General features: G+C 37.5%; 1 protein-coding gene and 2 long non-coding RNA genes across 5 annotated transcripts in view; 1 reads left to right on the plus strand and 2 right to left on the minus strand.

Moving 5' to 3' along the window:
- Positions 1-6387: 6387 nt before the first annotated feature.
- On the plus strand, positions 6388-31581 carry LOC109494617. Of its 3 annotated transcripts, none has more exons than XR_002738544.2 (3): positions 6388-6527; positions 6927-7005; positions 24367-25072. It is a non-coding gene; the product is annotated as an uncharacterized LOC109494617 (long non-coding RNA). The 3 variants fall into 3 exon arrangements; XR_006590147.1 differs by lacking the exon at positions 6388-6527 and adding an exon at positions 29859-31581 and having other exon boundaries at positions 6903-7005; positions 24367-24466; XR_002738543.2 differs by lacking the exons at positions 6388-6527; positions 24367-25072 and adding an exon at positions 29859-31581 and having other exon boundaries at positions 6879-7005.
- On the minus strand, positions 19666-35906 carry LOC123382173. Its single transcript, XR_006590148.1, has 2 exons — positions 35849-35906; positions 19666-20673 (listed from the first exon to the last, which is right to left on the minus strand). It is a non-coding gene; the product is annotated as an uncharacterized LOC123382173 (long non-coding RNA).
- Positions 35907-52048: 16142 nt separating this feature from the next.
- ZNF569 (zinc finger protein 569) overlaps positions 52049-72089 on the minus strand; it is a 35572-nt gene continuing 15531 nt past the window's right edge. Inside the window, exons 4-6 of the mRNA XM_006941321.5 lie at positions 60909-61035; positions 60501-60596; positions 52049-55139 (exon numbers count right to left, since the gene is read on the minus strand). Coding sequence (XP_006941383.3) covers positions 53314-55139; positions 60501-60596; positions 60909-61035 — 2049 coding nt within the window. The 3' untranslated portion in view covers positions 52049-53313. The remainder of the gene's footprint in view (positions 55140-60500; positions 60597-60908; positions 61036-72089) is intronic.

The raw sequence follows: 72089 nt of genomic DNA on the forward strand, positions 1-72089 counted from the left end.
ATATCCTTGTCTTGTTCCTGACCTTACGGGAAAAGCGCAGTTTTTCCCTGTTGAATATGATGTTTGCTGTGGGTTTCTCATATAAGGCCTTTATTATGTTGAGGTATGTTCTCTCTAAACCTCCTTTTTAGAGGGTTTTTTTTTTTAATCATTAATGGATGTTGTACTTTGTCAAATGCTTTTTCTGTGTCTATTGAAATGATCATATGGTTTTTATTCTAGTTTACTGATGTGAGGTATCATGTTGATTGATTTCTGAGTATTAAACCACCCTTGAATCCTGGAAATAAATCTCACTTACTTGTGGTGAATGATTTTTTAACATATTGTTGGATTCGGTTTGCTAGTATAATGTTGAGAATTTTTTCATCTATATTTATTGAGATATTGGCCTGTAGTTTTCTTTTTTTGGTGTTGTCTTCATCTGGTTTTGGTATCAGAGTAAAGCTAGCCTCATATAATGAATTTGGAAGTTTTCCTTTCTCTTCTATTTTCTGTTTTTGTTTGTTTGTTGTTTTTTGGAATATTTTGAGAAGAATAGGTATTAACTCTTCTTTAAATGTTTGGTAAAATTCCCCTGTGAAGCTGGCTGGTCCTGGACATCTGTTTGTTGGAGTTTTTTGATTACTGAGTCAATTTCTTTGCTGGTAATTGGTCTGTTCAAATTTTCAATTTCTTCCTGCTCCAATTCTGGGAGGTTATATGTTTCTAGGACCTTACCCATTTCTTCTAGATTGTCCAATTTGTCGGCATATAATTGTTCATAATATTCTCTTGTAATTGTTTGTATTTCTATAGTGTTGGTTGTTATTTCTCCTTTTTCATTAGTGATTTTATTTATTTTCATTCCCCCTCTTTCTTTTTTTCAATGTGTCTGGCCAAAGGTTTATTAATTTTGTTGATCTTTTCAAAGAACTAGCTCCTGGTTTCATTGATCTGTTCTATTGTTTTTTTAAATTTCTAAATCATTTATTTCTGCTTTAATCTTTATTATTTTCTTCCTTCTGCTAGTTTTGGGTTTTGATCTTTTCTAGCTAATTGAGGTGTAAGGTTAGGTTGTTTATTTGAGATTTTTTCTTGCTTCTTGAGGGAGACCTATATTGCTATAAACTTTGCACTTAGAACTGCTTTTTGCTGAAGCCCAAATATTTTGGACCATTGTATTTTCATTTTCAAGTTCCAAAATGTGGAAATAAGTAACAGTGAAAACACTAAATGCTAAATTGTAGGACACAACTTATATAGTAGAGGGAAATGCAGCAGGGGCACCTGGGTGGCTCAATCAGTTAAGGGATTGACTTTGGCTCCGGTCATGATCTCACTGTTCCCAAGCTGTTCGAGCCCTGTGTTGGGCTCTGTGCTGACAGCTCAGAGCCTGAAGTCTGTTTCAGATTTTGTGTCTCCCTCTCTCTCTGCCCCTCCTGCTCATGTTCTGTCTCTGTCTCTCTCAAAAATAAACATTAAAAAAATTTTTTTTAAAGAAAAACAAAACAATCTAAATCTGCAACTCAAAAATGTAGGGACAGAGCACACTCAAACAAAGAATTAAATTATAAACATAAAGGGCAGAAATCAATAGAGAATTAGAAGAAATAAGAGAAAGGAATAGCAAACCAAGAGATAGGTTTTTAAAAGATCAATGATCAATAGGTTATATAAACCTCTGTCAAGGATGATAAAAAGTACAAAGATGCAAATAAGAAAATGAGTAAGATGGGAATGCAAACTGGTGCAGCTACTCTGGAAAACAGTATGGAAATTCCTTAAAAAATTAAAAATAGAACTACCCTATGACCCAGCAAACTACTAGGTATTTATCCAAAGGATACAGGTATGCTGTTTCAAAGGGGCACATGCACCCCAATGTTTATAGTAGCACTATCAACAATAGCCAAAGTATGGAAAGAGCCCAAATGTCCATTGATGGATGACTGGATAAAGAAGATGTGGTATATATATAAAATGGAGTATTACTTGGCAATTAAAAAGAATGAAATCTTGCCATTTGCAACTATGTGGATGGGACTAGAGGGTATTATGCTAAGCGAAATTAGAGAAAGACAAATATCATATGACTTCACTCATATGAGGACTTTAAGATACAAAACAGATGAACATAAGGGAAGGGAAGCAAAAATAATATAAAAACAGGAAGGGGGACAAAACATAAGAGACTCTTAAAGATGGAGAACAAACAGAGGGTTGCTGGGGGGGGAGGTTGTGGGAGGGGGGATGGGCTAAATGGGTAACAGACATTAAAGAATCTACTCCTGATGTAATTGTTGCACTATATGCTAACTAACTTGGATATAAATTTAAAAATAAATAATTAAAAAAAGAAAATTAATAAGAAACCAAATGAAGTTAGAAGAATAATAAAAGAATCTTATGAATGACTATTTACAAATTTTATACCTTAGACAAATGAATATATTTCTAAAAAAATACCAAAATTGGCATAAGAAACAGAAAATTTGAATAAACCTGATAAGTTGAAATGGTATACAAACAGTTCCTCAAAGGAAAACACCTTAAGCCCAGATAGATTTACAAGTAAATTTTAACCAAACTTTTATGAATGCAGTTGTTTACATATTTGATAGGAGACAAACAAGGTAAGAAACAACATTTGATAGAGTCCAAATGACTTAGAAGTATATGAAGATATGCTCCAACTCACCAGTAGTCAATAATAATGCAAACTAAACAAACAAACAAACAAAAACAACCAAGGAAGATATTATCAAGTTTTACCAGGACATAGAAAAAGGTGCTGCTGGTGAGAATGTAAACAGATGCAGCCACTATAGAAAGTAAGCTGGTTGTACCTACAAAAATTGTGTTGAAAAAAAACAAAAACAAAAACAAAAAAACAAAAAAGCAGATGCAATACTCCTGGGTAAATATTCTAAACTAGTTCAGATCTGCAAGGGGATACACTCTGGAATGTTCTTTGTTGCAGCCAGGAGTTGTATCCTTCACTTCAGCCAGAAAAGAATAAATAAAACGTAATAGATATATACTATTAATTACTATGCAAGTGTTAGAAGTGATGAATGGCATTAGGTGACTGTCCACAGAGGAACATGATATATCTAAAAACAGTGCTGAGTAAATGGATGTCAAAAGAAAGCCAGGATAGCATTATTTATATTGGACAAAATAGAATTTAAAACAAAGACTATATGTAACAAGAGACAAAGAAGGACACTATATAATCATAAAGGGGACAATCCAATAAGAAGATACAAAAATTGTAAATAATTATGCACCCAATATGAGCGCACCCAAATACATAAGACAAATAATAACAACATAAAGGAAATAATCGATAGTAATACAATAATGGTAGGGGACTTTGACATCCCACTTACATCAATGGACATATCATCTAAACAGAAAATCAAAAAGGAAACCATGGCTTTGAATGATACACTAGACCAGATGGATCTACATATATATTCAGAACATTCCATCCTAAAACAGCAGAATACACATTCTTGTCAAATGCACATGGAATATTCTCCAGAATATATCACATATTATGCACAAAACATTCTCAAAAAATTTAAAGCATTGAAGTCAAACCATGCATCTTTTCTAACCACAGTGCTATGAAACTAAAAATCAACTACAAGAAAAAATGTGGAAGGAGCACAGATACATGGAGGTTAAAAAAAAAAAAAGGAACACGTAAAGTGTGACCTATCTATTTTGGATATTCCATATAGATGGAATCATATAATATGTGACCTTCTGTATCTGACTTCTTTTTTGTAAATTTTTTTTAACATTTATTTATTTTTGAGACAGAGAGAGACAGAGAATGAACAGGGGAGGGGCAGAGAGAGGGGGAGACACAGAATCTGAAACAGGCTCCAGGCTCTGAGCTGTCAGCACAGAGCCCGACGCGGGGCTCGAACTCACGGACCGTGAGATCATGACCTAAGCTGAAGTCGGACGCTTAACCAACCAAGCCACCCAGGCGCCCCTGTATCTGACTTCTTTAGCATAATGGCTTGCAGGGTTCGTTCATGTAAGCCTTATCTGTTACTTCTGTACTCCTTTTTTATGGTTGAATAATACTCCACTGTATGTATATGCCACATTTTGTTTATCTGTTAATATTTTGGTAGAGATTGGGATAGTTACACCTTTAGGCTATTGTGAATAGTGTAGTGCTGCTATGAACATGCATGTACATGTTCAGTTCTTTGGGATATATACCTAGGAGAACTGTTGGCTCATATGGTTATTCTGTGCTTAATTTTTTGAGGACCTGCTAACTGTTTTTCTACAGTGGCTGAAGCACTTTGCATTCCCAGCAGCACTGTACAAGGTTTCCATCTTCTCCATACCCTAACACTTATTTTCCTTTTTAAAATTATAGCCATAGTAATGGATGTGAAGTGGTACCTCATGTGGTTTTGATTTGCATTTCCCTAATGACTGATGATGTTAAACAACTTTTCCCGTATATCTTTTTTGGAGAAATGTCTTTTCAAGTCCTTTGCCCAAATTTTAACTGGGTCATTTATCTTTTTCGTTGTTGGGTCATAAAGAGTTCTTTATATATATTGGATTCTAGATCCTATCGTCTGTAAAAGATTTGCAAAGATTTTCTCCCATTCTGTATGTTATCTTTTCATTTTCTTGATGATGTCCATTAGTGCACAGTAGTTTTAAATTTTTATCAAGCCAAATTTACTTGAACAATGAGATGTAAGCAAAGGGGATGATTGTCGTTTCTGTGCCTGCTTTCTCTGACCTTCCTCTGCCCTACTGGCTGGGAGATACTGAGAATTTTAACATCCCCTTTTGCCCCAAAGATGGAAATGACTTGGTTAGGAAAAGCAGAGCAATTCCACCAGTCGTGGACTGCTCTTACCTAGATTCTCATATGAGGGAGGAAGAAAATATATATTTAAGCATCCAACTCTTGATTTCTGCTCAGGTCATGATCTCATGGTTTGTGAGTTTGAGTCCCACATCGGGCTCTACGCTGATGGTGCGGAGCCTGCTTGGGATTCTTTCCCTCTCCCTCTCTCTCTGCCCCTCGCCTGGTTGTGTTTTCTCTTTCTCAAAAATAAATAAACTTTGGGGGCACCTGCGTGGCTCAGTCGGTTGGGCATCAGACTTCGGCTTAGGTCATGATCTCACGGTTTGTGAGTTCGAGCCGTGCGATGGGCTCTGTGCTGACAGTTCAGAGCCTGGAGCCTGCTTTGGATTCTGTGTCTCCCTCTCTCTCTGCCCCTCCCCCACTCGTAAGGGTTCTCTCTCTCTCTCTCTCTCTCTCTTTCAAAAGTAAACATTAAAAAAATAAATAAACTTAAAAAATATATCATATATGTATTATATGATATATATTTTTTAGATCACTGTGTTTTGGGGTCTTTGTTATATCAGCTTAATCTAGACCCTAGCTTATACTGCCTCAGTGTGCCATACAAATATTCATTTTGTTTCTGTTTGTGCCGTGATGAAGGTTGGGAATCACCATGACCTGGACCATTTCTTCTTTGTCCCTTTTGCTAACTCCTCCTCCCCAGTGTCATCAAGGGGGAAATCCTTTCCCTCCTACCCATTCAGGTATGTAGCTTATTCTGGTCCCAAGATAGAGATTGGATACCCCCAATTCTTGCAGAAAAATTGGGCATATGGGGGTGTTGGCCATTACCTTGCTTTGGGTAGCACCTGGAGTAAAGCTTGGTGAGCCTCAATGCTGGAAGTCCCCAGGATGTCCCCATCCACAATCCCCCCCAGGAGCCCAGCACCCGTGAAAGACTGTACCTGCATCATGAGTTGCCCTGGCATAGTGTTTCCTCATGGGTTCCTTTCCTATCTGGGAGACAGTAGTTCTGCCTTCTCCAAGAAAGACACTTTCATCGTTGTTTCCGCAGCTCTCACAAGTCTTTCTTCTGCTCTGCCCGGTCTGAGTCGAACAGTGACACCAGGAAAACCAAGCCTCCCAAAGTTTATCTCCACGCTTCTGAGCTAGGGCATAAGGCAAGAAGCTGCCAAAATTAATATGAACTTCGGGCTCCTTGGCTTACTGGTACCTTTGGACGAGCCCCACTAGAGCGCTCCTCTCCCAGGAGGAGCCTCACACTTCCAGGGCTTCTTGACAACAGCACCTGGGGGCTGCGCTGGTGGGCAGGGGTCCATAGAACTGTCCTTCCTCCACCCTTCAGAGTTGATTCCTTTCCACCTCTGACTTCGGTGCCCTTCATCCGCCCCCCGCCAGTACCCCTTCTCTTGGGCAAGAACCCCACTTGAGGCCCTAGCCCTAGCTTGGCTGGCTGGAACCGGAAGCCGAGGGGATTCGGCTCTGGGGCGCACCAGTGCCCGCCAGTTGTGCGGGTTAGATCACTCGGAGCACCTGCTTCTCCCTCCTGAACTACGAGCCCCAACGTCCTTCGAGACGGATCGTTTCCAGCCTTCCCCCAACTACATTTCCCAGAGTCCACCGGGGCCCTTTTGGGCCCTCTGAAGCGCGTTGCAGCCTGCGTGCCTGGCCTTTCTTTGAGGTGAGAGGAGGGGGCGGGGTGTGTGTGTTTCTGTACGATTTTCGCAAAGGCGTTGGGCGCTGCTTCTCTCCTGCTGCACGTGAGGTGGTGCGGCCTCCTGCCCCTCTTCCTCCCTCCCACTCCCCGTCAGGAAAAAAAGCTGTGAACTCAAACTCCCAGAGCCTAGGGCAAGTTCTGTGGAAGAATGCAGCCGTTTTGACCCGGATGCAGGCCCTCTTTGGTGTTGGAGTGACTCAAAACCAGACTTTTGGGTTTTTTTTTGCGGGGGGTGGGGGGGGGCGTGAAGAATCTTAATGTGTATCAGGGGCCAGAGAAGGAAGCGGAATGAGTTTGAAATCATACATGTTTGGAAGCTGCGAGACAGGTGTGGAGTCTTCTGTCTCCTTTTTCTTCCTCCAGACTTCTAGAACTCTAGTCCTAACAAGAGGAGCCTGAGGGAAGAAGTTTGCACTACTTAAAGCCTTAAAGTCTTGGCCAGGTGAGTTGTATCTTCCCTCTTTCTTCAAACACCGTCTTATATTTCATGACTTATGCTCCATATTTTGTCTAAAGGTTGCTATCCTGACAGGCTTCTCTGGGCAGTTGGTCCTCAGTCCTCTCACCACAGTGGGTGAGAGGGCTAAAGATATGCTGGCAATTAGCCCACGCCCCACTATGATTGTTCCTTCCTCCCCACCCTGTCTTCATGTAATTCGGAAATTATTCCACACATCCAGGGAACTCGGTGCTCTGCACAGCTCTGAGCACAGAAATACATACCCTGGAGAGAATTAGCTTTGCAACTTGTGGGGTCATCTGGAGTATTTTCCAGCCAGAAAGACACAGGTCTCGGATGAAGCAAGGCCTTGGAAGCCACCTGCTAGATCTGATGTTAACCTTTAGTTTCAAGATTGGGGAAATTGGGGAAGGGGATTTGAATAGCTCAGTTTGGAGGGTGGTTGGTGCAGCAGCTGTTTACCAACCATTTTATCAATCTGTAAGGCTCTAAGACTGACACATTCTCATTGCATTTTAACATTTCTGAAGTTGGGATGCTTGTTTTTCAGTCAATTCAGTTTAATGAAATAACAGGAACCTTGCCAGCATCATGCATTGCAGTTTTTAAAGCCACAAAGGAGATAGTCCTGACACCTGATAGGGGCCACCTGCTTTAGGAGGGATTTAAAAGGTTTGTGATTGAGGCCTTTAGCACAGATGTGGGTCAACAGGTAAGTTTGGGCAGAGAATTGATGGGAGATGAAGCACAGAGTTCATTATTATTTCTGAAGGATCCGGTTAAAGTTGAAGGTTTGGGCAGTGAACATGTATGTGCAACTCTGGGTCAGCCTCCCCAGTTCGTCAGGGTGTGGTGGTGTCCAGTGGACAGTTACAAGTCCCAAGTAAGGAGATGATCTCCTTAACCTGAAGTTTGGGGACTCCCTGACAAGTTCCTGGAGGCCCATGTACTCTTGATGTATGCACAGTGAGTTGTATATATTGCATGTTGGGGCCTAGCTGTATTTTTCTAGGCACCAGGTCTGAAATTTGGCTTAGATTCCTAAAGAGATATATAATTCCTGTCTTAGTTCAGGCTCCTATAACAGAATACCATAAACTGGGTGACTTACATAACATTCATTTCTCACAGTTCTGGAGTCTAGAAGCCAGATTCAGAGTGTTAGCATTGGTTGGGTTCTGGTAGGGACCCTATTCCAGGCTGCAGACTGGCAACTTCTTATATCCTCACATAGCCCAAAGAATCCCTTTGGGCGCTCTGGTCCCTTTTTTGTCTTATATAAAGCACCCCCCCCCCCATTCATGAGGGCTTTATCCCCAAGGCCTAATTGCCTCCGAAAAGCCCCACCTCCAAATACCATCATATTGGGTATTAGATTTCAGCATGTGAATTTTGGGAAGATGTGTTCAGTCCATAACAACCCCCAAAGTGTTAAGAACCCCTAGACTATACTGTAAGAACTGGCAAGGGTGTGTGCAATAATCTTGCCCTAAATTGGTATATAACAGTGAATGTATAGCTAAGTAATTTATACATACCATAAACATGTAGCTAAGTAATTTGTACATACCATAGAACTTTGTACAGCCATAAATCATATTTGATTGTTCACAATTACAGCTGAATATAGACTGGATATTAGGTGATGTGAAGACTTATTGTTAATTTTGTTAGTGTGGTGCCATTTTGTGAGATGCTATTTTTTAGAGCTGTAACCTTAAACTATTTAGAGCTGAAATGTAGTCATATCTAATTTAAAGTAGTTTAGCAATATACATAAATAAAATATGGCACTATGTGAACAATCATTAAATATAAGTGATGATTATGAGCCTGTTCATTGCTTTCCTTTGTATATTAGAAAAATTTCACAATAAAACCATTTTTAAAAATTATTTAAAAAAGATTTTATTTTTTACTTTATTTTTAAAAATTTTGTTTCATTTATTTATTATTAAATTTACATTCAAGTCAGTTATCATACAGTGCAACAATGACTTTAGGAATAGATTCCCTAATGCCCCTCACCCATTTAGCCCATCCCCCCTCCCACAACCCCTCCAGCAACCCTCTGGTTGTTCTTCACATTCAAGAGTCTCCTATGTTTTGTCTCTCTCCCTGTTTTTATATTATTTTTGCTTCCCTTCCCTTATATTCGTCTCTTTTGTATCTTAAAGTCCTCATATGAGTGAAGTCATATATTTGTCTTTCTCTGACTAATTTCGCCTAGCATAATACCCTCTAGTCCCATCCACGTAGTTGCAAATGGCAAGATTTCATTCTTTTTGATTGCTGAGTAATACCCCATTGTATATATATACCACATCTTTTTTTTAATGTTTTTTTTTAATTTATTTTTGAGACAGAGACAGAGCATGAGCAGAGGAGGGGCAGAGAGAGGGGGAGACACAGAATCAGAAGCAGGCTCCAGGCTCTGAGCTGTCAGCACAGAGCCTGACGCGGGGCTCAAACTCACAGGCTGTGAGATCATGACCTGAGCTGAAGTCAGACGCTTAACCGACTGAGCCACCCAGGCGCCCCGACATCTTCTTTATCCATTCATCCATCGATGGACATTTGGGCTCTTTCCATACTTTGGCTATTGTTGATAGTGCTACTATAAACACTGGAGTGCATATGCCCCTTTGAAACAGCATACCTGTATTCCTTGGATAAATACCTAATAGTGTAATTGCTGGGTCTTAGGGTAGTTCTATGTTTAACTTTTTTGAGGAGCCTCCATACTGTTTTCCAGAGTGGCTGCACCAGTTTGCCTTCCTACCAGCAGTGCAAAAGAGATTCTCTCTTTCTGCATCCTCACCAACATCTGTTGTTGTCAGAGTTGTTAATGTTAGCCATTCTGACCTGTGTGTATCTCATTGTAGTTTTGATTTGTATTTCCCTGATGATGAGTGATGTTGAGCATTTTTTCATGTGTTGGTTGACCATCTGGATGTCTTCTTTGGAGAAGTATCTATTCATGTCTTTTGCCCATTTCTTCACTGGATTATTTGTTTCTTGGGTATTGAGTTGATAAGTTCTTTATAGATTTTGGATACTAACCCTTTATCTGATATGTTGTTTGCGAATATCTTCTCCCATTCCATTGGTTGCCTTTTAGTTTTGCTGATTGTTTCCTTCACTGTGCATAAGTCTTTTATTTTGATGAGGTCTCAATGGTTCATTTTTGCCTTTGTTTCCCTTGCCTCTGGAAACGTGTTGAGTAAGAAGTTGCTGCGGCCAAGGTCAAAGAGATTTTTGCCTTTCTTCTCGAGGATTTTGATGGCTTCCTGTTTTACATTTAGGTCTTTCATCCATTTTGAGTTTATTTTTGTGTATGGTGTAAGAAAATAGTCCAGGTTCATTTTTCTGCGTGTTGCTGTCCAGTTTTCCTAGCACCACTTGCTGAAAAGATAGTCTTTATTCCATTGGATATTCTTTCCTGCTTTGTCAAAGATTAGTTGGCCATATGTTTATGGGTCCATTTCTGGGTTTTTTATTCTGTTCTATTGATCTGAGTGTCTGTTCTTGTGACAGTACCATACTGTCTTGATGATGACAGCTTTGTAGTACAGCTTGAAGTCTGGGATTGTGATGCCTCCAGCTTTGGTTTTATTTTTTAAGATTGCTTTGGCTATTCAGGGTCTTTTCTGGCTCCATACAAATTTTAGGATTGTTTGTTCTAGTTCTGTGAAGAATGTGGTGTTATTTTGCTAGGTATTATATTGAATATGTAGATTGCCTTGGGTAGTATTGACAATATTTGTTCTTTCTATCCAGGAGCATGGAATCTTTTTCCATTTTTTGGTATCTTTTTCAATTTCTTTCATAAGCTTTCTACAGTTTTCAGCATATAGATTTTTCACCTCTTTGGTTAGATTTATTCCTAGGTATTTTATGGTTTTGGTGCAATTGCAAATGGGATAAATTCATTGATTTCTCTTTCTGTTGCTTCATTATTGGTGTATAGGAATGCAACTGATTTCTGTGCATTGGTTTTATATCCTGCCACTTTGCTGAATTCATGGATCAGTTCTAGCAGTTTTTTTGTGGAATCTTTGGGGTTTCCCATATAGAGTATCATGTCATCTGCAAAGAGTGAAAGTTTGACCTCCTCCTGGCTGATTTGGATGCCTTTTATTTCTTTGTGCTGTCTGATTGCTGAGGCTAAGACTTCCAATACTATGTTGAATAACTGTGGCAACAGTGAACATCGCTGTCTTATTCCTGACCTTAGGGGGAAAGCTCTTGGTTTTTCTCCATTGAGGATGATATTAGCGTTGGGTCTTTCATATATGGCTTTTATGATCTTGAGGTGTGATCCCTCTATCCCTACTTTCTTGAGGGTTTTTATCAAGAAAGGATGCCGTATTTTGTCAAATGCTTTCTCTGCATCTATTGAGACGATCATGTGGTTCTTTTCCTTTCTTTTATTGATGTGATGAATCACATTGATTGTTTTGTGGATATTGAACCAGCCCTGCATCCCAGGTATAAATCCCACTTGGTTGTGGTGAATAATTTTTTTAATGTATTGTTGGATCCGGTTCACTAATGTCTTGTTGAGGATTTTTGCATCCATGTTCATCAGGGAAACTGGTTTTCCTTTTTAGTGGGGTCTTTGTCTGGTTTTGGAATCAAGGTAATGCTGGCTTCATAGAAAGAGTTCGGAAGTTTTCCTTCCATTTCTATTTTTTGGAACAGCTTCAAGAGAATAGGTGTTAACTCTTCCTTAAATGTTTGGTAGAATTCTCCTGGAAAGCCATCTGGCTCTTGACTCTTGTTATTTGGGAGATTTTTGATGACTAATTCGATTTCTTTACTGGTTATGGGTCTGTTCAAAAGTTCTATTTCTTCCTGTTTCAGTTTTGGTAGTTTATATGTTTCTAGGAATTTGTTCATTTCTTCCAGATTGCCTATTTTATTGGTGTTTTTATTTCTGCTGTGTTGTTGTGATTGTCTCTTTCATTCTTGATTTTATTCATTTGGGTCCTTTCCTTTTTTCTTTTTGATCAAACTGGCCAGCAGTTTATCAATTTTGTTAACTTTTTCAAAGAACCAGCTTCTGGTTTCATTGATGTGTTTTACTGTTTTCTTGACTTCGATAGCATTGATTTCTGCTTTAATCTTCACTGTTTCCTGTTCTGCTAGTTTGGGGTTTTATTTGCTGTTCTTTTCCCAGCTCTTTAAGGTGTAAGCTTAGGTTGTGTATCCGAAACCTTTTTTCCTTCTTTAGGAAGGCCTGGATTGCTATATACTTCCCTCTTATGACTGCCTTTGCTGCATCCCAGAGGTTGTGGGCTGTGGTGTTATCATTTTCATTGGCTTCCATGTATTTTTTAATTTCTTCTTTAACTTCTTGGTTATCCCATTCATTCTTTAGTAGGATGTTCTTCAGTCTCCAAGTATTTGTTATCCTTCTAAATTTTTTCTTGTGGTTGATTTTGAGTTTCACAGCACTGTGGTCTGAAAGTATGCAAGGTATGATCTCGATCTTTTTGTACTTGTTGAGGGCTGATTTGTATCCCAGTATGTGATGTATTCTGGAGAATGTTCCATGTGCACTGGAGAAGAGTATATATTCCGCTGCTTTAGGATGAAATGATCTGAATATATCTGATAAGTCCATCTGGTCCAGTGTGTCATTCAAAGCTGTTGTTTCCTTATTGATTTTTCTGTTTAGATTATCTGTCCATTGCTGTAAGTGGGGTGTTAAAATCCCTTAATATTATGGTATTATCAATGAGTTTATTTTTGTAATTAATTGATTTATATATTTGGGTGTTTCACATTTGGAGAATAAATGTTTACAATTGTTAGGTCCTCTTGGTGGATAGAGCCCTTAATTATGATATAATGCCCTTCTTCATCTCTTGTTACAGTCTTTATTTTAAACTCTAGATTGTCTGATGTAAGTATGGCTACTCCAGCTTTATGTCGACCATTAGCATGATAGATGGTTCTCCATCCCCTTACTTTCAATCTGAAGGTGTCTTTAGGTCTAAAGTGGGTTTCTTGTAAACAGCATATAGATGGATCTTGTTTTCTTACCCATTCTGTTATGCTATGTCTTTTGATTGGAGCATTTAGTCCATTGACGTTTAGAGTGAGTACTGAAAGGTATGAGTTTATTGCCATTGTGTTTCTTGTAGACTTGGAGTTTCTGGTGGTGTTCTCTGGTCCTTTCTAGTCTTTGTTGCTTTTGGTCTCCCCCCCCCATCTTTTCTCCCCTCAGAGAATCCCCCCTTAAAATTTCTTGCAGGACTGGGTCAGTGGTCACAAACTCCTTTAATTTTTGTTTGGGAAACTTTTTATCTCTCCTTCTGTTTTGAATGACAGCCTTGGTGGATAAAGAATTCTTGGCTGCGTATTTTTCTTATTCAGCACATTGAATATATCCTGCCACTCCTTTCTGGCCTGCCAAGTTTCTGTGGATAGGTCTGCTGCAAACCCGATCTGTCTTCCCTTGTAGATTAAAGACTGTTTTTCCCTTGCTGCTTTCATGATTCTCTCCTTGCCTGAGTATTTTGGGAATTTGACTATGATATGCCTTGTTGATGGCCGGTTTTTGTTGAATCTAATGGGAGTCCTCTGTGTTTCCTGGATTTTGATGTCTGTGTCTTTCCCCAGGTTAGGAAGGTTTTCCGCTCTGATTTGCTCACATAACCCTTCTACCCCTTTTTTTCTCTCTTCATCTTCTGGGACCCCTATGATTCTGATGTTGTAACTTTTTAATGAGTCACTGATTTCTCTAATTCTTAAATCGTGCTTTTTTGCCTTAGTCTCCCTCTTTTTTTCTGCTTCATTATTCTCCATAAATTTGTCCTCTATATCGCTGATTTGCTGTTCGGTCTCATCCATCCTTGCCGCTGTGGCATCCATCTGAGATGGCAGCTCAGCTACAACATTTTTATTTCATCCTGACTAGGTTTTATTTTTTATCTCTACAGAGAGGGATTCTAATCTGTTTTCAATCCCAGCTAGTATTCTTATTATCATGATTCCAAATTCTGGTTCAGACATCTTGTTTGTATCTGTGTTCATTAAGTCCCTGGCTGTAGTTTCTTCCTACTCTTTCTTTTGGGGTGAATTCCTTCATTTTGTCATTTTGAAGGGAGAAAGAAGTTAATAAGGTAAAAAAATTAAAATTAAAAAATTAAACACACACACACACACACACACACACACACACACAAATAAAATAAATGATGCTAGATCCTAGGTGTGTTTTGGTCTGGTTGTTGAAAGGAGCTTGACAGATTAGAGAAAAAGGGGAAAAAAGAAAAAAAAAGTTTGAAAATTTGAAAAAATGAACACAATGAAATAGAATAAAATGAAAAATGATGGAAGTAAAATAGAATTTGAAAAATTTACAAAAAAATAAAAAATATATAGTAGAATTAAGGGAAAACATTTTTAATAAAAATTGAAAATAAAAATAAATTTTTTCTTTCTGTATTCAAGAAAAAAAAAATGAAAAAGAGGAAAAAAAAAACAAAAAAAAGAATCATTGAATAGGTGGACCAGCAAACAGACTGAAATATAATTGAAATTATATCATTTTCTCCTACAAGTCAAACTATGAAGCAACTTATAGTCCGTAAACTAAGCAGGCAGAGAAACTTGGCGGTGTTCCTGAAGAGCGAGGTTGGCCCAGTTGGGCGGGGCTTAGTGTAATGGCTCCATTCTCCACTAGATAGCACTGCTGAGCTTACTGGGGTGGATGGTTGTGTTGCTTGTAGGTGTGTATGTGTATGCGTGGGAGGGGTGAAAATGGCATCACCCAGCTACCCAGTCTTTAGTATCAGAACTCTGTTCTCCCTGATCAGCAATTGCGCACCCATCCTTGGTCTCCGGCTTCTGTCACTCCCTGCTTTTACACTGTCACCGAGCCATCAGGTTGCCAGGTGGCACCTCCCTCCTGAGTTTTATCTCAGATGTGGCTGTGTTTCCCAACCCCTCACTTCTGAGATACTGCGGCTTTGTCCCACTCAGACCTTCTGGGGGAGGGTCTCACTGAGCAATGGCTGGGTGCTGACCACACCCAGGAACGTTTGAGGGACTGTGCTGCTGCCAATGCCCAGATACTGCAGCTGGGTGCCAGCCCGCCCCAGAAAACATTCACGCGACTGTGTAGCAGCAGCATTTCAGGATTATGGAAAATCATAACACACATCTGGCACCAGGCTTCACCCTTAGTGACCTTGTTCCGGCACCAGCTAATGTGGTTTTCCTCTGGGGTCTGCTGGCACCTTTGCCTGTAGGGGGGCCACACAGTTTCTACCAAATGTCCTCCCAGCAGGGGAACCGCCTCTCCCCATGTTGCCTGAGGACTGCCTGGATTTCACTCTGCTCTTGGGGATTTGCCCTCCCTACCAGCACACCTCCAGGTATTGAGCTGCGGAGTTTCAGACTCTGTGCTCTCCCTGTTTATAGAGTCTTAGTGGAATTTAAACCCTCTCCTTTCTCCTTTCTCCTTTCTCCTTTCTCCCTTTTTAGTTCAGTCCCTGTGGCTGTTTCCACTTTTCCACTTTCTCTCCAGCTGCTTTTTGGGGGAGTGCTTTTCCCATACTCTCCTCCAGTCTCTGTCCTCTCGCTGCAAGCAAAAACAACTCCCTGCCCTCTGCGGCTACTCTCTCCCCCAGTTTACCTCTCCATGCCGTGTACCTGCTGAGATCTGTGGCTCAGGTTGTGCAAATTGTTGTTAATCCTCAAATCAGTTTTCTAGGTGTGCAGGATGGTTTAGTGTTGATCTGACTGTATTTCATGGATGCAAGATGCAACAAAACCTTCCGTGCTGTTCCACCATCTTGGCTTCTCCAAGAGTTTATTTTTTAGAACGGTTTTAGGTACATTGCAAAGTTAAGAAGAAGGTACAGAGATTTCCCATATTTATCTTGTCCCAACACGTGCATAGCTTTCCCTATTACTAACATCACCCACCAGAGTGGTACACAGTTGATGAACTTACACTACCACATCATGTCACCCAAGTCCCTGGTTTACATTAGGGTTCACTCTTTGTGTTGTACAGTCGTTGGGTTTGGACAAGTGTATAGTGACATGTATCCATTATTATAGTATCACACAGAGTATTTTCACAGCCCTAAAAATACTCTGTGCATCCCTCACCACCCCTCCCCCCCCAATCTCTGGCAACTACTGATCTTTTTACTGTAGTTTTGTTTTCTCCACAATGTCATATGGTTGGAATCATATTGTATATAAACTTTTAAGATTGACTTCTTTCAGTTAGTAATATGCATTTAAGCTTCTTGCATGCCTTTTCATGGCTTCTTAATACATTTTTTTAGTGCTGAATGATATTCTGTTGTCTGCATGTACCACAATTTATTTATCCATTTACCTACTCAAGGATATCTTGGTTATTTCCAAGTTTTGGCAGTTGTGAATAAAGCTGCTATAAACATCTGTGTACAGATTTTTGTGTGGACATAAGTTTTTAGCTCATTGGGTAAATACCAAGGAGTGTGACTGCTTGATCAGATCGTTAAGAGTAAGTTTAGTTTTAGGGCACCTGGGTGGCTCAGTTGGTTAAGCATTTGACTTCAGCTCAGGTCATGACCTCATGGTTCATGAGTTCGAGCCCGCATCAGGCTCTGTGCTGACCACTCAGAGCCTGGAACCTGCTTTGGATTCTGTGTCTCCTTCTCTATCTGCCTCTTCCATGTTCACACTCTTTCTCTCTCTCTCAAATATATAAACATTAAAAAATGAAAAAAGAGTATGTTTTGTTTCGTAAGAAACTGCCAAACTTCCAAATGGCTGTACCGTTTTGCATTCCCACCATTAATCTATGAGAGTTCCTATTCCACATCCTTTTAGCATTTGTTGTCAGTGTTCTGGATTTTGGCCATTTTAATAGGTGTGTGGTGGTATCTTGTTCTAATTTCATTTCCCTGATGACATGATATGGAGCATCTTTTCATATGCTTATTTATCATCTGTATGTCTTTTTTGGTGAGGTGTCCCGGTCTTTTGCCCATTTTTAAATCAGGTTATTTGTTTTCTTATTGTTGTGTTTTAAGAGGTCTTTATATATTTTGTTTAACTCCTTTATCAGATATATCTTCTGCAAAAATTTTCTTGCAATCTGTTGCTTTTTTTCTCATTCTCTTGACGTAGGTAGATATTTAAAAAATTCCTACTTTTTGAAATAAATCACAGAAAAATTAAACAAAAAATGTCACTAGGAAAAATATTAGCTAATATTCACCACGATGAACCAGAATACTCCAGAAATTAAATTGTATTTAAATAATATTTGTAGTAAAAAAAATTAAAAAAAAAATTTTTAAATGTGTATTTATTTTTGAGAGACAGAGAGAGACAGAGAATGAGCAGGGGAGGGGTAGAGAGAGCGAGGGAGACACAATATGAAGCAGGCTCCAGGCTCCAAGCTGTCAGCACAGAGCTCAGTGAGGGACTTGAACCCACGAGCCATGAGATAATGACCTGAGCCAAAGTCGGATGCTTAACCGACTGAGACACCCAGCCTCCCTTATTATTATTATTTTTTTTAAATTGAAGTGTAGCTGACATATTAGTTTCAGGTGTACAACATAGCGATTTGGCAATAATGTGCATTATGAAATACCACAATAAGTGGTTACCATCTGTCACCATACAAAGCTATTACAGTATTATTGACTATATTCTCTCTACTTTTCATTTTTGTGACTTATGTTACAACTGGAAGTTTATACCTCTTTTTAAAAAATATTTTTTAAGTTTTATTTATTTATCCAAGTAATCTCTACCCCCAATGTGGGACTTGAACTCATGACCCCAAGATCAAGAGTTATATGCTCTTCCAACTGAGCCAGACAGGCACCCTGGAAGTGTTTGTATCTCTTAATCTCCTTCACCTATTTTGCCTAGCCCTTTTCCCTTTCTCCTCTGGCAACCACCAGTTGTTCTCTGTATTTATGAGTCTGCTTCTATTTTTTGTTTGTTTTGTTTTTAGATTCCACAGATCAGTGAAATAATATGGTATTTGTCTCTGACTTATTTCACTTAGCATGATGTTGCCAAGGTCCATCCATGTTGTTGCAAATGGTTTCTTTTTTTGTGGCTAACATTCCTTTGTGTATATATACCACATCTTTTTTTTTTTTAAGTTTTTAAATTCCAGTTAGTTAACATATGGTGTAATATTAGTTTCAGGTGTACAATTTACTGATTCAACGCTTACATACAACAATTTCCTTCGTTAATCCCCATCACCTATTTAAACCCATCCCCCCCACCCACCTCCATTCTGGTAAACATCAGTTCTCTATAGTTAAGAGTCTGTTCCCTGTTTTGCTTCTTTTCACCCCCCCTTTGCTCATTTATTTCTTAAATTCCATATATGAGTGAAATCATATGGTATTTGTCTTTCTCTGATGTATTTCACTTAGCGTGATACTCTATAGCTCCATCTATGTTGTTGCAAATGGCAAGATTTCATTTTTTATGGCAGAGTAATATCCCATTATATATATACACACACACACCACATCTTCTTTATCCATTCATCAGTCGATGGACATTCAGGCTCTTTCCATTATTTGGCTGTTGTTGATAACATCGCTATAAACATTGGGGTGCATGTATCCCTTTGAACTAGTATTTTTGTATTCTTTGTATAACACATCTTCTTTATCCATTCATTTATCTATGGACATCTAGGTTGCCTCCATATCCTGGCTATTGTAAATAATGCTGCAATATACATAGGGGTGCATATATCTTTTCAAATTAGTGTTTTTGTTTTCTTCAGTAAATATCCAGAAATGGAATTACTAGGTTGTATGGTAGTTTGCTTTTTAATTTTTTTGAAGAACTGTTTTCCATAGTGACTACACCAGTTTCCATTCCTACCAGCAGTGTACAAGGGCTCCTTTTTCTCTACATTCTCACCAGCACTTGTTAAATTTCTTGTCTTTTTGATATTAGCCACTCTGACTGGTGTGAGTTGATATCTAATTGTGGTTTTGATTTGCATTTTCATGATGATTAATGATGCTGGGCACGTTTTCATGTGTTTGTTAGCCATCTGTATGTCGTTTTTTGGAAAAATGTCTATTTAAGTCTTTTGCCCATATTTTAATCAGATTTTTTTTGTTGTTAAACTTCTTTTACCCAGCAAAACTATGTCTAGTTCTTTATTTAACTGCTCCATAACATTGCAACTTTATTTGCCCACTGCCTGAGTGATGGATACTAGATTGTTTCTCTCCCACCATCAAACACCACCCCTTCAACAACACAACAAACAAGACTGATTAAAATTCTTCTATATCTCTCTTACGGAAATGTAAAAATTTCTTTGGGTTATATACCTGGGAATGGAATTGCTGTATCATAGGGCTCACTTGTGCTTCATTTGACTAAAAACTGCCAGGCCACTTTCCAGAAGAGAAGGGCTGGCTATTCCTGCCAGTAGCATACAGGAGTTCTTCTTTACCACACTACTAGTCAACATCTGGCATTTATCTAGCTTTCTAATTCTTCACAATCAGTTAAGTATAATTGGTATCTTGTTTAAGTTTTATTTATCTGACTATTGAAAAGTTCAAATATTGTTTATTTGACTTGTTAACTATTTGGTTTTCCCATTCTATAAATTGACTTCTCATATCTTTTTTTTTTTTTTTAAACTGGGATATTTATCTTTTTCTTTTTGGTTTGTATAGCTTAGCTGTGTATTCTACTTCATAGACTAGTTGATATTTATGTTAGTGTTAGATGTCACAAATATCTTCTCTTAGACTGTCATTTTTTTCCTGGTAACTTTGGGTGCTTTGCCTAATAAACATTAATTTATTAGTAAGTTAATTATTAATTATTTTTTGTTATTAACTATTATGTAGTAAAAGCCATTAATTCCTTTTTTTTTTTTTACTTACAATTTCTGCTGTTCTTGGCTCTTGTTTAAGGTCTCCCCAATTTAGGTCACAAAAATATTCTATAAGACTTTCTCCCATTAATTTTATCTTTCACAATTAGGAGTTTATTCCACATGGAATCGTTATTTGTATATGGCACATGGTAATAACTCACTTTTTTTTTTCTCTGTAATGAGCAGTTTCCTAATACTATTTTCTAAAAGTTTATCATTTCCTCATTGACAAAGAGAGTGTGTGTATTTATTCCATTCCATTGGTCTATGTTTAAGTGTTGGTTCTCAACCTCTATAGTTCCCCATGTGAAATTTGAAATTGGCCCCTATACACAGAGGGCAAGGAGAGACTCAAGAAAGAGGCCCACCACTCCAGATTGGGTAGGTGGCAGGGTTTTGTTGTTGTTGTTTATTTTTATTTATTTTTTTTGTTTTGTTTTTAGGTGGTAGTTTTAATAAGCAAGGGAACTTACATATGAGGCTTGTCTTGGGTGGCTGCAAGACCAGCAGATCCCCGCATCTGCCTGCCAGAATCCTAAAGGTTTATATAGAGACCTTAACAGGATTCAGTCACATATACCATCCAGATGGTCTCAACAACACATGACTCAAGGCTTGTCCTTGAAGTGGCTTCTAGTACGGGAAGAGTGGTGGAATGTACATCCCAAGGACAGGAAGGAGGTAAGGAGCCTCCAAGTGTCTGAGTCCACTCATGGGTCAACTGGAGTCTTGAAGACCTCCTCCTACAGAAAGTAAGCAACTATTAAGTTAGAGAAAGAGTCCACACAAAATCACACTCACTTCCAATACCAATTGCAAGTTGGGGGGTTCCTAAAACTACCCTCAGTTCTCATAATTTGCTAGACAGGCTCAGAACTCACTGAAAGCTTTTATATTCACAGGTATGACTTATTACAGGGAAAATATATAGATTAAAATAAGTCAAGGGAAGAAGTACATAGAAATGTATCCGGGAAAAGGACCAGATGTGAAGCTTCTGTTGTCCTCTCCCTATGAGGTCAAGACCGTGTTTTTCCAACACTGATGTGTAATAATACACAGAGAGTACTGCAATCAGGGAAGTTCACCTGAGCCTTGGTGTTCAGAGTTTATACTGAGGCTCCAGCACATAGGCATGACTGATTGTGCATGTGGTAGATCTGAGTCTCTTGTCTCCAGCCCCTCCAGAGGTTGATTGAGCCCACATGCCTGAAACTCCCACTTCAAATCACATTGTTAGACTCTCCAGTGTGATCTAAAGCCCCTAAGCAAAGACATTCCTACCATGCATGACATTCAAAGATATGTTGAGAAGCTGGAACTAGTGTATTGAATTAAGGATATGGAGATTATGACCTGATGAATGAGGGGGCACAGGCCACCCACATGGGATTGATAGGTAGTTCTCTCAGCATCCAGGCTCCCCTTCTGGGGAAATGGGACCCACAGGGTAATTTTGATTGAAAGTGTAGTTTCAGTACCCCCACATAAAGGAAGTACAGTCACAAGATTTATTATCACTTATGGATCCCAGAAGTGAAAGGGTGAAGTTGAAAGCCAGGGGGAAGGGGAGTCCTTCATCCCAGGTCAGGAGCAAGCAGGAGGTAATGAGGAGGGTAGTGAGCACCTATTACTTACCAGGTGGTTGGGGTGGAGGTCACTAACTTTTCATAGGCTTACCTCTAAGTGGTTATTTAAAAAGGTGCCTCCGAAAATAAAGTGGGAACTTGTGTTCGGCATCCTAAACTCAAGTCCTTATCTAAATGTTTAGACTCTGGGTGTGAGCAGGGTTATCGTACTATAAAATGCCTAGGCAGCACCTCAGAAAAACAAAGTTGTTTTTCTCAAAGGTTGTTTTCTCATCACACAAGGGCCTAGACACTACCTCCTGGAAGCCAAGAGAAAAGGCCAGAACTCCTTTTGGGCAAGGTTAAATTCTTTACTACACAGTCTATTTGTCTGATCTTATGCTAGTACAATGCCATTTTCATTACTACATACAGCTTTGTAGTTTGTTTTTATTTTATTTTTATTTTTTAATTTTTTTTCAACGTTTATTTATTTTTGGGACAGAGAGAGACAGAGCATGAACGGGGGAGGGGCAGAGAGAGAGGGAGACACAGAATCGGAAACAGGTTCCAGGCTCTGAGCCATCAGCCCAGAGCCTGACGCGGGGCTCGAACTCACGGACTGCGAGATCGTGACCTGGCTGAAGTCGGACGCTTAACCGACTGCGCCAGGCGCCCCTGTAGTTTGTTTTTAATCTGGTAAGGCAAGTCACTTCCTGATATTCTTTTCTGCAGTTGACTTAGCTATTCATGGATTTTATTCCTCTGAATAGATTTTGGAATAAGATATTAAGATAACTCAAAAGTCCCACTGGAATCTTGGGAATCTCACTGGATTTATATATTAATTTAGAGAAAATTGGTATCTTTATTTTGCTATGTCATCTGATCCAAGAACATAGAATATCTTTATCTTTATTCAAAATTTCTCCTTTAAGAATTCAAAAGTTTTTCCATAGAGGTTTGTGTGTTCTGTATTAATTCCTAGATACTCAATGCTCATGTAGAGAAATGCTGTTGTTTCTAATAAAATAATCTTGAATCCAGCAAACTAACTAAATTCTTTTAATTGTCTAATAGTTTACATGTTGATTTGATTGGATTGTCTAAGTAGATGATCTTAGTTTCTTCAAACATTGATAGTTTTATTCCTTCCTTTCTAGTCCTTGCACATCTTACTGTCTTAGAGCATTGTTCAGGAATTCTAGTAATATGTTACAGTAGTGGTCATTCTTGTCCTATATTTATATTTAAAAGACTGACTCTAAAGTTTCTTCATTATGAACTACATTTTGCCATGCGATTTTGGTAAGTTGCATCTAATTATCAAAGATCTCTTTTATCTGTAATTTGTTAGAGTTTTTTTTGCTTTTGTTTTTCAGTGACTAGTTCTTGAATTAAATCAATTCAGTATTCACCTATTGAGATAATTGTATTTTTTCCCTTTACACCATTAATGTGGGGAATTATTTAGTTGGCTTTTGGTGTGTTGAACCATTCTTATAGTCCTAGAATAAAATTTACCTGAATGAGAAGTAGGCTTTGATTACTATTTAAATTCCTTTAAAGGTTATTGATACATTCTAGTGTTCTATTTCCTCTTGTTTCGTATTATAAATAATTTGTCCAATTCATTTTGGCTTTCAAAGTTAATTGTGTATAGTGGCTCCTAATATTTTATTTCTTTAATGTCTCCTTTGTTGTTAGTTATTTCTGACTTTCTTTCCTATTACTATACAATATTCAGAATTTTACTTCTTATTTAATTTCTGTGCCTCCTTGCCCTTGCCACCTAGGCTGGTGTCATCAGTTTCTTGTGGGTGTAGTTTTTTGGCTTTGTGGATGAGAGCAAACTTGGAAATCTATTTGTTCTGAATACAGATTTGAAACAAAACTCCTGTTTTCAGCCTCCTTTTTCTTGCATCTCCTGAGTCTAGGGCTCTGTTGAGGCAAATCACCTCAAATTTCACACTGGTATGTCTTTTTACATGTACTAAATTGCAGAATTTTATGCTATGCTGAATCTGTCATCAGTATTCCATACTTTAATCTTCTTTGAAAAACTATACAGTCTCTATATGCAACATATGCAGTCCTAAAAATCATCATGTTATGCTAAGTTACTTGATAAAAACCATAAGGCTTTTAAACAAGGATAAAGGCACAATGTCCAAAAATTTCACCAGTGACTCATTAGAAAATACAGGAACTTAATAAAAATGGCAGCACAGTTTTAAATGGCTAAGTACATTAAGTATTACAATATATAGTAATTCACCTTAAAAAAGACCTGAAGTTTTGGATGTGGGTATCTACACTCTCAGTGGCCAGCCAATCCCGCTGTCACTCCCGCCACCCCATGTGCAAGAAGTAAATGAAAGAGAAAGAGAATAACAGTAACAGAAAAGACAGAAATACAGCAAAAGACAGAGGGAAAATACCAAACAGGTTGAGAAGAAAGAAGGGGAAATGAAAGGGAGGTGTGAGGCTGCAAGGCCCTGAGGACCATCTTGTTACTGTGAAGTGGTGGGAGGATGCTTATCTGAAATTGGACGGAAAGTTGTAACACATGCATGAGTGTGGCTCATTGTTTTTATGAGGTATGTGTCTATATGTGGTTAGTGTTCTATATAGCTTGGTTCAGCTGAGTGCACTTTTTGCATTCACTTAGTGTTTCTCAAATGAAATTACACTTAAGCAAATCAAAATCCATAGTAAACTCCAATTATTTCCTTATAATCATGTTAATACATTTTAAAAGGATTATTACAGAACTGACAATATTTGAAATCTTTACCCATGTTTTCTCCTTACTTGTTCTCTTTTTCCATGTGAATTAATTCCTACTGTTATTTTATGTGTTTCCAGGAGGAAGACATGTAGTCAATTTATTATGCTTAACCAGAAGTCCTAAAATGACTGTTCTTAAAATGCTAGCTCTGTGTCTTGTGGTGTGGAATTAACTAAGGTATGGAATTAACCTCCATTGAGCTTTGGCTCTTTATTTGTAAAAGGAAGGCAATAACTTTAACCTAATTGTGTGTTTTTGAGATTAAAATGCATGCACCTGATGTAGAATAAATAGAAGGAACTAAAAAGGTTGTTACACATACTACTTTTATAGTTGTCAGTTTCTTTATGGAAAATGTAGAATTTATAACAAAAGTCATATGGTGAGAATTATGTTTTTTTAGTCTTTATTGTAGTATAGTTAACAAATATAAACTACACATATTTAAATGTACAAGTCAAAATGTACATTTTGACATATGTATACACATGTGAAACCATCACAATATTGCTAACATATCCATTACCTCTGAGAGTTTCCTCGTGCCTCTTTGTAATCCTACCCTCCTATCCTCCTGTACCTCCTCTCAAATCCCTGTTCTGTCCCAATAGATGATTTGCATTTCCTAAAGTTTTCTATAAATGGACTCATATGATATGTACTCTCCTTTCATCTGGCTTCTTTTTTTTTTTCTTCAAGTTTTTTTCAAGTTATCTGGCTTCCTTTGTATATATATATGGTGTTTTCTTTCTTTCTTTTTTAAAAATTTATATTCAAGTTAGTTAACATACAGTGTAGTCTTGGCTTCAGGCGTAGAACCCAGGGATTTATTTCTTACATATGACACCCAGTGCTCATCCCAAAAAGTGCCATCCTTAATGCCTATCACCCAGTTAACCCATTCCCCTGCCTCCAGCAACCCTCAGTTTGTTCTCTGTATTTAAGAGTCTCTTATGGTTTGCCTCCCTCTCTTTTTTTTCCTTCCCTTCCCCTATGTTCACCTCTTCAGTTTCTCAAATTCCACAAGTGAAATCATATATCTTTCTGTGACTTAAATACCCTCTAGTTCCATCCACATTGTTGCAAATGGCAAGATTTCATTCTTTTTCATCGCTGAGTAGTAGTCCTTTGTGTATGTATGTACACACCACATCTTCTTTATCCATTCATCAGTTGATGGAGGGCTCTTTCCATAATTGACTATTGTTGATAGCGCTGCTATAAATATCTGGATTCTTTTATGCAGCATGATTATTTTGAGATCCATCCATGTGGCAATAATCCATTCCTTTTAATTATTGGTGAATGGAATTCCACTGTGTAGATACTACAATTTATCCGTTTACCTATTGATGCAATTGTGGTTTCTCTTCCCCTTAGGACCTGGCTATTGTAAACATAGCTGTTTTGCACATTTGTACAAGTCTTGATATGGATATGTGCCTTCATTTCTCTTGGTAAATATCTAGGAATGGAATGCTTCAGTCATATGGTAGTTACATGTTTAACTTTAAAAATATTTAAAAAGTTTTCTAAACTGTTTTCCAAGGCGGTTTACCATTTTATATTCCCAAAAGTATTATATGAGAACTAGTTCCTCCACATCCTTGCCAACACATGGTATGGTCAGTCTTTTTATACACATTATAATAGGTACATAAAGTATCTCATGTGGTTTTAATTTGCATTTCCCTAATAACTGATGATGTTAGAATGTTGAACATGTTGATGTCTATTTGAAATCTGTATATATTCTTTGATCATATCTAAATGTTTTGCCTTTTTTTGTATATACATTAAAAAATTTTAAGTATAGGGGCACCTCAGTGGCTCACTGTCTGACTTTTGATTTCAGCTCATGATCTCACAGTTCATGGGATCGAACCCTGTGCCAGGCTCTGCTTGGGATTGTCTCACTCTCTCTCACCCCCTTTCCCACTTGGGTGCTTCCTCTCTCTCTCTCAAAATAAATAAATTAAAAAGTTTTTAATTTAAGTGTAGTTGACACATGGTATATTAGTTTAAGGTGTACAATATAGTGCTTCAACAACTATATGTTATGTTATGCTTACCACGAGTGTAGCTACCATCTGCCACCACCCAACGATATTACAATACCATTGACTATATTCCTTCCCAACACTCTTTTATTCCCGTGACTGATTGATTCCATAATTGGAAGCCTGTTATCTCCTCCCTCTCAACATTTTGCCCATCCTCCCTCCCTTTTCCCTTCTGGCAACCATCATTTTGTCCTCAGTATTTATAGATCCGATCCTGCTTTTTGTTTGTTTTGTTTGAAAAATTTTAATGTTTATTTTTGAGAGAGTACATGTGTGAGTGAGGGAGGGACAGAAAGAAAGGGAGACACAGGATCTGAAGTGGGCTTGGTGCTGACAGCAGAGATCCCCTTGTGAGGCTCAAATTCATGATCAGTGAGATCATGATCTGAGCCAAAGTTGGACACTTAACCAACTGAGCCACCCAGGCACCCCATTTGTTTTTTAGATTCTATGTATGAGTGAAATAATATGCTATTTGTCTTTCCCTTGTCTGACTGATTTTACTTAGAATAATATCACTTAGTTCTATGCATGTTATTGCAGATGGCATGATTTCATTCTTTTTATGGCTGGGGAATATTCCATGTGTGCAGGTGTATGTATCTTTATCCATTTATCTATTGATGGATACTTGGGTTGCTTCCATATCTTGGCTATTATAAATAATGCTGCAGTAAACATAAGGGTACATATATCTTCTTGAATTAGTGTTTTGTTTTTGTTGGGTAAATACCCAGTAGTGGAATTACAGGATTGTAAGGCATTTCTATTTTCAATTTTTTGAGGACTCTCCATACTGTTTTCCAGAGTGGCTGTACTAATTTACATTCCCACCAACAGGGCCCAAGGGTTCCTTGTTCTTCAAATGCTTGCCAACAATTGTTATTTCTTGTCCTTTTTATTTTAGCCATTCTGACAGGTGTAAAGTGATATTGCGGTTTTGATTTGCATTTCCCTGATGATTAGTAATACTGAACATCTTTTCATGTGTCTGTTGGCCGTCTGTATTACCTTCTTTGGAAAAATGTCTATTCAGGTCCTCTGCCCATTGTAATTGGATTATTTGTATTTTGGGTTTGGATTAAGTTCTTTATATATTTTGGATATTAACCCCATATCATATATATCATTACAAATATCTTCTCCCATTCAGTAAGTTGCCTTTTTGTTTTGTTGGTTTTCTTCACTGTGCAAAAGCTTTTTATTTTGATATGCTCCCAATAGTTTTTCTGTTTACCTTGCCTTACGAGACATATCTAGAAAAATGTTGCTATGGTCGATGTCAGAGAAATTATTGCCTGTGTTCTCTTCCAGGAGTTTTGTGGTTTCAGTTCTCATATTTAGGTCTTTAATCCATTTTGATCCTTTTATGTATGGTATATAAAACTTGTCTGATTTTTTTGCAGGTAGCTGTCTAGTTTTCCCAGCATATTAAAAAATTTTTTTCATCATTATAAGTGAACTCTTTAATCCCCATCAACTATTTCACCCATCATCCCACCCACCCCCTCTCTGGTAACCATCAGTTTGTTCTCTATAGTTGAGTCTATTTATTGGTTTGTCTTTTTTTTCATTGCTTCGTTTCTTAAATTCCACATATGAGTGAAATCATATGGTATTTGTCTTTCTTTATTTCACTTAGCATTATACTCTCTAGCTCCATCTATGTTATTGCAAATGGCAAGATTTCATTCTTTTTTATGGCTTAATGGTATTCTATTGTAGATATATCACATTTTCTTTATCCATTCACCTATTGATGGACACTTGGGCTGCTTTCATAATTTGGCTATTGTAAATACTGCTCTAAACATGGGTGCATGTATCTCATTGAATTAGTGTTTTTGTACTTTTTTTGGGTAAATACCCAGTAGTGTGATTACTGGATTGTAGGGTAGTTCTATATTTAATTTTTTGAGGAACCTCCATACTGTCTTCCACAGTGGCTCCACCAATTTGCATTCCCATCAATAATGTACGAATGTTCCTTTTTCTCTACATCCTCTCCAACACCTTGTTGTTTCTTGTATTATTGGTTTTAGTCATTCTGACAGGTTCGAGGGGGATATTTTATTGTAGTTTTGATTTGCATTGCCCTGATGGTAAGTGATGTTGAGTATTTTTTCGTGTGTCGGCCATCTGTATATCTTATTTGGAGAAATGTTTGTTCATGTTTTCTGCCCATTTTTTAGTGGATTATCTGTGTTTTGGGTGTTGAGTTGTATCAGTTCTTTTTTAATTTTTTAAGTTTGTTTGTTTGTTTGTTTGTTTAGAGAGTGAGCCATCCAGATGCTCCCCTTAGTTGCTCTTTTAAATTGTGGCTTTCTTGGGGCACCTGGGTGGCTCAGTCAGTTAAGAATCCAACTCTTGATTTCAGCTCAGGGTCATGATCTCACAGTTTGTGAGTTTGAACCCTGCATCATGCTATGCACATTAACAGTGTGGAGTCTGCTTGGGATTCCCTCTTCTCTCTCTCAATTAATTAACATTTAAAAAAATAAAAATAAATTTTGGCTTTTTTTCCATGCCCCAGCATATCTGGGGTTGGTGTAAGCTAGGAACGTGGGGCTCAGTGAGGTGACAGGCCAGCTACATATCTGGACCCTGCTGCAGTCTGCACTCTCAAGGTGGAAGAGTAGTATAAACCATAGTGCTCACCAACCCCTCTAACCTGGAGAGAGTTAAAGTCACTCTTCTACTGTTCAGTGGGTTCTAGGGCTGGATCTTTTATGTATTAATTGCTCTTTTAAGCCATGGCTTTTTATTTGTGCCCCAGGGCAGATGAATTTGCTTCTGGCCCCCTGTACTATCCCTCCGCACTGCAGTTTACTTGTTTGGACATTACCATGTCGCAATCTCTCATGTTATTCTCTGTTGTTTTAGCTTTTGTTTTGCAGAAGCTATTCAGTTTTCCATCAGTTTTTCAGGAGGAAATGATCTATAAATAGGTATTGATTCTGGTCTGTCTGGGGAGTGAGTTCAGTGTCTTCCTACATCACCATCTTGGATTGGAGTTTCATGCATTAAATATGTTTAAGTACCTATTTACATCAACAGTGGCAGAAGATATATTCCCAGGCAGGGGTAATTACCAAAAAATTGCCGAATTAATCATATAGACCATCCTTATGACAAATAGGAGTTTTATTGAGTCTTAAGGACAAAACATTGTATAGTAACTATACTGTGGTGCCAACTAGATATGAAATTGATTCCCTGCTATGCCATTTTCTCCATGTCTTTGGGAAAAACTTATATCTCTAAGCCTAAATTTCCTTATCTGTAAAATGGGGTAGCTGTGAGAATCAAACTGGAAAAAGACCTAAGCAAACTGTACCAAGAATTGGTAGCAATTATTATTAAAGACAGGATGCACAGTATTTGGGTATAGGGGTGAGTAGGGATTCTTGGTGAAAAGTGAGTTATTCTTCAGAGTAAAATCATTTGACTAAATTAGAAGGTTATTTAATAAGTTATATTTAATAATGTGGTTATGTGTATTCCAGATGGCATGCAGCCTCAATTGCCTCATCCAGAACATTCTCAGACTTACTGACCTACAAGAGTGGCAGGCAGTGTTCTCTCCCCTGAGCCTTCAACACATGGTTGCTTACAGGGTACCTGGAAGGTGAAGGTAAGCCTTGATGATGGAGGCTTTAGCCATATCAGAGGCTCAAATATTCTGACTTCCTAGAGGCTATCCTTACTTTTCCTTTCCCCTTCACACTCCAAGGAGCATCACTGAGGTAGCACTTTTTTCTCTTATCCTGGGGAGACAGGATATTATTTCTTTTTCACCCCTAACTTTCCTGTATCTCTGTCTTTAATGCAGGGCTTGTCCTTCCACTAGTACAGATATAGGACACTCCACATCCTGCCCTTCCCACGCACAAAATGTCAAAGCTACCCTTGACATTTCTTTGTCATTTGCCTGCTCTGGAAGCAACTCTCTTAGAATCAACAAGGTATAATGATGGATTAAAAATGAGCCAGGAATCATTTGACATTTTTCTCATTGTGAAGAGATCTCCAATTCTGCCTCTTGAATCTGGGATGTTCTTAATGGTTTGCTTGACCAGTAGATTATGGCAGAAGTAATACTCTGTGATTTCTGAAGCTAGGTTATAAGAAGCCTATAGCTTTTGCCTAGTTGTCTTGGAACACTCAATCTTGGGATGCTCCACATGGGAACCGAACCACCATTAAAAAAAAAAAAAGCCAAAACCCCCCTGGGGTCGTATGTGAGTGTTGTCAAATGCACCAGTTGAGGTAATCAACCACTGGCATTAACTGCCATCCATATAAGTGAGCCATAGTGAGTGTCCCAGATCATATGAAACTACACATTGAAGAAGCTCAATGAACTCTAAGGTAGATCATCTCAGAAATTGTTGGAATACAAAGAGAATATCTTGAAAGCAGCAAGAGGAGAGACTTGTCACAGACAAGGGATCGCCAATAAAATCAATAGCTGATTTCTCATGAGAAACCCATCTGGCCCAGAAGGCAATGGGATAAAAAATTAAAGTGCTGGGGGGAAAAAGCACTTTCAACCAGGTCTCTGTTGGCAAAACTGCCCTTCAAAAATGAAGGAAAAACTAAGATAAACAAAAGGCAAGAGAATTGGCCTCTACTAGACCTCCCTGCAAGAAATGCTAAAGGGAGTTCTAAAGGCTGAAATAAAAGGACATGAGGCAGTAATTCCAAGTCATACAAAGAAACAGATTACCAACAAAGGTAACTGCACAGGTGTATATATGAAAGCTAGTGTTACTGTATTTCTAATTTATCTCATTTTGTTTCCTACATGATTAAGAAGACAAATGCATAAAACAATTTGAAACCTGTGTCAATGGGCACATAATGTATAACGATGTAATTTGTGAAATTTCAACAAAAATTTGGGATGGAGTTGGACAGGAACAGAGGTACTGTGTTATTGAACTAATTTGGTATCAATTCAATGTAGATTGGTATAAGTTAAGAGTGTTAACTGTAATACCCATAGTAACCCCTAAGAAAATAAAGAATATACTAAAAAGAAATAAAGAGGAATAAAAATGGTACACTAGAAAAAAAAAAAGTATTAGGAGAGTTGAGGAACAAACAGCAGAATGAATCCTGCATTGTCAGTAATCATTTTAAATGTAAATGAACTAAACTTACGAATTAAAAAACAGGAATCATAGTGGGTTAAAAAAACAACAACAACAACAAAAAACCCAACAATGCAACTGTATGCTGCACACAAGAGACTCATTTTAGAGCCAAAGACACTAGTAGATACAACATTAAGTTATGGAAAAAGAAACTCCATGCAAATAACAACCAAAAGAGATCTGGGGTAGCTCTATTAGTATACAAATGGATTTTAGGCTTAAATTTTTACATGAAACAAAGAAAATTATATAAGGGTCAATTCATCAAGAAGATATATGCAGCAGACACTCAAAATATATGAAGTAAACCTGGACAGAATTGAAGGGAGAAGTAGTTCCACAACAACAACAGGTGGAGACTTAAACACTTCGCTTTCAATAATGGATAAAACATATAGACAGCAGATCAGTAAGTAACTGGAGGACTTGAACACTAAAACCCAGCTAGCCCCAACAGACACATTTGGACACTCCATCAACAACAGCAGCTATACATTCTTCTCAGGTGCACATGAACATTATCCAGTATAGCCTGTGTGTTAGGCCATAAAGCAATTCTCATTTAAAACAACTAAAAGAATACAAAGTATCTTCTCTGACCAATAGAATGAGGGTAGGTTGGGGCACCTGGGTGGCTCAGTCGGTTAAGCGGCCGACTTTGGCTCAGGTCATGATCTCGCGGTCTGTGAGTTCGAGCCCCGCGTCGGGCTCTGTGCTGACGGCTCAGAGCCTGGAGCCTGTTTTGGATTCTGTGTATCCCTCTCTCTGACCCTCCCCCATTCATGCTCTGTCTCTCTCTGTCTCACAAATAAATAAACGTTTATTAAAAAAAAAAAAAAGAATGAGGGTAGGCATCAATAGAAGCAAAACTGTAAAATTCACAGATGTATGGGACTTACAGTCTTAACCAGTTAGTCAAAGAAATCACTGTGTAAACTGGAAAATACTTTGAGATGAAGTACAACAAAAACAAAAAATCAGAATTTATGAGAGGCAATGAAGGCAGTGCTCAGAAGGGAATTTACAGCTGTAAATGCCTACTTAAAAAAGAAAGTCTCAACCTGACTTTACATCTTAATGAACTAGAAAATGAGCAAACAAAACCCAAAGCTGGAAGAAGGAAGAAAATAGATGAAAACAGATAATAAGTAGAATAAAAAAATAGAATCAATGAAACCAAAAGTTGATCAACAAAACTGACAAACTTTACATAAACTGTTTAAGAAATAAAAGATAATGCAAATAATTAAAATTAGAATTGAGAACATTACCATCCTTACAAGAATTAAAAAGGATTATAGGTGAATATAAACAATTGTACACCATCAAATTAAATAATGTAGATTAAATACGTAAAATTCTTACATACACAGAAATTACCAAAGTTGACTCAAAAGAAACAAAATCTAAAGAAACCTATAACAAAAGACTGAGTTGGTAGTTCAAGAGCTCCAAAAAAGAAAAGAACTACATGACATCATCAGTGAAATTAAACATTTAAAGAAAATTTAACAGCAATCCTACTCAAACTCTTTCAAAAGAAGAGGAAGGAATGCTTCCTAACCATGAGGCTAGAATTATCCTAATAACAAAGCCAGACAAAAGTACCACTAGAAATGAAAACTATAGATGAATATCTCTCATGGCCATAGATAAAAAAATACTGAACAAAATATTAGCAAATCATATCCAATAGCACATTAAAGGGATTCTACACATGATCAAATGGGATTTTTGCTAGGAATGCAAAGTGGTTCAATATATGAAAATAAATCTATATAATACACTAAATAGAACAAAAGGCAAAAAAAAAAAAAACCCATATCATCCTCCCAACTGAATATGAAAAATTCAGCACCTTTTCAGGTAGCACCACTCAGCAAACTAGGAATAGAAGGGAGTTTCCTTACTATGATTAAGGGTATTTACGAAAAACGCACAGCTAACATCTTCCCCAATAGTAAAAGATTGAAATCTTTCTCCTTAACATGAGGATAAAAATGAGAATATTAGCTTTCACCACCAATACTCAATTTGGTACTGGAAATCCTAGCCTAAGAAATTAGTCAAGAAAAATAAATAAAAGGTATCCCAATTGGATAGGATGAAGGAAAACTAACTCTACTTACAGATGACCTGATTCTCATTATAGAAAACCCTAAAATATCCACACACAAAAACTATTAGAGCTAATAAACAAATTGAGCAAAATTATAAGGTACAGGGATCAGCACATAAAAATCACTTGTGTTGGGCGCCTGGGTGGCTCAGTTAGTTAAGCGTCCAACTTCAGCTCAGGTCATCTGCATTCTGTGAGTTTGACCCTCGCATTGGGCTCTGAGCTGACAGTGCAGACCCTGGAGCCTGCTTCAGATTCTGTGTCTCCCTCTCTCTGCCCCTCTCCTGCTTGTCTATCTCCCTCTCTCTCTCAAAAATAATAAACATTAAAAAAAAACTTTTTAAGTCAATTGTGTTTCTATTCACCAACAACCCTAAAGGAAATTAAGAATATGATTCTATTTATAATAGTGTCCAAAAGAAAATACCTAGGAATGAATTTAAAGAAATGAAAACTTCAAGATATTTCTGAACACAATTGAAAACATAATTAAATGTAAAGACATTTCATTTTCATGTATTGGAAGACATAATCTTGTATTAATGTTCTAGGGCTACCATAGCAAAATACCACAGACTGGATGGCTTAAAAAATTTCTAACAGTTCTAGAGGCTGGATATCCAAGATCAAGGTATTGGCAGATTTTTCCTGGGGTCTCTCTCCTTGACCAAAGACAAATGGCCTTTTCTCTTTATGTGTGTTTTCCTCTTCTTATAAGAACATTATTCCTATTGGATTAAGGCCCCATCCTTATGCCTTCATCTAACTTTGACTCCTTAAAGGCCCTATCTCCAAATACAGTCACACTATGGGTTAAGGCTTCAACATATGAATTTTGGGGATACAATTCAGTTTATAACAACTGGTAAGATGGCAACGTTCCCCAAAGTAATGTAGAGATTCAGTGCAGTTCCTATCACAATTCACAGTCTTTTTTTTTTTTTTTTGCAAATTGGAAAAGCTGATCCTCAAAATCAAATGGAATTTCAAGAGCCCCCAAACAGCCAAAACAACATTGAAAAGGAAAGACAAGTTGGAAGACACACTTCCCAACTTCAGTATTTACTTCTACACTACAGTAATCAAAACAGTGTGGTACTATTATAAGGACAGACATAGAGACCAATGGGGTAGAGTTGAGAGGCTATACACCACCTTAAGAAAATGGGGTATGAAAATCATATGATCATCTCAGGAGATACTGAAAAAAAAATTTACAAAGTTGAACATGCATTCATAATAAAAACAACCAGATTTAGAGGGAATATACCTCAACATAATGAAGGCTATATATGAAAAATCCACAGCTAACATCATACTCAAGAGTGAAAATAGGCTTTTCTTCTAGGATCAGGTACAAGAGAAGGATGCCCACTCGCACCACCTTTATTCAACACAGTACTGGAATTTCTAGTCATAGCAGTTAGACAATAAATAAAAGAAATTAAACTGTCACTACTTGCACATGACATGATAGTATACATGAAAACCCCAAAGATGCCACAAAAAAATTACGAGAATAAGTGAGTTCAGTAAAGTTGCAGGATACAAAGTTAATACCTGGAAATTGGTTGTGTGCCTATAATGCTCATAACAAAATAGCAGAATGAAAAATTAAGAAAACAATCCCATTTATAGTTGCACCAAAAAGAGTAAAACAAATAACTAGAAAGATGAAAGACCTATACTCTGAAAACCCTAAAACACTGATGAAAGAAATTGAAGATGACACAAACAAATGGAAAGCTATCCCAGGCTCAAGGATTGAAAGAATATTGTTAAAATGTCCATACTACACAAAGCAAACTACAGATTGAATGTATTCCCTATCAAAATACCAACAGCATTTTTCACAGAATTAGAAAAATTTATATGGGGCCACAAAAGACTGAGAAAAGCCAAAGCAATCTTGAAAAAGAACAAAGCTGAAGGTATTCCAATCCTGGATTTCAAGATATACTACAAAGCAATGATAGTCAAAACCATATGAAATTGGCACAAAAATAGATCAATGGAACAGAGAGCCCAGAAATAAACCCACACTTACATGGTCAATTAATCTATAATGAACGGGGGGGAAAGACAATCTCTTCAATAAATGGTGCTAAGAAAACTGGACAGCTGCCTGCAAAAGAATTGTACTTGGACCATTTTCTAAAACCATACATAAAAATAAACTGAAAATGAGTTAAAGACTTATATGTAAGACTTGGGGCACCTGGATAGCTCAGTTGGTTAAAAGTGTCCAACTCTTGGTCTTGGCTCAGGTCATGATCTCACGGCTTTGTGGGTTTGAACCTGTGTTGGGCTCTGTGCTGATGGTGTCGAGCCTGCTTGGGATTCTCTCTCTTTCTCTCTCTGTCTCTGGTTATCCTCCACTTGCGTTGTCTCAGTCTCTCTCAAAGAGAAAGTTAAAATAGATGTAAGACTTATAACCATAAAAATTATAGAAAATCACACAGACAGTAATTTCTCTGACATCAGGCATTGTAACATTTTTCTATATATATCTGTTAAGGCAAGGGAAACAAAAGCACAAATAAACAACTGGGAGTACCAAATAAAAGTTTTGTGCAGTGAAGGAAACCATTAACAAAACAAAAAGCCTAATGAATTGGAGATGATACTTACAAATCTGATAAGGGGTTTATATCCAAAATATATAAAGGACTTATACAACTCAAAAACCTAAAAACAAATAATATGATGAAAAAATAGGCAGATGACCTGAATAGTTTTCAAAAGAATACACAATCAGGGAAATGCAAATCAAAACCACAATAAGCAATCATCTTACACCTGTCAGAATGGCTGAAATAAAGACAAAAACAAGTGTTGGTAAGGATGTAGAGAAAAGGGAACCCTCATGCACTGCTGTTGGGAATGTAAATTTGTACAGCCACTGTGGAAAACAGTATGGTGGTTCATAAAAAAATTAAAAATAGAAATACCATATGATCCAATATTTCCACTATTGAGTATTTACTGAAAGAAAATAAAAACAGTAATTCAAAAAGATCTATGTATCCTATGTTTATGGCAGCATTATTTACAACTGCTAAAATATGGGAGATGTGGTACATATATACAATGGAATATTATGTAGCCACAAAAAGATGAGACCTCACCATTTGCAACAACATGGGTGGAACTAGAAGATATGCTGTGAAGTAAGTCACACTGAGAAACAGAAATACCATAAGATTTCACTTATATGTGGAATCTAAAAAAACAAATAAAGAAACAAAAATAGAATCATACGTATGAATACAGAGAACAAAGTGATGGTTGCCAGAGGGGAGGTGGGTTGGGGGTATGGGAAAAAATAGGTGAAAGGGAGTGGTGGGAGATACAGGCTTTCAGTTATGGAATGAATAAGTCATGGGAATAAAAAGCATAGTACAGGGAATGTAGTCAGTGATCATGTAATACTATTTTGTGGTGACAGATGGTAGCTCCATTTCTGGTGAGTATAGCATAACAGAGATGTTGAATCACTATGTTGTACACCTGAACACAATGTAACATTATGTGTCAACCACAGTTAAATAAGAAAAGTATAAAAACAATTGTAGAAGCAATGAGTTTCCCAGCTATGCAAAACCTAAAGGAATTATTTACCACTAAATGAGCTTAAGAAATATTAAAGGGACTTCTTTAATCAGGAAAGGAAAGGCCATATCTAGAAATAAAATATATGAAAGAGAAAATCTCATTGGCAAAAGTATTTAATGTATACACACACAAAAAAAAACAAATATGACATAAACAATATATGGGGTTGTGTGTGAAAAAATGTAGTACTCTTAGAATGTGTTTGAACTTAAGTGACCACCAACCTAAAATATACATAGGTTGTTATATATGAACCTCATGGTAATCACAAACCAAAACTAAAGGTATACAAAACTAAAGTGAAAGGAATTCAAACATAACACTAAAGGCATTAAAAGAGGCGCCTGGGTGGCTTAGTCGGCTAAGCACCTGACTCTCGATTTTGGCTCAGGTCATGATCTCACAGTCATGGGAGTGAGCCCCACATTGGGTTACACACTGGAGCCTGCTTGGGATTCTCTCTCTCCCTCTCCCTCTGCCCCTCTTCCCTACTCGTGCTCTCTCTCTCTCTCTCTCTCTCTCTCTCTCAAAATAAATAAATAAATAAATAAGCAAACAACAAAAAATAAAGTCATAAAATCAGAAGGGAAGGGAGAGAAGAAGAAATGAACTACTAAAACAACAACAAAAAACCCCCAACAAAATGGCAATAAATATATACTTGTCAATAATTACTTGAAATGTAAATGGAATAAATGCTCCAATCAAGAGATAAGGTGGCTGAATGGATTAAAAATCAAGACCAACCTACGTTCTGCCTACAAGAGACTTACTTCACTTATAAAAGTTACAGACTAAAGCAAAATGGTTGGGAAAAGATTCTACCAAATGGAAATGAAAATAATACTGGGGTAGCAATATTCATTGAACAAAATAGTCTTTAAAACCAAGGTGTGACAAGACACAAAGAAGGGCATTATGTAACAAATGGATCAACAAGGTATTACACTTGTATATATTTATGTGTTCAGCATTGGAGTATGTAAATATATAAAGCTAATATTAAACAGACACAATGAGAGAAACGGACAGCCATACACTAATAGTAGGGGTCTTTAACACCCTACTTACATCAGTGAATAGATCATACATATAGAAAATAATTAAAAAAAAAACAAGCAAGGTCTCAAATGGCTTGAAGATGGCGGCGTACTAGGACGCTGGGCTCACCGCGTCCTGCTGATCACTTAGATTCCACCCACACCTGCCTAAATAACCCAGAAAACCACCAGAAGACTGGCAGAACGGATTCTCCGGAGCCAAGTGTAGACAAGAGGCCCAGCGAAGAGGGTAGGAAGGGCGGAGAGGCGGTGCGCACTACACGGAGTGGCGGGAGGGAGCTGGGGCGGAGGGACAGCCCACCGCAAAGCAGAGCCCCCAAGTCTGGCTTGCAAAAGTGGAGGGGCCGGATGGAGTATGTTCTGACAGCAAGCAGGACTTAACATCTGGAAGGTTATAGGCTAACAGCTCTACTTGGAGAGTGGGAGGGCTGGAGGACAATGGGAGGGAGGGTTGTTGAGCCCCAGATGACAGAGTGCAGCTTGGTGGAAACAAAGACGCTCGCCAGCGCCATCTCCCTCGCCCATCCCCCAGCCAAAATCCCAAAGGGAACCAGTTCCTGTCAGGGAACTTGCTTGCACCCTGCAAACACCCAACGCTGTGCTTCTGCGGATCCATCCCTCCTGTGGCAGGTCTGACCTCCTCCTGGTGCCGCAGGGCCCCTCCCAAAGCGGACCTCTGAAGGAAAAGCGAGCTGAGCCTGCCCCTCCCGCCCCTGTGCACCTTGTGGATCCACCCCAGCTAACATGCCAGATCCCCAGCACCACAAGCCTGGCAGTGTGCAAGTTGCCCAGATGGGCCATGCCACCCCACAGTGAATCCGGCCCCTAGGAGAGGGGAAGAGAAGGTACACACCAGTCTGACTGTGGCCCCAGTGGTGGGCTGGGGGCAGACGTCAGGTCTGACTGCGGCCCCGCCCACCAACGCAAGTTATTCAAGACAGCACAGGGGAAGTGCCCCACAGTTCCGCACCATTCCAGGGACTATCCAAAATGAACAAACGGAAGAATTCGCCTCAAAAAAACCTCCAGGAAATGACAGCTAACGAACTAATCAAAAATGATTTAAACAACATAACAGAAAGTGAATTTAGAATAATAGTCATAAAATTAATTGCTGGGCTTGAAAACAGTATAAAGGACAGGAGAGAATCTATTGCTACAGAGATCAAGGGACTAAGGAACAGCCAGGAGGAGCTAAAAAATGCTATCACTGAGCTGCAAATAAAATGGAGTCGACCACAGCTCGGATTGAAGAGGCAGAGGAGAGAATAGGTGAACTAGAAGATAAAATTATGGAAAAAGAAGAAGCTGAGAAAAAGATAAAAAAATCCAGGAGTATGAGGGGAAAATCAGAGAGCTAACTGATGCACTAAAGAGAAATAATCTATGCATAATTGGTATTCCAGAGGAGGAAGAGAGAGGGAAAGGTGCTGAAGGTGTACTTGAAGAAATAATAGCTGAGAACGTCCCTGATCTGGGGAAGGAAAAAGGCATTGAAATCCAAGAGGCACAGAGAACTCCCTTCAGACATAACTTGAATCGATCTTCTGCACGACATATCATAGCGAAACTGGCAAAATACAAGGATAAAGAGAAAATTCTGAAAGCAGCTAGGGATAAACGTGCTCTAACATATAAAGGGAGACCGATAAGACTCATGACTGATCTCTCTACTGAAACTTGGCAGGCCAGAAAGGAATGGCAGGAAATCTTCAATGTGATGAACAGAAAAAATATGCAGCCGAGAATCCTTTATCCAGCAAGTCTGTCATTTAGAATAGAAGGAGAGATAAAGGTCTTCCCAAACAAACAAAAACTGAAGGAATTCATCACCACCAAACCAGCCCTACAAGAGATCCTAAGGGGGATCCTGTGAGACAAAGTACCAGAGACATTGCTACAAGCATGAAACCTACAGACATCACAATGACTCTAAACCCATATCTTTCTATAATAACATTGAATGTAAATGGACTAAATGCGCCAACCAAAAGACATAGGGTATCAGAATGGAATAAAAAAAACAAGACCCATCTATTTGCTGTCTACAAGAGACTCATTTTAGACCTGAGGACACTTTCAGACTGAAAGTGAGGGGATGGAGAACGATTTATCATGCTACTGGAAGTCAAAAGAAAGCTGGAGTAGCCATACTTATATCAGACAAACTAGACTTTAAATTAAAGGTTGTAACAAAAGATGAAGAAGGGCATTATATAATAATTACAGGGTCTATCCATCAAGAAGAACAATTATAATGTCTATGTGCCGAATACGGGAGCTCCCAAATATATAAAACAATTACTCACAAACATAAGCAACCTTATTGACAAGAATGTGGTAACTGCAGGGGACTTTAATATCCCACTCACAGCAATGGATAGATCATCTAGACACATGGTCAATAAAGAAACAAGGCCCTGAATGATACATTGGATCAGATGGATTTGACAGATATATTTAGAACTCTGCATCCCAAAGCAACAGAATATACTTCCTTCTCGAGTGCACATGGAACATTCTCCAAGATAGATCACATGCTGGGTCACAAAACGGCCTTTCATAAGTATACAAGAATTGAGATACCATGCATACTTTCAGACCACAATGCTATGAAGCTTGAAATCAACCACAGGAAAAAGTCTGGAAAACCTCCAAAAGCATGGAGGTTAAAGAACACCCTAGTAAAGAATGAATGGGTCAACCAGGCATTAGAGAAGAAATTAAAAAATATATGGAAACAAATGAAAATGAAAATACAACAATCCAAATGCTTTGGGATGGAGCGAAGGCAGTCCTGAGAGGAAAATACATTGCAATCCAGGCCTATCTCAAGAAACAAGAAAAATCCCAAATACAAAATCTAACAGCACACCTAAAGGAAATAGAAGCAGAACAGCAAAGGCAGCCTAAACCCAGCAGAAGAAGAGAAATAATAAAGATCAGAGCAGAAATAAACAATATAGAATCTAAAAAAAACTGTAGAGCAGATCAATGAAACCAAGAGTTGGTTTTTTGAAAAAATAAACAAAATTGATAAACCTCTAGCCAGGCTTCTCAAAAGGAAAAGCAAGATGACCCAAATAGATAAAATCATGAATGAAAATGGAATTATTACAACCAATCCCTCAGAAATACAAGCAGTTATCAGGGAATACCATGAAAAATTATATGCCAACAAACTGGACAACCTGGAAGAAATGGACAAATTCCTAAACCCCCACACACTTCCAAAACTCAAACAGGAGGAAATAGAAAGCTTGAACAGACCCATAACCAGCGAAGAAATTGAATCAGTTATCAAAAATCTCCCAACAAATAAGAGTCCAGGACCAGATGGCTTCCCTGGGGAATTCTACCAGATATTTAAAGCAGAGATAATACCTATCCTTCTCAAGCTATTCGAAAAAATAGAAAGGGAAGGAAAACTTCCAGACTCATTCTATGAAGCCAGTATTACTTTGATTCCGAAACCAGATACCCAGTAAAAAAAGAGAACTACAGGCCAATATCCCTGATGAATATGGATGCAAACATTCTCACTAAGATACTAGCAAATCGAATTCAACAGCATATAAAAAGAATTATTCACCATGATCAAGTGGGATTCATTCCTGGGATGCAGGGCTGGTTCAACATTCGCAAATCAATCAATGTGATACATCACATTAATAAAAGAAAAGAACCATATGATCCTGTCAATTGATGCAGAAAAAGCATTTGACAAAATTCAGCATCTTAATAAAAACCCTCAAAAAAGTCGTGACAGAAGGAACATACTTAAACATCATAAAAGCCATTTATGAAAAGCCCACAGCTAACATCATCCTCAATGGGGAAAAACTGAGAGCTTTCCCCCTGAGATCAGGAACACAACAGGGATGTCCACTCTCACCACTGTTGTTTAACATAGTGTTGGAAGTTCTAGCATCAGCAATCAGACAACAAAAGGTAATCAAAGGCATCAAAATTGACAAAGATGAAGTCAAGCTTTCACTTTTTGCAGATGACATGATATTATACATGGAAAATCCAACAGACTCCACCAAAAGTCTGCTAGAACTGATACATGAATTCAGCAAAGTTGCAGGATACAAAATCAATATACAGAAATCAGCTGCATTCTTATACACTAATAATGAAGCAACAGAAAGACAAATAAAGAAATGGATCCCATTCACAATTGCACCAAGAAGCATAAAATACCTGGGAATAAATCTAACCAAAGATGTACAAGATCTGTATGCTGAAAACTATAGAAAGCTTATGAAGGAAATTGAAGAAGATACAAAGAAAATGGAAAAACATTCCATGCTCATGGGTTGGAAGAATAAATATTGTCAAAATGTCAATACTACCAAAAGCTGTCTACACATTCAATGCAATCCCAATCAAAATTGCACCAGCATTCTTCTCGAAGCTAGAACAAGCAATCCTAAAATTCATATGGAACCATAAAAGGCCCGAATAGCCAAAGTAATTTTGAAGAAGACCAAAGCAGGAGGCATCACAATCCCAGACTTTAGCCTCTACTACAAAGCTGTCATCATCAAGACAGCATGGTATTGGCACAAAAACAGACACATAGACCAATGGAATAGAATAGAAACCCCAGAACTAGACCCACAAAAGTATGGCCAACTAATCTTTGACAAAGCAGAAAAGAATATCCAATGGAAAAAAGTCTCTTTAACAAATGGTGCTGGGAGAACTGGACAGCAACATGCAGAAGGTTGGAACTAGACCACTTTCTCACACCATTCACAAAAATAAACTCAAATGGATAAAGGACCTGAATGTGAGACAGGAAACCATCAAAACCCTCTAGGAGAAAGCAGGAAAAGACCTCTCTGACCTCAGCCGTAGCAATTTCTTACTTGACACATCCCCAAAGGCAAGGGAATCAAAAGCAAAAATGAACTATTGGGACCTCATGAAGATAAAAAGCTTCTGCACAGCAAAGGAAACAATCAACAAAACTAAAAGGCAACCAACGGAATGGGAAAAGATATTTGCAAATGACATATCAGACAAAGGGCTAGTATCCAAAATCTGTAAAGAGCTCACCAAACTCCACACCCGAAAAACAAATAATCCAGTGAAGAAATGGGCAGAAAACATGAATAGAAACTTCTCTAAAGAAGACATCCAGATGGCCAAGAGGCACATGAGAAGATGCTCAACGTCGCTCCTCATCAGGGAAATACAAATCAAAACCACACTCAGATATCACTTCACGCCAGTCAGAGTGGCCAAAATGAACAAATCAGGAGACTATAGATGCAGGAGAGGATGTGGAGTAACGGGAATCCTCTCGCAGTGTTGGTGGGAATGCAAACTGGTGCAGCCACTCTGGGAAACAGTGTGGAGGTTCCTCAAAAAATTAAAAATAGACCTACCCTATGACCCAGCTGTAGCACTGCTAGGAATTTACCCAAGGGATACAGGAGTACTGATGCACAGGGGCACTTGTACCCCAATGTTTATAGCAGCACTCTCAACAATAGCCAAATTGTGGAAAGAGCCTAAATGTCCATCAACTGATGAATGGATAAAGAAATTGTGGTTTATATACACGATGGAGTACTATGTGGCAACGAGAAAGAATGAAATATGGCCCTTTGTAGCAACGTGGATGGAACTGGAGAATGTGATGCTAAGTGAAATAAGCCATACAGGGAAAGATACCATATGTGTTCACTCTTATGTGGATCCTGAGAAACTTAACAGGAACCCATGGGGGAGGGGAAGGAAAAAAAAAAAGAGGTTAGAGTGGGAGAGAGCCAAAGCATAAGAGACTCTTAAAAACTGAGAACAAACTGAGGGTTGATGGCGGGTGGGAGGGAGGGGAGGGTGGGTGATGGGTATTGAAGAGGACATCTTTTGGGATGAGCACTGGGTGTTGTATGGAAACCAGTTTGACAATAAATTTCATATATTACCAAAAAAACACAAACAAAAAACAAGCATTAGCCTTAAACACATTAGAACAGACGGATTTAACAGATACATACAGGATATGCCACTTCAGAACACACATTCTTCTCAAGTGCACATGGAACATTCTCCAGGATAAATCACATTTTAGGGCAGAAAACAGGTCTCAGTACATTTAAAAGATTGAAGACAAATGAAGCATCTTTACCAACCACAATGGTATGAAACTAGAAATTAAGTAGAAGAAGAAAACTGAAGAAACAATATGTGGAGACAAAACAACATGGCTATTAAACCAATGGATCAACAAAGAAATCAAAGAGGAAATTTAAAAATACGTTAAGGCAAATAGAAATGAAAACACAGTACTCAAAATCTGTGGAATGCAGCAAAAACTGTTGTAAGAAAAGTTTATATCAATACAGTCCCACCTCAAGAAACAAAAGGAAGGAAAGATTCCAAACTCATTCTATGAAACCAGCATTATACTGATACCTAAACCAGTCAGGAGGGAAAGGGGTGGGGGGAAGGAGGGAAGGAAGGAAGTAAGAAAGGAAGGAAGTTAGCAGCAATTATCCCTGATGAGCAAGGATGCTAAAATCCTCAATAAAATACTGGCAAACTGAATTCAAAAATACATTAAAAGAATCATACACCATGATCAAGTAGATGGTTCCATATGTGCAAATCAATGTGATATACCATATTAAGAAAACAAAGGATAAAAATCATGAGATTGTCAACAGATCCAGAAAAAGCATCTGACAAAATTCATTATACATTTATGATACAAACTCTCAACGAAGTGTTTATTATACAGGGAATGGACATCAACATAATAAAGGCTATATATGACAGACCACAACTAACATCATATTCAGTGGTGAAAAGCTAAAAGCTTTCCTCTGAGATCAGGAAGAAGACAAGGATACCCACTCTCACCACTTTTATTCATGATAATATTGGAAATCCTAGCCGCAGTAATTAGGCAAGAAAACTAAAAGGCATCTAAATCAGAAAGGAAGAAGTTAAACCATCACTACTTGCAGATGACATTATGCTATATATGGAAAATCCTAAAACTCCACCAAAAAACTAATAAATGAATTCAGTGAAGTTGCAGGATACAAACGAATATACAAAAATCTAAAAAAAAAAAAAAAAAGATGAGTATACAAAAATCTGTTGGCTATCTATATGCTAATTATCAGAAAAAAATTAATAGTCTCATTTACAATTGCATGAAAAAGAATAAAGTACCTAGGAATAAATTTATCCAAGGAGATGAAAGACCTGTACTCTGAAAACTGTAAGACACTGATGAAAGAAACTGAAGATGGGGCGCCTGGGTGGCTCAGTCAATTAAACGTCTGACTTCGGCCCAGGTCACGATCTCACGGCTCCTGAGTGTCGAGCTCTGTGCTGACAGTTCAGAGCCTGGAGCCTGCTTCAGATTCTCTGTCTCCTTCTCTCTCTGCCCCTCCCCTGCTCGCACACTGTCTCCCTCTCTCTCTCAAAAATAAATAAAAAACATTAAAAAAAAAAAAAAGAAACTGAAGATGACACAAACAAGGGGAAAATACTATGCTTGTGGATTGGAAGAATCAATACCCAAATGTCAATGGTGGTTTGCACAAAATTAGAACAAATGATTCTAACATTTGAGAAGAACCACAAAACACCCCAAAACATCCAAAGCAATCTTGAGAAAGCTGGAGGTATACTCATTTCTAGCTATACTACCAAGCTATAGTAATCAAAATAGAATGATACTGGCACAAAAACAGACATATATATCAGTGGAACAATACAGATAGATAGAAATATACCCAGGTTAATATTGTCGATTAATCTATGATACAGGAGGCAAGAATATACAATGGCAAAAAGTCTCTTTTATAAATGATGTGGGGAAAACTGCACCAGTTTTCTTATACCATATACAGAAATAAAATCAAAATGGATTAAAGACTTAAATTTGAGACCTGATACCATAAAATTCCTAGAAGAAAACACAGGCAGTAAACTCTGACACCAGTCTTAGCAATCCCTTTCTGGATCTCCTTAGGCAAGGACAACAAAAATATAAAAATGGACTACATCAAACCAAAAAGCTATTGCATAGCATAGGAAACCATCAATAAAAAGAAAAAGCAACCTACTGAATGGAAGAAGTTATTTGTCAGTAGTATATCCATTAAACAGTTAACATTCAAAATATCTAAAAATCTCATACAACTCAGTATAAAAATAATCCAATTAAAAGAGGGCAGAAAATCTGAATAGGCATTTTCCCAAGGAAGATGACACATGAAAACATGCTCAACATCACTTAACCATCAGGGAAATGCAAATAAAAACCACAATGTGATATTACTTTGTATCTACCTATCAGAATGGCGCATATATATATATATATATATATATATATATATATATATACACACACACATATATATATGTGTGTGTGTGTGTGTGTGTATATATATATATATATATATATATATATATATATATATATATAAAGACAAGTGTTGGTAAAGATATGGAGAAAAGGGGGCCCTTATGCACTGTTGGTGGGAATGTAAATTGGTGTAGTCACTATGGGAAATACTGTGTAGGTCCTCTAAAATTTAAAAATAGAACTACCATAAAATCTATTAGTAGGTAATTACTTGAAGAAAATGAATGTATCAACCCAAAAAGATATTTGTACCCTTACACTCATCACAGAATTATTTATAATAGCCATAATATGGAAATAACCTAAATGTCTATTGATGGAGGAATGGATAAAGATCATGGTTTGTATACAACAGAATGTTACTTGGCCGTAAAAAAGAACAAAATTGCCAACTGTGACAACATGGACAAACCTACATGATATCATGCTAAGAGAGATAAGTCAGACAGAAAAAAATACTGTATTATTTCACTTCTAGGTGAAATATAAAAAAACAAAAAATAGAAATAAACACTCATAGATACGGAGAACTGATGGTTAGTGGGCAGAATGTAGTTTGGACAAAATAGTGAAGGGTCTTAAGTACAATCTTTCAGTTATAAAATAAGATGGGATGTAATGTACAGCATAGGGAACATAGTCAACAATACCATAAGAATTTTGTATTGTGACAGATAATAACTAGATTACAGGGGTGACCATTTTGTCATGTATATAAATATTGAATCACTATGTTGTACATCTGAAACTAACATTGTATGTCAATTATTCTTCAGTTTAATCAGAAGGGGAAAAAAGAATGAAAGTATAAAACTCTTAGAAAACAGAAGTAAATCTTCCTTATGTTGGATCTGTCCATTGATTTTTAGATCTGACACCAAAAGCAAAAAAAGACAAATTCGAGTTCATAAAAACTACAAACTTTTGTCTATGAAAGGACTTTATCAAAATGAAAACATACAGAATAGGAGAAAATGTTTGCAAATCATACATTTGGTTTGTCTTCTGGTTGGCTTTTTATTTGATTTTGATAAAGAACAGGGAAATGAAACTGAATTAAAAGTATCTACTGAAAATATCTACTTACCCAGATTATTAAACTAGAAAATGGAAATTCTTCCCGCTCCATTTTATTGCGATACAGTCAGCACACTGCACGTATAAGTTTAAGATATAAAGCATAATGAACTTACCTATGTTGTGAAACAACACTTCTATAGGTAAGAAAAAAAAAACTGCGATGAGAACTTTTAGGATCTACTCTCTTAACTTTAAAATATATAGCAGGAGAGCCTGGGTGGCTCTGTTGGTTAACTGTCTGACTTCGGCTCAGGTCCTCATCTCACAGTTCATGAATTTGAGCCCCACATCAGGCTCTGCACTGACAGTGCGGAGCTTGCTTGGGATTCTCTCTCACCCCATCTCTTTCTGCCCCTCTGCCACTCTCTCAGACTTAAAAATAAAACCATATAGCAGTGTTAACCATAGTCTTCATGTACATTACATCCCTAGTACTTATCTTACAACTGAAGTTTGTATTTTTTGGCCACCTTTATTCAATTCCTCTTTGTCCTGTTCCTCGCCTCTGGTAACCACAAAACTGATCTCCTTTCCTGGGAGTTTTTTTGTTTTTATTTTTTAGATTCCACAGTTAAGTGTGATCGTATGGTATTTGTCTTTCTCATTTGACTTCACTTAGCAAAATGCTCTCAAGGTCCATCCATGTTGTCACAAATGGCAGGATTTCCTTCTTTTGGATTTCCCTTCTTATGGCTCAGTATTCCACTGTGCGTATGTGTGCATGCACCACAAATTCATTATCCAGTTCATCCATCCAATCCATACACTTAGCTTGTTCCCTTATCTTGGTATGAACATGGGAGTGCACATACCTCTTCAACATAGGGTTTTTGTTTCCGTTGGATATATTCCCAGAAATAGAATTGCTGGATTATACAGTTGTTGTTTTTTAAAGAAACTGCATACTGTTTTGCATAGTGGCTATACCAATTATGATACCACCAACAGCGCACAAGTGTTCCCCTTTCTCCACATCCTTGCCAGCATTTATCTCGTCTTTTTGATGATAGCCATTCTAACAGGAGTGAAGTATTATCTCATTGTGGTTTTGATTTCCATTTCCTTAATTACTAGTGATGTTGAGCATCTTTTCATGTACCTGTTGAGACATTCATGTATCTTCTGCACAAGGGATTCAAATCCTAACAACTCAGCTCGGTTGTAGCTCTGGCCATTTCAATTAAGAAAAAAAAAAAAAAAGCAATCAGCTTTTCACCCTCCCCTTTATCAGAGCCCAGTGCAGAATTCAGTTTCTATTCCTACCCAACAAGCTCTAGCAACAACAAGGTGTGGTGTTATCACTGTTTCCTCTCCATCCTCCACACCTCTGTTTTAGCTGGGCTGAATGGGGAGGTGAACTTCTATCCCTACCCACTGAAAATGAAGTGGGTGTCAGTGCTCCACTTTTGCTTGGGTTGAGTCAGTGGGGCTCAGCAGGAACATCCACACTCACCTGTACACTAAAGCTATGCCTAAACTTACCTGCAGAAAGGAGGTTAAGTAGGAGCTAGAGTCTCAGAACACAACACACAAAATGTCCAGGATAAAAATGAAAATCATTCATACATCATATCAAGGAATAGGAAAATCTCAAGCTTAATGTGAAGATAATCAAGAGACATCAATACTAAGGTAACTAGAGTTATTTGGCAAGGAATTTAAAGCAACCATCATAAAAGTGCTTCAGGTGAACAAATCATGTACACACTTGAAACAAATGAAAAAAAAGCTCAACAAAGAAAAATATAAAGAACATGAAACAATTTGAAATGAAAATTACAGTAACCAAAAGACTCAATGGATGTGTTCAGGAGTAGAATGGAGAGTACAGAGGAAAGTATCAGTGAACTTGAAGATAGGACAAAATAAATTATCTAATATGAACAACAAGAGGAAAAACATGTTGTCTTACAAGGGAAGGATAAAAAGTATGAGGCTGGAAAAGCAGTAAAAGAAATAACAGCGGAAAATTCCTCAACTGTGGCAACAAACCTAAGTCTTCAGATTCAAGAAGCTGAGCAAACCCTAAACAGTATAAACCCAAAGAAATTCATGCTGAGATACATGATAATCAAACTTAAGAATACTGAAGACTAGAAACAATTTTTGAAAGCAGTTAGAAATGACACATTCCTCCTATAGAGGAATGGTTCAGATAAGAGATTTCTTATCAGAAAAAAAAAGGTCAAAGTGAAGTGGCCCCTTTTTCAAGTACTGAAACATCTCTCAACCAGAATTCTCTACCAGCAAAAAAACATCCTTTAGGAATGAAGGTGAAATGAAAACATACTCAGACAAAGGATAATTAAGATAGTCTTTTTGTTGCCAGGAGACCTATACTAAAAGAGTGGCTGACGGAAATTCTTTAGCAGAAATGATGGAGTATAGAACATCTGGAATGAGGATAGAACAGAAACAGTAAAGATACGGGTACAGGTATATAGGGGAAATACCTGGTACAATTATATAATAATAAAGGGGGAAAATAAAGAATCTTAGTTGAGATAAGGTTTTGAACTGGTTGAATGACAGTAGATTGTGGAAGTTATATATGTATGATGTTAATACCTAGAACAACTACTAAAAAATCCACAGAGATACACTCAAGAACTCTAAAGTAGAATTCTAAAAAAATATGCTGAAGTAACCCACAGTAAGGCATGAAAAGTGACAGAGGAACAAAATAGACGGAACAACCAAATGACAGATGAATGTTCATAGCAGGTTTTTGTAATTACCCAAAGCTGGAAATGCAAATGTCTTTCAAAGGCTCGATGGTTAGAGAAACCATGGTATATTGATACCATGGAAAACTACTTGAGAAATTTTAAAACCAGAAAAATTTTATCTGTAATAACTGGGATTTATCTCAGGGCATCAGGTTGAATAAAAAACACCAATCTCAAAAGGTTATATAGTGTAGGTTCCATTTATAAAACACTCTTGATATTAAACAGTATATTATAGAATATAATAATCTTGAGATTATATATTAGTGCTTGCCAAAGGTAAGGAGTGGGAAGCACAGAGGGGAAAAGGGTTATGGGTATGACTACAAAGGGACAGAACAAGGAATATTTGTGGTGTCAGAAGTTCTGTACGTTGATTGTGGTGGCAGAGAAAAAACTGGAGTGGTAGTTAGGAGATAAAATTGTATAGAACTACATTAACACACACAAGCGCATGCAAAACCAGTGAAATCTACTAACGTACAGATTGTGCCACTGTTAAATTTGATATTGCACTGTAGTTATGTAAGATTTAACATTAGGGAAAATCGGACATAGGGCACACAAGCTAAACAGTACTATAGGGTACTGTTTCTGCAACTTCCTATAAACCTGTATTTCTAAATAAAAACATCTTTTGAAAGTCCCAGTAGAAAACAAATAGACAAAATATATGAATGAGCTATTCACAGAAAAGTTAATTTGAGTTCCACATATATTTGAAAGGTCTGAATATATAAAATTTTAGATGTGGTACAAGAAGAGCTTTCACACCCACTGGGCACGTACGTCACACATATAAAATCACCAGCATGTGCATGACCACTTAAGGATTCAGAAACCAAATAAAGCTTTGTTGAGATATGCGGAAATTCCCTCTGGTCTGATGCAGGCATCTATCCTTGGTTTGCTTGACATGTCAGAACATTATTCACATTTTACAGTAGGTATGAATGGCCCCTACTCAATCTGAAACCAAGCCAAATATAGGTTTTGGTTTTTTTTCCCCAAGTGGAGAGCCAGTTATTCCAACAATTAACTATTTCTTTAGTTTCTTCACTGCCTTCAGCTAAGGAAGAATTTGTGTTTGAAATAAACAATTTTAAAATTGGCATCAATACACACACAAACACACACACACACACACACACACATACACACACACTGAATCAACATTGTGAGGAGAGGGTAAGCAAAGTGTCATCTTAATTCAGGTTTTGTTTGTGTATCAGTAAAGAGAATTTCCTACAAATTTTAGTTTTGACCATAAAGAATCCATTTTCAAGTTGTTCCTATAGGTCGTGTCCCATTTTGGTTCTTATTTTAGAGAAATTAGGAAAATAAGGAAAGGCAAAAAAAGAATACAAAAATAGCAACATAATCTTGACAACCTGATTTGTTACCACCATTATATTTGCTTTCCTTTTTATTAAAGAAATGTTACAGGTAAATATAACAATTCCATCTAAAACTCTCCCATTTCCTGAAAGGCAACCAATGTCATATGTGGATTTATGACCAATACACAGTACTGTTCTTTGCATTATTTTATTAAACTTATACAAATGTTACATCTTCTCATTGTACATTTTGCTTTTTCCTCTCAATATTATATACTGTGATCTACGTAACTATATGTCACATTTATACCTTCTAAATATTGTATTCTATCATAGCAATAATTACGTGGTATTAATTTATCATTCTACTGAGAATTTATGTCCAATTTAGTGTAATACAAACCACAATGCAGTGAACAGAGATGTGTATCTCGTGCCTCTGAAGCCAATACACCAAAAGAGAAATGACAGCTTCATATTTATGTGTTCTTAGAGTAATCCTTTTACTCTAAAATAATAAATCTATTTTACTTTCATCATAGTTTTAGAATTTTGCTTTTTATATTCTGGTCTTCAATCTATCTGGAGTTTATTTTTGTATATGGTATAGAGAGCTATCATTTTTTGTTCATATGAATCTTCCATTTATTGAATAGGCCATTCTTTCTCCAGTGACTTCAGTAGCACTATCATACACAAAATTTCCATATCTCCTTTCTCCAATCCTTGTATCTGCTAATTTACTTAACAAGAACACATTTAGACACCAGCTTTAAATAAAAGTACGTGATGCTATCTAGTAGACTGTGCCTTCTCTTTTTTCACTGTTGTCTCTGCTATTTGTGGTCCTTCATATTCCTATGTAAAACCTTAAATCAGTTTGCAAAATTCTTAAAATATAATTAGCGAAAACTTTGAGTGGAAATACCTTAGAGATGAGAGAATTTTTGTTTTTAAAAATGTCACCTTTTTCAGACAATGTTATTTTTCTCAAAATTTCAGGTGTTATTTTGTGCCCTTGAAAATGTTTTATAACTTTATATGTATATATGTGTGCCTGGTAATTCACTGTTGTGTTTATCCTTAGACATTTTATATCAACATATTTTTGAACCAAATATTTCTTGTGTAAGAGGTATTTTTATAGCTTCTCTTTTCCGCCAATCTTCTTCTTACTTAACACATTGGCTAGGAGCTCAATTGTAATATTGATATGCTGATAGTAGATATCTTGTTTCACATTTTAATAAGAATGCTGAATAAATATCTTTAGATACCTGTGAAGGTTTTTGATGTTCAGCTTTGTTACCTTGGTAAAAATACTCCTTGTTTCATAAATGTGTGACTTCTTCAAAAGGCTTTCCACAGTCATAGTTTTCTGTTCTAGAACTGATTATGTGAAAGGAGATGCTAATTCTTTCTAAAGGCTTTTCCATATTCACAATATTCATAGTGTTCTACTGAGTATGAATTCTCTGGTGTCTAACAAGGTGTGACTTTTGGCTGAAAGCCTTACCACACTCATAACAATGATAAGGCTTCTCACCTGTATGTTTTCTCATATGAAGTGTAAGAGATGAGATTTGAGAGAAGGCTTTTCCACATTTACTACAGTCAAAGGGCTTCTCACCTGTATGACCTCGTATATGTATAGTAAGGGATGAGCTTTGGGAGAAGGCTTTTCCACATTTATTACATTCATAGGGTTTCTCACCTGTATGGCCTCTCATGTGCACAATAAGAGAAGTTCTTTGAGAGAAAGCTTTTCCACATTCATTACATACATAGGGCTTCTCACCAGTATGACTCCTCATATGTAAGTTGAGCAATGAGCACTGAGAGAAGGCTTTCCCACACTTATCACATTCATAAGGCTTTTCTCCTGTGTGACTTCTCAGATGAAGAGTAAGGGATGCAATTTGAGAAAAGGCTTTACCACATTCATTACAATCATAAGGTTTCTCTCCAGTGTGAACTTTCTGATGTGTAATAAAGTTTTGCTTTTGGCTGAAGGCTTTACCACATTCATTACATTCATAGGGTTTCTCTCCAGAATGAATTTTTTCATGTGCAATGAGATTTGATTTCTGGCTAAAGGCTTTGCCACATTCCTTACATATGTACGGTTTTTCTCCAGTGTGAATTCTCTGGTGTCTAACGAGATTTGACATTTGAATGAAAGCTTTCCCACATTCATTACATTCATAAGGTTTCTCTCTAGTATGAATCTTCTGGTGTGTAATGAAGTTTTTCTTGTGGCTGAAGGCTTTTCTACATTCCTTACACTCATAAGGTTTTTCACCAGTATGACTTCTCATATGTACAGTAAGGGCTGAACTTTGAGAGAAGGATTTTCCACATTCATTACATTCATAGGGTTTCTCACCCGTATGAATTCTTACATGTATAATAAGCATGGAAAATTGAGAGAAAGCTTTTCCACATTTATCACATTTATAAGGTTTTTCTCCTGTATGACTTCTCATGTGAAGAGCAAGGGATGCAATTCGAGGGAAGGCTTTACCACATTCATTACATGCATAAGGTTTCTCCCCAGTATGAACTTTCTGATGTGCAGTGAGGCTTTGCTTCTGACTGAATGCTTTCCCACACTCATTACATTCATAAGGTTTCTCTCCAGTATGAATTTTTTCATGATCAATGAGATTGGATTTCTGGCTGAAGGATTTCCCACATTCCTTACATGCATAGGGTTTCTCCCCAGTATGAATTCTTTGATGCCTAATGAGATTTGACATTTTAATGAAAGCTTTCCCACATTCATTACATTCATAAGACTGCTCCCTACTATGAGTTTTATGATGTTTAATGAGTTTTTCCTTGTGGCTGAAGGCTTTTCTACAGTTCTTACATTCATAGGGTTTCTCTCCAGTATGAATTCTGAGGTGTCTGATGAGGTCCAAAGTTTGACTGAATCCTTTCCCACAGTGATTACATTTAAAGGGGGTTACTACAAGATGGGATGGATTAATGACAAATGATTTCATAGGTTCATTATATTCAGAATGTTCCTTTCTTATAAAGAGTCTATCACTATTATGACAGTCAAAATTATTATGTTCTAAACACTTTCCAAATAAGTCATATTCATAGAGATTGTGACTGGAAGGAAAAAAGTCCAAGTTAAGAGGAAATGCATTGGCAAATTTCTTATGACATTCAATGACTTTTTCTTCAGTCAGTGTTTTTGTGAATTTATCTTCAAATTGTGTCAAAAGTCTGTCCTGGATTTTCTGACGCTCATCAATTCCCCATACTTCTCCTAAAACAGATTGCAAATAAATATCACTTGAAATATTTTCCAGTATTGTAATGTGAAGAAAATTTCAGAAAATATGCTATTATGGGATTGATTCTTGGTTTAAGACGTAGTTTCCCATTATAAAGCAAATTCCAAGTGCATGTATCTCCTATTTCCTTAGCTTTAGGAAATTCCAGGAAAAATACGAGTGGAGGAAGATAGTTAGGAATACAAATAGCTTTGATTGTGTTTAAAAATGGGATCTGAAACAAAACAGATAAACTGGTTGCATAAATAAAAGGAAGAATGCAGATGTACCAATAAAGTTAGAAATGACACAGGAAAAAACAAAAACAGGAAGTTAAAAATCATAAAACTATTTTGCAGAATTCTATTAAAATATAATTTTATAAACTGCTTGACATAAGTAATTTTCTGGAAAATGCAAATTACCAAAACTGTACCTGTAAGAGGTAGAAACCTATATAAACCAACTTCCACAAAATGAACAGAAAAATAAAAAAAGCAATCCCTCAAAAACAAAACAAATCAAAAGGTCCAGAGAGGTTCACATGGGCATTTGAACAAACATTTAGGGGACATTTGCTTTCATGCTCTGCAGAATGTTATAAAAGAAAAAAAAAAGGAGAATTCCCATTTTTGTGCATGTGAAACAAACATAACATTAACACCAAAATCTGACAAAGATGACAACCAAAAAAGCAAACTATATACCAATTTTACTTATGAATATCAATGTAAAAATTCTACCTAAAATATCAAAATGACCCAGAAGGAAAAAAGAGTGACCTAGAGCACATTAAATATAAGATACATCATAACTGAGTAGGTTTTTTTCCAAGTACGTATATATGTTTTGCTACTAGAAAAATCTGTTTCTAATCAGCAAATACATTAATAGGTCAAAAGTAAAAAATCAGGTAATCATTTCCAAAGGTATATTTAAAAGTTATAAAACTAAATATCTATTTTCCATAAAGAAACCTTCAAAAAATGGGACTACTTATTTAACTTCAGAAAAAGTACAGTACAGCTTAAACACTTACAGTACACTTAAATCACAATTTTTAATAAGAAAAATCCCCCCCCTCCACAAAAAGGAAAATCCCAAAGTACTACATTAAAGTTAGTACTACCACCACTACAGTACTGGATAGCGCATTAACAGAAGAAGAAATCAGAGGTATAAAAACTTGGAAAGGAAAGTATAAGATTAACATTTTGGTCAACAATAAAACAATTTACCTACAAAATCAAGAGTGAAAAATCATTATAAAATATAAAAACTTCATTATATTCACTATATATAGGAAATTAATATTTAGTTTCAATAACATTCATATATACACAACTATTTAGAAAACATAAGAATCATAATCACAACAAAAAATATGAAAAATATGTGAACAAGTTTAATAAGAAATGTTGCAAAATTACAGAAAACTAAAATGCACACACAGATGTGACCAAATGGAAAAGTGTTATGGGCTGAACTGAATGTACCACAAAAAAGATATGTTGAACTCCTAATGCCCATACCTCAGAATGTGAAGTTATTTGGAAAGAGGATCACTGCAGATGCAATTAGTTAAAATGAGGTCATTCTGGAGTTAGGGTGACTCAATCTACTATGACTGGTGTTCTTGCAAAAAAGGATTCAATGTGAAGAGACAGAAACACAGAACACCATGTGAAAATAAAGACACAGACTGGAGTTATGGTATCACAAGCCAAGGAATGTCTGGGGCTACTAGAAGCTGAAAGACATGAAGGAAGGGTCCTTCCACTACAGGCTTCAGATGGTGCATGGCCTGCCAACACCTCGATTTAGTATTTTTAAGCTTCCAGAACTGTGAGAATAAATTCCTCTTATTCTTTTTTTTTTAATTATTATTTTTTTAATGTTTATTCATTCTTGAGAGACAGTGTGAGCAGGAGAGGGGCAGAGAGAGAGACACAGAATCTGAAGCAGTCTCCAGGCTCTGAGCTGTCAACACAGAGCCCAATGTGGGGCTCGAACTCGTGAACCACAAGATCCTGACCTGAGCAGAAGTCAGATGCTTAACCTGACTCAGTCACCCAAATGCCCCTAAATTCCTGTTATTCTAAGCCACCCAATTTGTTGTACTTTGTTATGGCAGCTCTAGGAAGCTAAGAATAAAGGCATTATCACATTGCTTGGAAAAGAACATTCAATACCGAAAATAACACTTACTCACAAGCTAACCTAATTTCAATAAAAATGTTTGAAAATACAGGTAAGTAACAGCTCAAAGGAAAATGAAGATAGTGGTTGTCACCTTAGGAAATGTATAAGAGAATAACTACTTTTCAATGTGTCCTTTTGTACTATAAGCACGTATTATGTATTTTAAAAAGTAAATAAAGTTGTTCTGAATACTGCAGTAATAAAGTGAGAAAAAAAAGGGCAGGTTAAAATTGGATCAGAGAGCTGGAACATAAAGCTGGAAGAGCCTACTTAGCATGACTGGATAAGGAATACATATGTACTATGAGCAGAAGGGAAAACAAAGAGTGAAAAATTGAGCTTAAATACGGTAGAAGAAATACATGAATTTATCTCATCCCACTCCCAAGCACACCAATGTGAGATAAAGAAGGAAAAACATATCAACTAACAAAGACAAAGACCACTCTACCCTAAAGGAGATGGAGGATCTCTTAAGAAATGAAAGCAGAGTGGCGGTTGCATGGCTCAGTCAGGTTAAGCATCCAACTCTTCATTTAGGCTCAAGTTATGATCTCACTGTTGTGGGATCGAGCCAAGCCCTGTGTCAGGCTCCATGCTCAGCTTGGGATTCTCTCTCTCCCCCCCTCCCCCTCCCCTGCTTGCTCAGTGTCTCTCTCTCTCTCTCTCTCTCTCTCTCTCTCTCTCTCTCTCTCACACACACACACACACACACACACACACACACACACACACACACACACACACAAAATAAACAAACATTTAAAAGAGAAAAAAAAAAAAAAACGAAGCAGACATGCTGTAGAGTCAGGGACATGAGGCAGAGGAATACAGAGAAAAGGAACTGACTCAGCATAGAGAGAATGAATAAGTGCAAGTCTACGTACTGAACGATTACATTCAGTTCCCTGTTGCTTCTTAGATCCGAGATGGGAAAATGGAGATTTTTCTCTCTGCCAGACTGATAATAAAGGAAGGGAAAAATTACTGTGAAATTGTAAAGCAGGTAAAGTTAGAGAGTTGGTTGCAGATTACAAATGTAGAAAAGAAGGCAGAATACTAAGCTTTTGGGTCACTTCAGTTAGGGAAAAAAGAGCTTAATTAAGCAAAAGATTTTGAAGAAGGTACAATTAGGTTGCCAAAGTACTATCCCAACAGAAGTGAAAGGGCCAGAAAGATGTAGGGGAAAAAAAGCCAAAAACAAAATAAAGGAGAATTTCTAAAAATACAAAATACTGCTACCAAATTTTTTTTTTAAAGCAAATGAGTTAATAGGGAGCTGCAGAGAGAAGAGTAATTTGGAAGATATATCCGAAGTAATTACTGAGAAGGACACATAGAGAAATAAGGAGGCAAAAAATAATAAAGGAAATGAAAAAAAAATATGGAGGAAAAAAGATCTAGCTTCTATCTTTAGGAGTCCCAGAATGAGAGTGTTGAGAAAATGAAGAAAAGCCAATATCTGATGATGTTAGCTGAGGAATGTGCAGAATTAATGAGGACAAAACAGGAAAATACTATGGTAATTTTATACCAACAGATTGGAAAATACAGATAAAATAAGTTGTTATACAGACTACCCTGGAACTTTAGTATATGGTAAACCTTTACAGATAGAGAACAAACTTAAATATTTATAGAAATTACATTGTTCAACTCTGTGAAAATTAATTTGAAAACCAGAATTAAGTAATTTTCTAGAACAATACAACCTATTATGTCAAAAACTAATGCCAAAAGAGACAAAACATCTGCGTAATATTTATAAAGTAATAATGGAAAAAAGCCGTCAAAGCACTTTCCCTTGATAATCCAAAAGGTCCAAATGGGCAAACAAGTAAGATAAACCAAAACTTTAAGGGAGTTATACACCAGTGCTATTATAAGTATTCCAGAACAAGAAGAAATGGTTCTAAATTCTATTTAGGAAACCAGTGTAAAACTGACTTCAAAGCCTGAAAAAGTTAGAACAATTATTTAAATTCATGGCAAATATGTGAGGATGAGTAATTGCTAAGCAATGTGTAAACATAATTCACACATATACATAAAAGGAAAAGATCACAGGATAATCTCCTGTAAAAAAGATGGTTATTTTAACTAAATGAACATTAAAGAAACTTAGGGTGGCAAAGAGTACTTCAAAGAGGAATGACCAACTGTGAAAAAATACTGGAACAACATACAACAAATAAAAGGCTAATCACATCAATATATTCATACAAATTAAGAATTCAACAGAAAAAAGGGCAAAAGACAAACCATTTATAAAGAAACCATTTTTAAGCATATGAAAACATCCTTGACAATACCATAATAAAGGAAATACAAATTTAAACTATAATAAACTGTTTTTCACCTATTAAATTGGCAAAAATTTTTAAAATTCTAAGACTGTGTTGGCAGAAATTTTTGGTAGAAATAAAAATGTTTCCTTGGAGGGCAAAAAAAGACTTGGCAATATCTACCAAACTAGAAATATATGTATAAATGTATGTATGCATTGTCTACATGTGATGCATGTATATATAAGTATGTATGTACACATGTGTGTATAACAAATGTGCGCACAAATACATGACAAATGTAGCAGACAATGGAAGCTAAGAGAAAAGTATCACAGACTTTAAAACTTATTGAGTAAAAGGGTTGTAGCCATTACTAAAGTATGAGAGCAAAAGCTAAAAATACACTGGGAAATGTGCCTATGAGTACAAAATATAATGCTATGGCATTTACAATGAAAGAAGATAAAGTAGAAAGGGCTATGAACGTCAACAGTATCCGAACAACTACAATTCTGTGAATATCTGAATGCAAAGGGAAAGGATCCTATGTAATAAGGTGGGCAGAGACTGAAGATGCTAATAATAGAATGACTATCAAAGTAAAGATGGAAATGAGTTAGGAAATATTGATATCTAGCACACAAGTAAAAAGGCCAACTGGTCCTTTAAGTTCTGAGGAAAGAAGAACGTTATCTAGAAAAGACATCTTAAATTAGTAAAGAATTCAGAAGTTCACAGAAATTATCTCTATTAAAGTCTACAATCTTTAAGAAAATATTTTTGAAGAGTATTTCAGAGGGTCATGGATTAACCATTAAAGGGGCATGGCCGCTTCTCACCTGTCTGGTTCCCTCCCTGACTAACCTGGACAGTGTCTCCTTAACACTTCTTCCTCCACCACCCAAGGTTCTTCTTCTTGCTCCAACTTGAAAATCACATCAGGTTTGGTGAATGGACAGCCTGTCAAAGAGAAGTAACATAACGTTTGGGCACAAATATCAGGAACAAAAAAATCATTCATGAATTGAGGCTAGCCCAGACAAACCAGGCTTTCTGAAGGACAAGAAAAGTTTGGTTTTGGGGATGCTGCCTCTGAAACATAAGCAAGGATGACATTTTATTTTAAAAGCTGCAGCATGCACACTCATACGAGCAAAGGCACCTAAAGGCCAAACTCACTCTAACATTTAAAGGTTCCACAAATTTCAGAAATTTGGAGAAAAAAAGGTACTTCACTCCCAGAATTTGAGTTATACAGGAAGCTACCCTTACCCACTGTGATTAAGTTGTTGTAGTTTTCTAGCATCACATTCCGGTACAGGTTCCTTTGAGCAAGATCCAACTGTTGCCACTCTTCCTGGGTGAAGTCAATAGCCACATCTCTGAATGTCACTGTCCCCTGTAACAACATACTCCTACTCAACCTGAAGTCATCCATCTTAAATGATGTGGACAAAACAAATTGAACCATGTTCTCACAGTATGCAAAGGTAAGACGTTATTTAAAAATTTTCCTGGTTTTGGGGCGCCTGGGTGGCGCAGTCGGTTAAGCGTCCGACTTCAGCCAGGTCACGATCTCGCAGTCCGTGAGTTCGAGCCCCGCGTCAGGCTCTGGGCTGATGGCTCAGAGCCTGGAGCCTGTTTCTGATTCTGTGTCTCCCTCTCTCTCTGCCCCTCCCCTATTCATGCTCTGTCTCTCTCTGTCCCAAAAATAAATAAACGTTGAAAAAAAAAAATTAAAAAAAAAAAAAAATTTTCCTGGTTTTGCTATTTTCTAAAAGAAAAAACATTAGCAACATTCTATCAGTTTATGTTCATTCACAAAAAAATTTTTTTAATGTTTATTTTTGAAGGAGGGTGAGACAGAGTACGAGCAGGGGAGGGTCAGAGAGAGAGACAGGGAGGCAGAATCTGAAGCAGGCTCTAGGCTCTGAGTTGTCAGCACAGAGCCCAACCCAGGGCTCAAACTCACGAACTGCAAGATCATGACCTGAGCCAAAGTCGGACGCTTAACTAACTGAACCACCCAGGCACCCCAACAAGCACGTATCTTTAATACCTACCATGGGTTAAAGAGATCCGGGGGACCAATTTATAACTGAGTATAGAAAATGGGGGAATATAAAACTTAACTGGTCTGGGAACTCACTGGATGCCTGTGACTCACTGAGGCAAGAGAAAATGAAAACTTGTTTGGATGGAAGCAGAAGCAGGGAGAGAATGGTATGCACAATTTGAAGTACAGTAGTAGCTGAAAGTATGGTTCATTAGGAGAAATCTAGAAAAATTAGGATTTATTGTTCATAAGCCTAAAATAAGTGCCTGCAGGAATGAAAACGGGATATGATTGCTAACAAAGTTCACATATATTGAAAAAGAGGACAATAGACAGCATCATACAAATACCAACAGATAAATTTAAAAACTCATTAAAAAAGTTTTTTAAATAATCTGAACTGGAATTACAACTAAAACCATGAGAAAATAGTATCAAGAAAGCTTTAGAATACTTTCCAGAAATGAGATGCTGGTGACAAGTTTCTTGAGAGCAATAACTGAAATGTTCAGAAGAGTATAAACATAAGGAAAAAAATCTTCAACAGCAATAGAACAAAGAGGGCTGTCTAAATTTCCTGCCCTTTGAAGAATTTCTGAGAGACTGGGTGGGATAAAAAGGGAGCTATTTCACAATCAGTGTTTCTAGCATTTTATTTCTAGGTTTAAAAGGACCCAGTGAATATGAACATCTACTAACACTAAGGGTTCAGACTAGGCTGTGGGATTGATACAAATCCTCTTTTGGAATCCTTCCTAATAAGTATCAAAGCCTTTGAAATAAACAAGTTTAAGAAACCAAAGGCCCTATGGCTGAATAAGACATCCTCATTTGTTTCCCTGCCTCAGCAACAATCTGGCTTCCATCTATGGACATGAAGTACCTTTGCGGGAGCTGTTGGGTACAGCACCATATGTCAAGAGACTCAGGGGGAGACTCGCCTACTTATGCATTGGGTAACAGGCATACAAGACCTCAGCCCCTGTGTGGACCCTGTAGTGACCCATGAACCAACTCTAGCCCCTCTTGGCTGTGGTCCAGGATTCCTGGAAAAAAACGGTCTTAAACAATCACCCATGAACAACAAAACTTTTGTGGAAATCCAGGTTTGCAGCAGAGAAGTTCCAGCATATTGTCAGAGCAAAAACTGGAGGAGTTTGGACTCGTCACAGAGGGTAAGAGGAAGAGTTTGACTTTACTCATATCACCTATCCCTCAAGGCTGCACAGCTTAGGACCATGAGGGATTTTCTTGGCCAATGAATTCATCTGTGGAGTGTGTATGAGTGACTTGGTTTCCTAGCTATGTGGGACAGTGCCCGAGTGGCTCATCTCTCTCTTACCCCATCCAGAATACTGAATTCTGGGCTACATGACTAAAGGGTAGAACGAGTATGGGAAAGCGACAGATAGGAGTCTTAAAGGGCATTAACGGGATGCATATCTGGGGCACCTGGGTGGCTCCATCTGTTAAGTGTCTGACTTCGGCTCAGGTCATGATCTCACAGTTGTGGGTTCAAGTCCTGCACTGAGCTCTGTGCTGACAGCTCAGAGCCTGAAGCCTGCTTCGGATTCTGTTTCTCCCTCTCCCCCTCTCCTGCTCATGCTTGCTCTCTCACTTAAAAAGAAACAAACATTAAAAAAATTACATTAAAAAAAAAAGGGATCCAGATCTCACTGTTGCAAACTCCACTAAGAAGCCTACTCATGAACTGCTGCATGTACTTTGCCTGTAGATCCTCCTCCCCCATGGGCACCCTCAGAATTCTGTAGGCTTCACCCCCTCTCCCACTCCTATCTTGTAGCAGAGAGCCCCAATCTGAGTGCAGACCAGGGAGAGACCACAAACATGAGCTTTAGTGCCACCTTTGGGAAAACAAAGAAGAAGCTGTCAGCAAGCACCCTGCGTGGTGTGCTGGCAGATCAAGAGAAGGCATCCAAGCTTCAGAATTCTGCCACAAGGAGGAGCAAGAAGAGCGGAGCAGGTACGTCCATAGAATCTGAGAAAGCCTCAAAATCCCTAGCAGTGCTGACAGAAGTTATTTTTCTCCTGAACGTAAAGACTGGAGGAGGTGACTGCTACTTCAAATGTGAAGACAGCAATGCAAAACTTTAAGGAACATGAAAACATCAAGGATACACGATACCACAAAAGAATCACAATAATCTACCAGGAACTGATCTCAAAGACATGGAAACATGCAATTTACTCAATAAAGAATTCAAAATAGCTGTTTTATCTATTTTTGATTTTTATTTATTTTTAATTTTTATTTCTTTTTGAGAGAGAGTATGAGTGGGGGAGGGACAGAGAGAGAGGGAGACAGAATCCAAAGCAGGCTCCAGGCTCTGAGCTGACAGCACAGAGCTCAACACGGGACTCAAACTCACAAGCTGTGAGATCATGACCTGAGCCGAAGTCAGGCACTTAACAGATGGAGCCACCCAGGTGCCCCATTATTTATTTATTTTTAATATTTATTTATTTGGAGGGGAGAGAGAGAGGGAAGGAGAGAGACAGAGAGAGAGAGAACATGAGCAGGGGAGGGGCAGAGAAAGAGAGAGGGAGAGAGAATACCAAGCAGGCTCCATGCTCAGTGCAGAACCTGACATGGTGCTCAATCTCAAGACGGTGAGATCATGACCTGAGCTGAAATCAAGAGTCAAATGCTTAACTGACTGAGCTACCCAGACACCCCTCAAAATAGTTGTTTTTAGGAAACTCAAAGAGCTATAAGAAAACATAGAAACATAATTTGATATCAGAAAAACATACATGAACAAAATGATAAATTTCAGAAAGAAATCATAAAAAAGAACCAAACAAATTCTGGAGAAGAATACAAAAAAATGAAATGAAAAATGCACTAAAGAGCACCAACTGAATAAATGACATAAATGACAAGCCTACATGTAACACAATACTTAATGGTAAAGGGTCAGTAACAAGGTGAAGGTGCCCACTCTCACCACTCCTATTCAACACGGTCCTGGAAGTCCTAACCAGAGCAATCAGGCAAGAAAAGGAAATAAACGGTATCATGGGGCACCTGGGTGGCTCAGTCAGTTAAGCATCCAACTTCGGTCAGGTCATGATCTTGCAGTTCGTGAGTTCAAGCCCTGCATCGGGCTCTGTGCTGACAGCTTGGAGCCTGGAGCCTGCCTCAGGTTCTGCGTCTCCCTCTCTCTCTGCCTCTCCCCCCTCATGTTCTGTCTCAAAAATAAAAATAAAACATTAAAAAAAAAAGAAATTAAAGGTATCCAAATAGAAAAGAAAGAAGTAAAACTGTCTTTGCAGATGATATAATCTTACATATAAAAAAACTCCCAAAGACTCCAACAAAAAACTGTTAGAACTAATCAATGAATTCAGTAATCAACATACAGAACTCAGCTACATCTATACACTAACAACAAAGCAAGTGTAACAATATGAAAGAAAACCCTATCCATAATATCATCAAAAACAATAAAATACTATGAAATAAATTCAACTGAGGATATGAAAGATCTGTATAGTGAATATTACACTTTGATGAAAGAAATGGAAGAAGACACAAATGGAAAGACATCCCATGTTCATGGATCAGAAGAATTAATATCGTTAAAGTGTCCATACTTCCCCAAACCATCTACAGATTCAATGAAATCCCTATTAAATTCCAACAGCTTTTTTTTCACAGAAATAGAAAAAGAAAAAAACACTAAAATTTGTATGGAACCACAAAAGCCCCACATACCCAAAGCAATCCTGAGAAAGAACAAAGCTGGAGACATCACCTTTCCTGATTTCCAACTATAATACAAAGTTAGAATAATCAAAACAGCATGGTACTGGCATAAAAATAGACATATAGGCCAATTAGAATCAAGAATATAGAAATAATCCCATGTATACAAGGTCAATTAATATTTGACAAGGGAGTCAAAGGACAGTTTCTTCAACAAATGGTGTTAGGAAAATTGGATAATCACATGCAGAAGAATGAAATTGAACCCCTAGTATAACAGCCACTAAAATTAACTCACGATGGGTTAAAACTTACACATAAGACCTGAAACTATAAATCTCCTCAAAGAAAACATAAGGAAAAAACTTGACATTAGTTTTGACAATGACTTTTTTGGATATGACCTCCAAAACAAAAATAATTGAGACAACAATAAAGTAAAAAGCTTCTACAAAAAAACAAAGGAAACAATAAACAAAGTGAAAAGGGGATCAGTAGAATAAGGGAGAAATTATTTGCAAAACATGTATCTGATATGGCGTTAATATCCAAAATACACAAAACTCATACAACTCAATATCAAAAAAATCAAACAATCTCTTGGGATGCCTGGGTGGCTCAGTAGGTTGAGTGTCCGACTTTGGCTCAGGTCATGATCTCATGGTTCATGAGTTCAAGCTCCGCATCGGGCCCGCCACTGTCAGGGTAGAGCCGGTTTGGAGCCTCTGTCCTCCCCTCTCTCTGTCCCTCTCCCACTCACATACTCTCTCTCTCAAAAGTAAAAATAAACATTTATGTATATATATATGTGTATATATATATATATATACACACACACACACACACACACACACACACATAGTGTGTGTGTGTGTGTGTGTGTGTGTATATATATACACACGTACATATATACACACACACACACACTCTCTCTCTCTCTCTCTCTCTCTCTATATATATATATATATATATATATATATATCAGACAATGATTGGAGGACCTGAATAGACACTTTTCCAAAGAAAACCTACAAATGGCCAAAAGGTATATGAAAAGATATATGACATCACTCATCGTAAGGGAAATGATGATTAACTCAAAACTACAAGGTTTATCTCACACCTGTTAGGATGGCTGTCATCAAAAAGACAACAGATAAGAGATGATGAGGACGTGGAAAAAAGGCAACACTTGTGCACTGTTGGTGGTACAGCCACTATGCAAAAGAGCACGAAGCTTCCTTAAAAAATTAAAAATAGAATTGCCATATGACCCAGCATATATTTTTCTGGGCATATATCCAAAGGAAATGAAATCAGGATCTTGAAAAGATATCTGCACTTCCATGTTCACTGCAGCGTTATTCACAGCAGCCAAGATACAGAAACAACCTATCTATGGATGAATAAATAAAGAAGATGTGGTACACACACACACACACACACACACACACACACACACACACACACACAGTGTTATTCAGACTCAGCCATGAGAAAAGGAAATCCTGACATTTGCAACATGGGTGGACTCTGAGGGTATTATGCTAAGTGAAATAAATGAGACAGAGAAAAACAAATACCCTATAATCTCATTTAATATGTGAAATCTTAAAAAGCCAACTCTCAGAAACAGAGTGGTGGCACCAGGGACTGGGGGCAATGGGGGAGATGTTGGTTAATGGGTACAAACTTCTAATTATAAAACAAATAATTTCTAGAAATCTAATGTGTAGCAAGGTGATTATAGTTAAGAATACTATATTATATACTTGGAAGTTGCTAAGAGAGTAGGTCTTAATGTTCTCAACACAAAAAAGAAATAATTATGTGACGGAATGGAGATGTTAGCTGATCCTGTGGTGGTAATAATTTTGTAATATACAAATATATCAAATCGACACTTTTGTATACTTTATTTTTTAAGGAATCCCTGTGCCCAGTGTGGGGACTGAACTCATGACCCTGAGGTCAAGAGTCACATGCTCTATAAATTGAGCCAGCCATTTGACCCATCATTGTAATTTAAAACAACACAGTATTATATGTAAATTATAGCTCAATAAAGCTGCAGAAAGAAAGAAAACTGTCAAATTTTTAAGATCCTAAAATTCAGGAAGTTGTTGGGAATTCCCCTTAATTGGGATAAAGACCAAACTAAGCTTGAACAAAGCACCTGGTTAAGAAGTAGGGTTGAAGAGAAAACAAAATGTAGAAAGCTGGTCCTAGTAACTTCACTAATCACACTGAAGGACAGGAGCATATAAGATGAATTCTTGCTAACACTGCCTCAGTCTCAGATTTCTCCTCAGGAAGATGGATCAATAAACTAATAAATAAAGTTTAAAAACCAACACCACAGATTTGGCAAGAAAATTCTAACTGCTCAAGAGTAAGAGAACTCAGAAAAAAATTATTAAAATTAAAAAATATTTAAGAAAAAATTTAGTAAATGTGAAAATATAAATGTCTTAAAATTAGAAGTCCAGAACTTATATACATAAATCTCTATATTTAAAAGTTGATATTTTAAGCATAAATAATACAGGCAGCAAATGTTTAACAAGTTTAATGACGGAAACACGTTTAATGATGTTTAAAAACATACAGAATTAAAAATAAATACAGAAACAATCTCAATGAAAAATTTCAAGGAAATGAATAATTTCAAAGGTAATTTGGGAGGAAGGAGGAAAGATGGGAGGAAGGAGGAAAGAGTAAGATGGTCCTGAGCTCCCCACTTTGTCACACAGACACACTGAGGTAACAGCTACATACATTTATGCAACTAACCGAAAGCAATCTGAAGACTGGTAGAGACTGGTAGAACAAGGCTTCCACAGCGAGTCACATAGAGAGAGGGCCACTTTCAAAAGGGTAAGAGAGGTGGAGATGCGGTTGAGAACCAAACCCCTGGTGTGACTAACCGCAAAATGGAGGGACGTCAGAAGCACAGAGAAGCGTTAGGATCAGACACCACACCAGACACACCAGGCACTGGAGACATGCACTGCGAACATGAGGCCTAGTAAAGCCTGTACTGAAAACCAGGAAGGCTTAACTCCGGGATCTTTAAAAATCAGTGGGATTAACTCTGGGAAAGCTGGAGGGCAACAGGAAACTGCCCTTAAAGAGCCAGCATACTAAATAAGTTGGTCTGAGAGAAAGCACAGAAACAGCAGTCTAAAAAGCACCTTGGGTATATGTGAAGAAGATTACTGACTAATCTTAGGAAGTGCTTGAGGGACAGGAACAAAAGTGCCGGTGGGAGCCATTTGTCTTCCCCTTTCCCAACCTAGATAAGCCAGAGGCTTGCAAAAGCCAACACTAACATTCTCCATCTACCTGCTAGCCCTGGTGTCCCAACACAATGTTCCCCTACTGACCTTCTCCATCCAACTCATCTACCTCAGAAGGCATCCCTCCAAAGCAGCTCCTATTTCCCCATCCTCGCAGGCAGCTCTGAACAGACTGGTGCCACTCCAATGGACTCCTGCCCCCACATACCAGTGCACATCAGGTTCTGCAGCAGAGTCTCTCAGCCCTTTGTTCAGGGAGCAAACCTGCCCTTTAGTGCACCTGCAGCTGTAGAGAGGCTAATTGTAGGTAGACAGGCTAAAAGCTGGCCCCACTCACCAACAAGCCCATGCTGGTGGCAGCCAGGCCTCTCAACAAATCAGGGAGCAAACCCTGCCCACTGTGCCCACAACAAGCAAGGCAGGTCATTGCAACTGGCTTGGCTTAAGACAAATGCAGCAAGGGTACTACATAATGACAAAGGGATTAGTCCAATAGGAGGATATAACAATTTAAGTTTTCTATGCTCCCAATACAGGAGCACCTAAATACATAAAAGAAATTAATGGACATATTTGTAAACTTAATTCAATTCAATGTCAATACCTCAGTAGTTTATGGAAATAGAGTAATTCTAAAGTTTATATGAAAAATATAAATAGCTACAAGTAGCTAAGGCGATGCCGAAGAAGAACAAAGATGGAGGATTCATTTGCATTATCAGATCAAGATTTATAATATATGGTAATTAAGATAGAGTGGGAGTGACATAAGGAAATCAAAACAATGGAAAAGGACATAAAAGTCAGAGATACATATATTAACATGAATAGGTCTGAAAACACAATGTGGAGTGAAAAAAAGGAACTGCAGAACTGTAAGCCCATTATGTTCTCAGTTATTTAAAAATCTCAAACACAGAGCAACATATGTGGTGTTCACATATACAAATCTGTGTGATAAGAATATAAAACCGTGAACTCTATGGGGGCGCCTGGGTGGCTCAGTTGGTTAAGTGTCCGACTTCAGCTCAGGTCACGATCTCGCGGTCCGTGGGTTCGAGCCCCACGTCGGGCTCTGTGCTGACGGCTAAGAGCCTGGAGCTTGTTTAGGATTCTGTGTGTGTCTCTCTCTCTGACCCTCCCCTGTTCATGCTCTGTCTCAAAAATAAAGAAACGTTAAAAAAAAAAAATTAAAAAAACAAAAAAACCCATGAACTCTATGGATATAGGTAACATTCATGAGAGTACATCTGGGGACAAAGTATCTGTAATATTCTAATTATTCTGTTGAAAAAAATCTTGAGGCCAAAAGGACAAAATACTAAAATATGCTCATTTGGGGAGCTGGGTATGTGGCTATTTATTCTACTTCTCCCTCCCTCTTTCTAGATTCTTTTTTAAGAGAGAGACAGCGTGCGTGAGCGGGCTAAAGGGTCAGAGGGAGAGAGAATCTTAAGCAGGCTCCCTATCAGTGCAGAGCCTGAGTGGGGCTCAATCCCATGACTCTGGGATAATGACCTGAACTGAAATCAAGAGCTGGACACTCAACTAACTGAGCCGCCCCATAGATTTTCAAATAATAAAGAAAGGAAGAAAAGAGAGAGACAGATGAAGAAGCAGCTCTTTATTAGTTATACTATTTTGTGTTTTTCTAACTAACTGACTTGTATTTTATTCTTACCAATTCCTTTATTTTCTTATTTTGTTTCTAATTACCAGAACTATGTATTTTGCTCTTTCATTCTTTTGTTTATTAACATATTGTTTTCAGCCTGTGCAATGCTTTACTTATTAAAAAATTTTTTTAATGTTTTATTTTTGAGAGAGAAAGAGAAAACGCGCGCACATGCACACGCACGAGCAGGATAGGGGCAGAGAGAGCCCGAGACGCAGAATCTGAAGCAGGCTCCAGGCTCTGAGCTGTCAGCACAGAACTCGATGTTGTGAGATCTTGACCTGAGCCGAAGTCGGATGCTCAACGGACTGAACTATCCAGGCGCCCCATGCATTGTTTTATTTTTTAAGATGTTCTGTAACATAAAGTTTTATGTCTCTGTTGATTTGAGTTGCTTATCCTAGTTTAAAAATTTCTATGTGAATGTTTTTCGTTTTGAATCTTTTATTATTTACTTCATATTTAATTGTATTGTAGAACTATCACATGTATAGTTTCTACGTTTGAAATTTATTAAATTTTATTCAGGCCTAATACATGGTCAGTTTTCAGGTTACTACATATCCAAATAAGGGATAGTAACTGAAGGGATAGTAACTGTTTCCAGGCTATAAACTATCTTAATCTAGTAGCTCAATCAAATTTTTTTTTACCATTTTTTAAAAACTTTATTTTTTAGAGACAGAGTATGTGCACGTGGGGTGGGGAGGGCAGAGAAAGAGGGAGAGCAAGAACCTGAAGCAGGCTCTGCGCTGTCAGCACAGAGCCCAATCTGGGGCTTGAACCCACGAACCGTGAGATCATGACTTGAGTCAAAGTCAGATGCTCAAATGACTGAGCCACCCAGGTGCCCCAACTCTATCAAATTATTATTGGTAAATACATTCTTTTCTTGGTCTAGTTTATCTAGCATGAGCTAAGACAGATCAATGAAAGTTTCCTATGGATATGTATCTTCTTATTTTCAGTGTTCTTTATAGTAACTTTGCTGCAGGTTATTTGATAAAGAAGCAGTCCTAAGCCATTTATCTTTACTAGCTATTGCACTCATCATTTTATTTTTTTAGAGTTTATTTATTTTGAGAGAGAGAGGGACAGCATGTGCACGTGTGAGGGGGAGAGGGGCAGAGAGAGAGACAGAGGAGGGAGAAAGAGAATCCCAAGCAGGCTCTGTACTATCAGCACAGAGCCAAATGCGGAGCTTGAACTCCTAAACCCTGAGGATCGTGACCTGAGCCAAAATCAAGAGTCAGACACTTAACCAACTGAGCCACCCAGGACCCCTGGGCAACCACTTTGGAAAACTGTTTGTCAGTATCAATAAAAGGTGATATATATATATATATATATATATATATATATATATATATATATGGTCTATAACTTAGCAATTCTAGCTTTGGTTTATATACAAAAGAATGTGTACATATATGCAACAAAAGACATCTACAAGACAATTCATAGCAACAGTATTTGTAATTGTCCTGAAATAAGAACTACCTAAATGGCAATCAATAACAGAATGGATAAATAAAATTATGGTTTATTTACATAACTGAATAATATACAGCAATCTGAAATTAACTGAACTACAACTACATGCAATAATTCAACATGAACCTGAAAAACATAGTATTAGGCAAAATAAATCAGACACAAAGTATATAGATGAATAATAGAAATCATCTATGGC

The sequence above is a fragment of the Felis catus genome, chromosome E2 (assembly GCF_018350175.1).
Source record: "Felis catus isolate Fca126 chromosome E2, F.catus_Fca126_mat1.0, whole genome shotgun sequence".
Taxonomy (NCBI): Eukaryota; Metazoa; Chordata; class Mammalia; order Carnivora; family Felidae; genus Felis; species Felis catus.